The 71,731-nt window shown below is 44.1% G+C and overlaps 2 protein-coding genes across 2 annotated transcripts; one reads left to right on the top strand and one right to left on the bottom strand.

Moving 5' to 3' along the window:
- Positions 1-21,852: 21,852 nt before the first annotated feature.
- Positions 21,853-50,071, bottom strand: LOC309380637 (uncharacterized protein C9orf85 homolog). Its single transcript, XM_081930826.1, has 4 exons — positions 49,932-50,071; positions 28,031-28,137; positions 25,614-25,727; positions 21,853-22,213 (listed from the first exon to the last, which is right to left on the bottom strand). Exons 1-4 carry the CDS (start codon positions 50,031-50,033, stop codon positions 22,042-22,044), a joined length of 495 nt encoding a protein of 164 aa, XP_081786952.1. The 5' UTR covers positions 50,034-50,071; the 3' UTR covers positions 21,853-22,041.
- A 141-nt stretch (positions 50,072-50,212) lies between these two features.
- ABHD17B (abhydrolase domain containing 17B, depalmitoylase) lies at positions 50,213-68,584 on the top strand. Its single transcript, XM_081930764.1, has 4 exons — positions 50,213-50,357; positions 58,391-58,865; positions 65,852-66,031; positions 66,621-68,584. The coding sequence occupies exons 2-4, from the start codon at positions 58,399-58,401 to the stop codon at positions 66,838-66,840; spliced, it is 867 nt and encodes a 288-aa protein (XP_081786890.1). The 5' UTR covers positions 50,213-50,357; positions 58,391-58,398; the 3' UTR covers positions 66,841-68,584.
- Positions 68,585-71,731: the final 3,147 nt, after the last annotated feature.

Genomic DNA, 71,731 nt, shown 5'->3' with positions numbered 1-71,731 from the left:
TGTTCATATTCATATTGGAAACTAGGTTGCACAAGCAATTACTGCACAAACCATTCTTTCAACAACAGCAGTAAGAAGGCCACAGTTGTAGAAGGTGATAATTCATCTGTTCTTTTCCTTTCAGCTGTCTGAATCCTCTTAGTACATTGTACTTACTGTTGTACAGGAAAATTATTTAAATGTGTTGTTTTCTGGTAGCTGCTAGGTAGAATAAATAAGACCCCAACAGTGTTTCTAGCAGAAAGAGATTCACAACAAGCCTTGCATTACTATGGTATCATAAATGTGGACTGATGGCTAGTCTTTGTCCATAGTATACACATTTGGTATACTCTGTGGATTCAACCAGGACTTAGCCTGGTTCAGAGTAGACCCACTAGGAATTACTAACTTAAGCCCCACTTATTTCATTGGGTCTAATCTAAGCACAGGTAAGTCTGGATCCAATTCTGTGACATGAACAGAAGATTCTATGAACCCATGGAATTTAAAGCATTTCCTTGGGAAATAGATGTTCCTCTTTATGATAGTTAATCATTATCCTACCACAGAAGTCTGCTAACTTTATAAGTATAGGTCTTGATTATGCAACTGGGTTAGAATAAAATATTTATCAGCTGGAACTTTGAACTCTCTTTGTTCCAGACACCCCAGTCCCCAGGCTGTACCCTTCAATAGCTCTGCTTCACACCCTTCACAGGAGTTTTTGCCTGAATGGAATGTGTCATTTAATTCTGATTTTAAAAACCCTGCTTTTCTGGTTAGAGAATAGGGAGGGCACATGCCCTTCTCTAGAAAGGTAACATATGTTGCTTAACCATCTTTGCCTCGGCCATTTTTTACCTTTGGCCAGAAGAATCAACTTGGGCCCCAGGTTATGGGTGCCCAGTGCACATGACATCATAACATCACGTGCAACATGATGTCATGATGTCACAAGCACAAGCTTCCGTGGCACTGGAAGTCGGGTTCCGAAGTCTCATAAAGCCCAGACATCATCTCTGATGCCTCACAAGGCCTCAGAGATGCTATCCGAGGCTTTGTGAGACCTCAGATGTTGTGTTGGGGCCCTGCGGTGTGGGTGCTGAGGACCCACAACAATTTTTTGTAGGTGCTCAGGCATCCAGAGCCCCCTGTAGTTGGTGTCCCTGCCCTTGACTTTGCTTGCAGGGGTGTCCAACCACCTGCCCTCTTGATCTTTGCTCATGTTGGCTTCTTACAGCTAGCCCTCTTGACCTTGGCCATTGACTGGATGAGTCAGGTAGGGAATCCAATAAAATAATAATATCCACAACACAGCTTTGAAAAGACAAGATGACAAAATGGAAAACTGAGGAATAGAGTGAGCCAGCAGCAGCATTATCTGTATTATCTGGGGAAACTAAGTGAACAAGTCATAAAGGGCTGGTGTGGAAGCAATCTATGTATGACATAATTCCATTGCACACCAAAGTAGTGTGAGATTCCAGGGGTCCCAGGTGCTTACTCAGGGTCTGTGTCTCCTTTTGGAAATGAGGCTCAGCAAAGACTGTGGTGTCTTTATGATATATGGTTTATTTACACATACATACATGGCATGCTGGTTTGGTATCTACAGAGTACCTGACAGAATGATATGGACAATACTCCACACAATTGTCTTTTGATCCTCATCTTCTACTCAATGTTATGCCAAGCTGAGCCACCTGGTGCTGTTAATTGCAGAACCTACCCAGTTCCTGGAGAGGAGAGCACCAGCCCTTATTCAGAGTAAGCTGCTCTGCGTTTTCAAAATCATAGAATTGTAGAGTTGGAAGGGACCCTGAGGGTCATCTAGTCCAACCCCTGCAATGCAGGAATCTTTTTGCCCAACTTGGGGCTCAAACACACAACCTTGAGATTAAGAGTCTCATGGTCTACTGAAACAAAATATTTTTTAAAATAAAAAAAATTGATTCAAAAATATATCCAATATAAAAATAGATTCAAAAATATATCCAAGCATCTAGAGCACTTCAATTCCTCTGTGGGGCATGTGCACACATGGCTGCAAATGTGATTTAGAGCTTGTTGTCAGTGTTAGGGACAGATTTTGGCCAGTCTTTGTTCTTATTGTGGCATGTGTTACCCATTGCCAAGGTCACTGTTCTCTCATATGTTGATTGCTTTGCTGTAGCTTTTGTGTGTGTTTATTTTCACTTACTGTGGGAACTAGCTGCTGCTTTTCAAGTGCAATTTCAGATCTAGATTTGTCTAGCTTGTATTTATATTGCAGCTTTTTTTCCTGCTTGTGACTGTCAGATTCTGAAGTCTCAAATTTCCTTTCGGTGTTGTTTAGCATTTCTTATAACTGGCTGAATGCAGTAGAGAATTGATGCCATGGCTTCTGTGATGTTGCCTCCTGATGTCTTCCCAAAGATGTTAAACCTTAGAACCTTCCTGACAACAGAACACAATCCTAGTCATGCTTACTCAGAGTAAGGTCCACCACTCAAAGGTAAGATCCATTGAATTAAGTGAGACTTTCTTCTGGGTACATGTGCATAAGACACTTTCAAGAATGCAGTTAAATATGGCTGACCACACTGGAGAACATGTGCTGTACTGTTCCATTCAGTTTTTGATGCTGGATGACACAGTAAAAGGGAGGCCTCTCTAGTGAAACTGTCCAGTTTTAGTTTGGTCACAATTGTTAATGCCACTTCAAGGATACTAACATATCTCTCTGAAGGATATTGCTGTGACTCACAATTGACATGACTCAGAGAAACTTCTGGTGTAGATGTGTGTTCCAAACCTTAAATAGCTATAGCGAAGAACAAAAGTTCACAAGTGACACCTTTTTTAAAAAATGAGAATGTCACCCTTAAGCACTTTGTGTTCATTCAAAAGCTTCCTGTGTTAAAGTGGGTTTTTTTGGAGGAGGGATAGTTTTGCTCAGGTACAAAAGATATCCAAAAACAATAATAGAACTTCACAGCTTCATTTTCTTACAAAAGAAAAATAAATACAGCTACCTATGGAGCTGTGGGAACAGAATGAAGATCAGGGGAGCCAACTTGGGCCCCATGTTATGGGTGTCCAGTATACGTGATGTAATGGTTATATGGGGTTGCTCGTGCGTAAGTTGCCACCACTCTTGGCTAGGTAGCCTGGTTAAACCTTTCCTGGCTGGACAGCCCTTAACTTCGTGGCTCTTCAGTCACTAGCAGAATCCGTCAGTGGGCGTTTCTTGAACTTCTTCCAGCAAATAAGTTCTTTGACGCCAAGTCTACGCCTACTTTCCCTGCGCGGAAGTCTTCTGCACAGGGTGGGTGTGGGTAGCGGAGGACCTGTGCTCTCCCCGCTGGTCTCCGGCGAAGAGTCCTGGAGCCCCCTCTCCGATTCTCCCATCCGCCCCCCTTTATCCCTGGTGTTACGCTGATTTCCTTCCCCAGCCAATGAGTTCCCTCTCTCCCTGCTTGGCCCTTCTCCGGCATCGCTTGGGAGCCCTGCCTCCACTTCTGGCTCCGATGTCAGTTCCCTGACACCCAACTCCCCCCCCCAGGACCCCCTCCACCCCCGGCCCGACCTTTGGACCCAACTTTGTCCCTTTCCTCGGCCGATGATGCGGGGAATCCCTGGAAGGAGCTGTCGCCATCCTCTGAGGATTCAAACTCCGCTTCCCACCCGCTCCGATCTCTTCCCGCGGGGTGGCCCTCCCAGTCTGATTCCTCTTCCTCTGACGCCTCTCCTCCCTCCTCTTCGGAGGCAGGAAAACCCACAAAATCTGTGGTTCCAAATTGCTCCTCCCAGAATCTCACTAGTGGTTTAGGTTTATCTGGGAACAGGCTGTGGAACTCCTCCACAAGATACCCATCATTGATAGCCTCCGTGGGAACCCACGTGTTTTCTGACTCGGGTTCTCCCTCCCAAGCTACCAAGTACTCCACCTGGCGCCCTCGCCACCTTGAATCGAGTATTTCCGTGGCTTGGTTGTGGTGTTCCCTCTCCTCTACCTGCGGGTGTGTGGTGACTTCTCCCTCTCGCCCCGGGAATTCCCGCCCCTCCCTGTACGGTGAGAGTAGGGACATATGGAACACCGGGTGTATTTTCATGCTGTCAGGCAACTTGAGCTTGAATGCCACGGGGTTCACCTGCTGTGTTACCTCAAAAGGTCCCAGCCGCCTTGTCCGCAACTTCTTGCACCCTCCCTTAAAAGGTAACCCTTGGGTTGACAACCACACCCGGTCTCCCACCCGTATGGTCTCCCCTTCCCGACGGTGCTTGTCTGCCTGCCTCTTGTAAATTTCCTTGGCCCGTTCCAAGTTCATCTTAAGTTGCTGGTGCAAGGCCTCCATTTCTTCCACAAACTGCTCTGCTGCAGGTACGCTCCATCCTTCCTCCCCCCTCCCCAGGAAGGCCCTGGGGTGACACCCATAATTGGCCATGAACGGGCTCATTCCCGTGGACACATGTTCAGCGTTATTGTACGCAAATTCAGCCAGCGCTAATTTCTCTGCCCAATTGTTCTGTCTCTCGCTGACGTAGCAGCGTAGGTATTGCTGGAGTATACTGTTCGCTCTTTCTGCTTGCCCGTTGGTTTCCGGGTGTCTTGCCGTCGAGAAGCCCACCTCGACCTGCAGCAAGCTCATGAGCTTCCTCCAGAACCAGGAAGTAAATTGTTTCCCGCGATCCGAGATGACCCTCGAGGGAGCCCCATGCAGCCTGAAGATGTGATCTACAAACAACCTGGCTGTTTCCTCTGCCGTTACCGCATGTGAGCAAGCTATGAAATGGCACATTTTACCATGACTGCTGTCTTCCCCCTTGACTTGGGCAAATCTGTCATAAAATCTATGGATACCACCTCCCAGGGTCTTCCCGGCGTGGGTAAGGGTTCCAGTAACCCTGCGGGTGCAGCCCTCTTCCCCTTTGCCCTCTGGCAGCAGTCGCACCCCCGTACATCTTCCCTTACCCTTGGCCACCAGAACTGCCTGGTGACAAGCAACATGGTTTTGTGTTGACCAAAATGTCCCGCTGTTGGGTTGTCGTGGAGTTGTTTGAGTACCCTTCCCCTCAAGGTCTCCCCTGGTACGTACAGCGCTCCCTTGTAGTACAGTACCCCTTCCTTTTCCTCAAACCCTCCCTGGTTTTCCCTTCCGTCCCGGAGTTCCCTGATTTTTGTTTGAGCGAATTCGTCGTTTCTAGTAAGCCCGGCTAGTTCTTGTTTCCCAACCAACACTCCCCCACACACCCATCGGTTCTCGGGGAACACGTGTCTGACTTCCGGCGGTCCCTCTCCTTCCATGTACTCCGGCTTCCAGGAGAGAGCATCTGCTCTTACGTTCTCCTCTCCCAGCACGTACCGGAACTCGAAGAAAAACTTGGAGAACTCCTGTGCCCATCGAATCTGTCTCTGGTTGAGTACTAGCGCAGTCCTCCAGTATTCCAAGTTCTTGTGATCCATACACACCTGGATCTTGTGCTGCGCCCCTATTAGCAGATGTCTCCATTGTCGAAAAGCTGCATAAATTGCAAGCAGTTCGCGGTCATACACCGTGTAGTTTTGCTCCGACTTGCTCAGCTTCCTCAACAAAAAGGCGCACGGCCTCCAGCTCTGCTGGGGCCCCGGCTGCAACAGTACTGCTCCGATGGCCCGGTCTGACGCGTCGGTCTCCAGCCTCATTGGCTTCTGCAGATCCACGTGCAGGAGCTGCTCTTCCAAAGCGAACGCCTTCTTCAGCCTTTCGAAGGATTGCTGGGCACTTTCTGTCCAGACGAACTTCTTTTTGCTACTGAGACAATCTGTGATGGGCACTGTCAAGTGGGCGAAGTTCCTGATGAACTTCCGGTAGAAGTTGCTGAACCCTAGGAACCTCTGCACGTGCTTCCGGGTTTTGGGGGTCTTCCATTCCAGCACCGCCTGCACCTTGCTGGGGTCCATAGCTAGGCCCTTGTCTGACAACTTGTACCCCAGAAACTCGACTTCTCTGGCGTGAAATTGGCATTTTTCCAGCTTGACCCACAACTGGTGCTTCTGCAGTCTCTTTAGCACTTCTCTGACGTCTCTGACATGTTGCTTCTCATTGTCCGAATAGATTAAGATGTTGTCCAAAAAGGCTACGCAGTTCTTGTACAGCAGGGACCCCAACACGTGGTGCATGAAAGCTTGAAGCAGGCGGAGCCTGACTGTAATCCAAATGGCATAACTAAGCACTCAAAGGCCCCCAGGGGGGTGAACATGGTGGTTTTCCATTCGTCCCCCTCCCTCATCCTAATCAAATTGTACACTCCCCTGAGGTCCAGCTTGGTAAAAATTTTCCCCTGCCTCACCCGTGTTAAAATGTCGTCAATCCTGGGCATTGGGAAGGTCACGGGTTCTGACACCAGGTTGACGGCCCGGTAGTCCACAATGAGCCTGGGCTGATTAGTATCTTTTTTGTCCACAAAGAACACCGGACTGCCCCCCACTGCCTTTGATTCTCTTATGAAACCTCTTTTCAGGTTCTTCTCAATAAATTCCCGCAACTCCTGCATTTCCCGGTCCGACATGGCATACAGTTTACCCACCAGCAGCTGAGCCCCTGGGAGTAAGTTGATTTGGCAGTCGAAGGGCCTATGGGGGGTTAGTCTATCTGCCTCCTTCTCGCTGAAGACTTCCTGCAGGTCAGCATATTGTGGTGGCACCTCCCCTTTTGGCTCCACAGCCATCCCAGCCACCCTGGCCACGCCAAGCGTTGGCGTTTCCCTGCGCCTGCCCCTTTTCCCCCTCCTCCTCACAGCCAGCGGCTCCCACCATCCCTTGCCATGCCTTTCCTTGAAGGCAGACCCTGGCAAAATGTCCTGGCCGTTGGCAGAGGAAACACTTCTTGGTGGTTTTCCAATCCTTTCCCTCCTTCTTGCGACCTTCACTAGAGTTTGACACTTCGCGCGCGCCATCTATTTCCATTGGCTCAGCCGGCTGGGAAGGCTGCCTCGGCATTTCAGGAATGCGGTAGTCATGGCAACATGCTCCTCTCCCTTTGCGCTTCTCCTGAGCCCGCGCTTCCTGTCATACTCCAATCGCAAGCACAGCCTTGGTCAGCTGATCTATCGACTGCGGGCGGGGCGCACGGGAAAGCTCGTCCTTCACCGTTGGGGACAACCCCTCCTCAAACAACATTTGAATGAGTTCAGAGTCCAGATCCCACCCAAGCCGGTGGATCAGCATCGCAAAACGTGACCAGTAGTCTCTAACTGATTGGCTCCCCTGCTTGCACCCCATCAATTCCCGTCGAGTCACATTTTGCTCCACTTCACTGGAATACATTGCATCCATCGCGCCAAAAAATTTCCTAAGGTCCTTCAAGGCAGCATTTTGCGTCGGCATTAGGGGCCTGATCCATTCCCGGGCCCCATCCTGTAGATGCCCAACAATATAGGCTACCCTTTCCCCATCATCAGCAAAGTCATTATGCTGCAGTTCCAAAGCGTACTCTATTTCCGTTCGGAACGCGTATAGTCCTGGGGCTTCCCCCCAAACTTGTGTACCAGCCCCGGTACCTTCCTTGCGACGGGGGTGGGTCTGACCTGTGCATCCTGAGTCCGCCTTTCGTCCAGCCGCGCCGTCAGCAGAGCCACATGCTGTTCCAAATCTCGGTTCCTCTCCTCCAGATTTTGCACTCCAGCTGCTTGCTCCGTGGCGCCGGCTCCTCCAGTTTGGCTCATAGTGCTGCCTGCCTGTCGCTGTGCACAAGCAACGTCAGGGACTGACTGATTGCTGTAATGGTTATATGGGGTTGCTCGTGCGTAAGTTGCCACCACTCTTGGCTAGGCAGCCTGGTTAAACCTTTCCTGGCTGGACAGCCCTTCACTTCGTGGCTCTTCAGTCGCTAGCAGAATCCGTCAGTGGTCATTTCTTGAACTTCTTCCAGCAAAGAAGTTCTTTGACGCCAAGTCTACGCCTACTTTCCCTGCGCGGAAGTCTTCTGCACAGGGTGGGTGTGGGTAGCGGAGGACCTGTGCTCTCCCCGCTGGTCTCCGGCGAAGAGTCCTGGAGCCCCCTCTCCGATTCCCCCATCCGCCCCCCTTTATCCCTGGTGTTACGCTGATTTCCTTTCCCAGCCGATGAGTTCCCTCTCTCCCTGCTTGGCCCTTCTCCAGCATCGCTTGGGAGCTCTGCCTCCACTTCTGGCTCCGATGTCAGTTCCCTGACACGTGACATCATGACGTCACATGTGGTGTGACATCATGATGTGTGCTTTTTTTAATAATAAAAAATTATACCATAACCTTGTAAAATTAATGGCATGAACCTACAAAATTAGCAAATGCTTTGAAATCTATATACAAAACATAAATTACCTCTACTTTTAAACTCAGTTTTTTGTGCACCACTTAGAAATATTTTAAAGTGGCACCCAAAATAGCCATACACCACTCTAAAAAAGGAAATTGTTCTGTTAATATCATACCCTCCCATTTCTCCCAACACTCAGATCTCAATACACAACTAGTCACCATGTTCACAGACATTTCCAAGGTGATATTTCATGTTCCGTTCTCATAACTTCTGGTTGTCGGAAAACCCATGCTTTCCTTGGTTGAAAGAATTTGGTCCTACTGAAGTTGGAGTATCCCTTCCAATGTTCTTCATGCACATTTTAGCTTCTGGTGGCATCAAAAGAAAATTAAGACCAGAACAAGAAAGAAGTTTTAGATGAAATAATTAAGAAAAAGTGTTAGCTAAAAACCCAAAAAAGGAAAGCATTAAACAGACAATTAAAATATTACAATCACAATATTCAATGATAATTAATCAAGAAGTAGAATGGAAAATTAAAATACTAAAGCAAAAGAACTTGAGTATGCAAATAAGCCAGGAAAATTACTAGCAAGGCAATTAAATAAAAAGAAAACCAATAACCTGATCAACAAGATAAAAGTAAATGACAAAATAATAGATAACCCTAAAGAAATTAGGACAAATTTGTTAAAGATTTGTCAGATCTATACCATAAAGGTCCAGAAAACAAAATTGAAATTTAAAGATATATACAACAAAAAAATGATAAATTAAATTTATTAAATGCTCCAATCAGTAATCAAGAAATTTTAGAAGCCATTAAACAAACCAAAACAAGTAAAGTCCCAGGCCCAGATGGGCTGATGGCAAAATGTTATAAAAAATTACAAAAATGGCTTGTTCAACCATTACAAAATGTAATGAATGGAATATTAGTAACAGGGGAAATACCAAAGACCTGGGAAGAGGCATACATTACATTAATTCCAAAGCAAGAGGTAGATAGATCGGAAGTTAAAAATTATAGCCCAATTTCATTATTAAATTGGGATTATAAAATATTTGCAAATATTTTAGCCAAGAGAATGAAAGGTCTACTATTAGAAATAATCCATCAAGACCAAACAGGATTCCTCCCAGGTCGACAAATGAAAGAAAATATTAGAAATATAATAAATATCATTAAACATTTGGAGGTGAGAAATGATAAACAGGCAGCATTGATATTTATTGATGCAGAAAAAGCTTTTGACAATGTTTCATGGACGTTTATGTTGAAGGCCCTAGGACAGATAACTTTGAAATGACATTTGTAAGAGGCATAGAAGTTATCGACAGTGGTACCTTGGGTTACAGACGCTTCAGGTTACAGACTCTGCTAACCCAAAAATAGTACCTCGGGTTAAGAACTTTGCTTCAGGATGAGAACAGAAATTGTGCTCCAGCGGCATGGCAGCAGTGGGAGGGGGCCTTAGCTAATGGGGCCTTAGATAAAGTGGTACCTCAGGTTAAGAACAGGACCTCCAGAACGAATTAAGTTCTTAACCTGAGGTACCACTGTATTCTAGGCAAAAGGCGAAATTGATAATTAATAATATTTTTACTGAGGAATGTAAGGAAGTGTTGTCCTCTCTCCCCGTTATTGTTTATTTTAGTATTAGAAGTTTTGATGTGAAGTATCAGAGCAGATGAGAAAATTAGAGGAATAAAGGTAGGAATTTAAATTGAAAGCATTCACAGATGATTTAGTAATCACTGCAGAAGATCCAGTAATGTCACTTGAAGAGGTTATATATAAGAAAAAAGTTTGGACAAGTTGTGGTTTCAAACTTAATAAAAATAAAACGAAATTATTACGGTAGTTAAAAATATCCCAAAACAGGATAAAGAAAAAAATTCAACAAGAAATAGGTATAAATATTCACAACAAAGTGAAATACTTAGGGATATGGCTAACACCAAGGAATATCAATATTCGCCCTTGCCCCCAACAACATCTTTCCATTCATCAAAATCACCAGGGCCAGTCCTAAGAATTTAATCAAAATATTGGCCCAAAATATACTTCATGAGGCTCACAAATAGGCTGCCTGATTCCTAATTGTAGCAGGTTCAGTTATTGCATAGCTAGTCTGGATCAGGAGATGCTTTATTGTTAATGTTAATGATTATATATATATTTATTATATATATTGTGGGTTTTATGTTGATCTTTTCTGTGAACTGTCCTGAGACCTCCAGGTATAGGGCAGTATAAAAAATGTATTATTATTATTAAGAACAACAACAACGACAACAACATGTCAGTACACTCTAGAATGCCATATTTTGTCTCCGCTATTTGATCCAGTTCTTCATACTACACACACACACACACCAGCCAAAGTATGTTGGTTCAGTGCCCTAGATAGCTGTCTTATATCCTTCCACAGTGAAGGTGGAATTATTTCCATCTTCCATTATTACCATCTTTCAGCTTCTTTGCAATATCCCTATTCCACTGCCTGTTGGTCCAAGCACTTTCCTGCTCTGTCTCCTCCTCTCCGCTGATGCTGCGCCGCGGGGAGGAGGAGGCTGAGCGCAGAGCCCAACTCTGTGCTCCCCATTCCCCACCTGGGGCGCAAGTGCCAGCATCACAGCGGTGGGACGCCCACACTCTCGTGCTAGGTGGGAGTGGGATGCATCACGCGATGCGCCCCTGCAATATGGGGGGCACGTCGGTGCCCTTGACTCCAGCGATGGAAGGGCACTGACCCCACACCCAACAGCCCCTCAATCGGCCTTTGGAGGCACCAGCATGATGACCCATGTTCCTTGCCTCTAGATACACATTGGCATGAAGGAAGGACTAAATTAAACGGCATTACCAGAGAGGCAATGTCTGTTCACAGAATAATGACAGTTTTGGATAGTGCACTGTTAGATTTGTATATAAAATTAGAGCTGCTGCAATTACCATGGTTACCTACTCTGCCAAACAAACACAGTGCTTCTGGAATATAAATTGGGCTGCCCACACTTGGGCTCCAGTTCCCTCCTCCCTCACATTTCTTTGGATGGGTGTTTTGCACCTCAAAGAAAAATATCGACAGAATATTATCAGTGAGTCATTTTCAGTACAGGTGGATGTCCTGCTGGGAATAAGGGTACGGTGGGAACAAAGCGTCCTATCTTCCGTTGAAGATAGGGCCGGCTCACCCACAAGGCCAAGTGAGGGGCCGCCTCAGACAGCATGGTCCCCAGGGACAGCAAATCTTGATGTCAATCTCCCCACCCCTTGTTCCTGATGTAGATCTTCGCACACTTGGCAAAACCTCCAAGTGTCCCTATTTTTCGGGGACAGTCCCAGATTTACAGAAGCTGTTCCGGTTTTTTTATATGATCCCAGAATGTCCCGCTTTTCCTTAGGATGTCATTATTTTCATTGGAGAAATGTTGGAAGGTATCTAATTATGCAACCCCTGAGCCAAGAAATGCTCCCCCACTTCTCTTCACAGGAGAATTTGATGAGTAGAACTCTGCTTGTGGATCTCTGGATTCAATCTATTATAGTTGACTATACTAATACATGTAAGATGTGCAGCCAGATTATTCAGGTCCCAGTGACTGTCAAAGTTGGTTAGGAAGAACTAAAAATTAGGCATGTTCAAATTCCTCAGAGTGGGCACCAGGCACCCACGGCCTAGAACACTTAGTAGCAATCTCTAAGAGCTGTGGTAAGTGTACTACTCTTGGTGTGTTGCATACACCTACATCTTTTCTCAAGTTTGAGTGAGAACTACAATGCATGGCTAGATTGTGGTGCTTACAGAGATGAACACACGAATTTAAAGCAACATCACACATTCGGGAGAGTTGTGGTGGATCATGCAGGAAAATAATGGCATCTGCTAATTTTATAGCTCAGTACAATCTTGAGAGCAAACATTCCTTCCTTTACTTCAGTGACACCTAGTGTCCTAAATAATTTCTGCACAACAGACATTAACATAAAAAGGTAAAGGACATACTGGTAGGTGAATGTTAATTGCATACAAAAACGTCATTTGTTGACATATTAGAGGTATATCCTGCCCAAATGTTAAAATCTGGTCTCCTCAGCTACTTAATAAGTCACCAACCAGGCTTAATTACAATTGCAGTTATATGTAGTCCTTTCAAAATATGGGGTTTCTTCTTCTGGTGAACTGTTTTTGCACTTGAAGTAAATGACACTTGGGACAGTTTTAAAGGTCCTGGCTTTTCCAATCTGTGGCCAACATAGTGGTCCATTACTCTGTGTCAGACCATAGCTAAATGCATTCATTGTCTGCATTTCTGTTATTTTTATTCCCTTGAAAACTAATGTTTAAGGCAAGGGTAACCAATGTAATATCCTCCAGAAGTTGTTGTCCTCTAATTCTCACCCCCACCTGAGCCAACATGCCCAATAGTCAGGGGTGATGGGAGTTGTAGTCCAAGCTGCTGATTTAAAAGGATTTGGAAATATGTCACCACAGAGATGGCTCACCTATAGCCCTCCAAATGTTCAAGGGCTACAGTACCCATCATCCATGACTAAGCTGGCGCCAATCCAGAAATATCTAGAGCCCCCCCCCCCCGGGTTAGCGATCCCTGCCCTATGGAATATTCAAGCAGGCCTGTGGGGGTCCAGTTGGTTGCAGAGTCAATGATGTTGGAGGAGGTGTGGCCTTATGGGAAGTAGCAGCTGGGGGGAGGGCATATGCCCTATATATTAGCGCAGTGTTTCCCAACCTTGGGCCTCCAGCTGTTTTTGGACTACAATTCCCATCATCCCTTGCCACTGGTCTTGCTAGTCAGGGATGATGGGAGTTGTAGTTCAAAAACAGCTGGAGGCCCAAGGTTGGGAAACACTGTAATTAGCGCTTAAGGGGTTGGGCCAAAGGAATGTCAAAGAATTTCTGGTGTATAATATTCTAGGAGGATTGTTGGTTTTTGGCTGCTGTTATAATGCTATCTGTATAGATATGCCCAGAGCTCCTCTGCTTGTTCTGATATTTGAATACAGCCACTGGGGCCTGGTTTGCACATTGGCTTAATGTGAATGCATGAGTCTGGGGGCTCCCAAAGAATTCTCAGCTGCACAACTCCTCTCTGGCTGTTTTGCTGCTACGCCATGCTGAGCTTCGTGTGTCATTTGAACCCTGGCTTGTGGTTTAGCTCTCTATTGTTTACAGCTCATGGTTTTTCTGGGAGAAGTAAACCACAAGCCAGAGTTTGGACAGCACACTTAGCTCAGTGCAGCAGCAAAAGAAGTGGATAGAAATGTGGCTAGGAGCCTCTCTCCTGAAGCCAGAATAGTTTGGCTAAATGTGGTGCGTAAACTAGGCCTGTCTGAATTTCAGTGGCCACTCATAGCAGCCTCATCTGAAAGGACAACATCTGCTTTTCACTTGCTTTAATGTACATTTTTATATGCTTTAATAAATTGTATATTATGCATGATAGTTTTTGCTGCCCAGGGCTCCATCCAAGTGCCTAAAGCTTAATGAGTTGGAGACAGAGGCCTGATTGACAGCCCTGTAAGATACTGAGGAGCAGTAGCTGCTTATTTGCATTCTTGCTGAATTGTGCTAATTGACTGGTGCTGTTTAAATGAGATGGTGTGCAAGTGCAATTTTTGCCATTGTGAAGTGTGCTAAGGATAGTGTTCGTTTTTAAAAGAGAGAGAAACCTGAAGCTTCCCTGTTGCCAGGCCTAAACTGAGGACTGCCTTCAGCTTAGCAAATCTAGGCAAAGGCTTTTTCTTTCTGAAGCTACACAGAGCAGCCATTAAAATCAATGAGACATTTTGCTTGGAACAAAGGAGCAATGTGTGCCTTTGTTTTTAACGGCGTCTTGCATGGCACACTGAGGGTGACAAGAATGCCTACATTTCTCAATTGATATTATTGAAAATGGCTGCATTTATGAATGTCGTTTCTTTGGCCTGGATGGGGACGAGATGGCCCTCCAGATGTTGTCAGACTCCAGCTCAGCTCAACCCCAGCCAGCATGGCCAATGGTCAAGGATCCTGGGAGCTAAAACACAGTCAGGTGAAGGCAACACAGCCTAGCAGCTTATTTTGAGTGTCTGTCTCCTTGCAGAGTTCTGGTGACTTTAACTATGTCAATGTTGTTGTGCTTAAAAGCTGTGCACAGGAAGCCCAATACATGAGCAGCTCGCCATGTAAAGCTGCTTCTACATTTTGAACAAGCACCCACACCTGTGTTACCTAATTGTGCCACATTTATTAGACATTCCAACGGCTGTGCTGGTCCCCACTGAAAATGAACCACAGAGACAGCTCCACATTCGCAACCTGTTTGCATGTGGATCTCCCTAAAGGGTTTGGGCAAATTTTAATTACCTGGATCCATGCTAGTCTGGGTTGAGGTCTGGGTTTGGGACCAAAGCAGCCTTGGTTGCCCTGATTAAATACCTTTATCAAGAGGAGGACAAATGTGGGTGTTGGTGCAACTCTGCTCCCTTTGCTCTCTCGGCCACTTTTGATACCATGGTATCCTTTGACTCTTGTGGGTTGGGTATTGGTGGCACAAAGCTTGGGTGGCTCTGTTCCTATTATTTTGTCCCCAGTATATGAAGTGATTGGGAGTGGTCACCAGGAGTTTTGGGGCAAAATATCATGAGTATTCTGATGACAGTCAGCTCTATTTCTCCATTATGTTTGAGTCAGCAGACACTGCAAGTCCTGGAGCGACGTCTGGATGCAGTGGTAGACTGGATACAGCTCAATAAACTGAGTTTGAATCCTGAGTTTGAAGCCTTGTGGAAGGGTGTTTCCCATGTCTGGGACATGGGTCAACTGCCTGTTCCGGGCAGGGTTGCATTCTGAAGGAGCAAGTATGTGGTTTGGAGGTAGTCCTTGATCCATCTGAGACCCAAATGACCTCTGTGGCCACAGCACTGGAATGAGCTCCAGCTGCTACACCAGCTGCAGGCATTCCAGGACTGTGATAGCCTAACCACAGTGCCCTCGTAACCTCAAGACGTACTTACAGTAATCAACATGCTTTATGTGGGGCTGCCTTTGTATCTGGCCTGGAAGTTCAGCCAGTGCAGATTGCCAGCAACATGCTATTCTGCTGCTGAAAACTGCACTAGTTGCTAATTTGCTACAGCGCCAGGTTCAAAGTACGTACTTGTGTTAATTCACAAAGCCCTACACAACTTGTGAATAAAAGTGCCTTAAGGAATATCAGATCCGCTATCCTCCACTTCACTCATTGAGATCTTCTAATGGGGAACTACCAGAAGATGCCCAAAGTCCCCAAGGCCCAGTGGGCCTTTACTAGAGTGGCAGGCCTGCCCTGTGGAAGTCACTGCCAGAAGAAGTTTGGCAGGCATCTTCCATGCTGTCTTTTATACTACTTCTAAAAACAGTATTGTTTAGACAGACCTTTGTAATATGGTTTTATTTTTCATTTTAACCAACCAGTATTTACTGCTGTTTTTACTGCAGCATTTACTGATTTCATTATAATCCTTTGTATGTTGCATACTGCCTTGATGTACTTTTATGAAAGTGTGCATTATAAATACTTCAATAAATAAAAAATAAGCACAATGCTGCAAACAACTTTAAAAAAGGATGACATGATTTAAATAAGCCGCATATGGAACAACTCCACATGGTTACTTTTTAAATGGGTATTCACAAGGCTGTATGAAAATTTGATTTGGGGCTGTGCCAAAGAAATGGTGCAAGACTTTGCAGCCAGCATTTTGGTAATGCTTCTAGATAGATAATATTTTTATATTTAGGTATCCATCAAGTTTATGGCAGATATAGATAAAGGGTGTAACAGAAAAGTCACATTGTAGGAAGAACTAAATGTCGTCTTTCCTCCACTCCCAATTCCTGTTTTGTCGTTTGGGGCATGCCATCTGCTTGCTATGGTTTGCCAGCTGTACTAATAGGCTTAGTCACTATTACAGCAAAAAACCCGCACTTTAATTCTCAGAGACTGGCAGTCTATGATGTGTTTTCCTACCATGGCAGGATTTCCTCTCACCTTTGGGTGTAATGGGCTGCATCATTAGCAGTTTTTTCCAACAATATTACATGGAAAGGATGCGTGTCATATGTATATTACTCTCTTGGGTAAAAAACTGGTTGCATTTGACAGTCAGGATTCTAGTTTCTGAGTTCCATGTCAACATTTCCAAGCAGGTGCAGTTATTTTTCGATACGCCAGTACCTGCACTGATGTAGAGACTGTAGGAAGGTAGGCAATACCTGCTGCAGCCCACGTCAGGAGGACCCCATGGGAGAATTTCTTTAGATAATAGTGAAATTTGTTCTTCAGTGTCAGAGTCCAAATTTCCACTTCCTATTTGACCAGACAGTCCAAGCCATAAAGTGCTGAGTTGTTTATCCTAGAAATGGTTTTAAAAGTCTTTGAACAAATTGTTCCACATTGAAGCAAACTTTCATTTGCCTTTTTATCCATAAAAAAAATCATCACCATTTTTTATCAATTACCTTCTATACAATCTCAATTAAAAACAGCAAAAAAATTAAAACACAAAAAGCAGATATATACATTTAAAGCAAAACTATGACCAAACAAAACAGACACTTCAGTCAAAGACCCATTTAGCCAGCTGGAAAAGCCTGCGGAAACAAAAATGTATTCGGTCATTTCCAGAAAGTGCAAATTAGTGGGGTGGAAGAGCTGGGGAAAATTCAATTTTCTTTCATGATTTGATGCTGTTAAATTGAATGGGGGGTGAAGGTTTATGATCATTTGGGGGGGGCCACATGGCCTTTGGGCTCCCTTCCAACTCTATAATTCTATGGTTCTATTATATTGGCGGCGGGGGGGGGGGGGCTAATCCTGATGTATATTTTGCTCTAGGTGGCTAAGTTTGGTCAGAATCGAGTATACACTTCCAGAGCTAATGATAAGTACTCATCTGCCAGAGGGCCGTGGACATGTGTCCTGAGCTTTTTTAGACTCATCTGCCCGTGTACTACCTTGGCTGGCAGGTGTGAAATATATTGGCATTCTTTTCAGCTCTCTCGCCCCACGAGATAGTGGGTTCCTTTTGTATCTGAACAGAAACGCCATTCCACAGAACAAGGACAGCCACACTAGAAGCCCTGCTTAATGTTGCTTCTGAGATCTTTGGAACTTGCAGACTACACACACATGCATTTATTTCCACGGTTTCAAATACTGGAATTAGCTATTTTATATTTTAATGTACATTCTGCACCATAAATGGGTAACTTACGTTCTGAGGCGAACCGGTCCTAAAGACAATTTTAACTCAGCTCTAATGTTTCCTTAAGGGAGGTGGCTGTAAAACTCTCCTTGGGACCACAAGATTACGGCTAGAGGCTTGCTGCTATTGTTCTTTTTCCTGGGCATATTGCCCAAGTGGTTGCCATGCAACTCCAAACCTCCTGGATTAGTTTCCTCCCCACCCTCCCTCTCCCTGGACTCCTTTCAATTAGGCTTTGGGCCAAATATTGGCACAGAAACTGTTTTGCTCAGCCTGGGAAGATAAGGGGAGTGCAAACCTGGTACTTCTTCCTCTTATCAGCTTATAATACCTGCAATCAAGTTATCTTTCTAGACCAAGGATAAGGAATCTGCAGCCCTCCAGACATGGTTGTACTACTGGTCTCATAATCCCTGACCATTAGTCTGGCTGGCTGAGGCTACTGGGAGTTGGAGTGGCAGCATCATCGGGGGGGGGGGCAAGTTCCCCATCCCTGTTCTAGATTGACAGGTTGTGCTGGGATAGAGGGCACTTTATTATGGTGGTTCTAAGACAACCATTTCCAGAATGCACAGATGGGGACTACAGGTTCACTCCATGGATTCAACATGGGGACCAACATGGCTCATCTTGCCTGCACGCTTTTTAGCTTCTATATCAGGGCTGGGTGACACACGGCCCCCACGGTGTGCAACAACTACACTATGGTTGACCCATTAGTCACATTTGATGGGGCTGGTGGAGGGGCACAGACAGCTGTTAAGGAATGGCACCTAGAGGGTTGCAGTAAGGTACTGTCATTTATATAAATGTTTGGATCAGTAATTTCATTCTTAACATCTTCCTGATCCAAGTAAAAGGCACAACAACTGAAATTCTAATTTGTGCAGTTGCCGTATTAGTGGGAGCAACCCTGTCACACCAACTCCCCTGGAGTTCTGTATTTCTGTATTATGGAAACATTGTTAATTTTCTAACTGTACACATACAGAAGCACACCTTCAAAGTAAATTAAGAAGTCTGAATATTTTAATATTTTAATTCAAACTGTGAAAATAGAAATTAAAGCAATTACAGAAACTGATCACTAGGTGATGCTCTCACTTTCTCCTTTGTAAGAACACAAGCTGTCAGTAAAGTGACAAGAGGCAATGTCTAGGTAAGTCAGTAATTATTTCAGGTAACCAAAAAAATGTATTTTTGAAATAATCTGCTTTAAAAGGAAAGCTGAATTTAACATGCTTAAAGCCTGTGCTTTAATGATTGTCTATCAAACACCGTATTAAAGAGCAGTAGTAAAGGCTGCTCTTCTACACAAGAGAAAATGCTATTAATAACAACAACAATAATAATAATAATAATAATAATAATAATAATAATAATAATTTATTATTTGTACTCCACTCATCTGGCTGGGTTTCCCCAGCCACTCTGGGCAGCTTCCACAGAAACCAAAAATACAGTAAAATCACAAATTAAAAACTTCCCTGAACAGAGCTGCCTTAAGATGTCTTCTGAATGTCAGGTAATTGTTTATTGCTTTGACATCTAATGGGAGGGTGTTCCACAGGGTGGGTGCCACTACCGAGAAGGCCCTCTGCCTGGTTCCCTGCAGCTTTGCTTCTCGCAATGAGGGAACCGCCAGAAGGCCCTCGGCGCTGGACCTCAGCGTCCGGGCAGAACGATGGGAGTGGAGATGCTCCTTCAGGTATACTGGGCCGAGGCCGTTTAGGGCTTTAAAGGTCAACACCATCACTTTGAATTGTGCTCGGAAAGTTACTGGGAGCCAATGTAGGTCTTTCAAGACTGGTGTTATGTGGTCTCGGCGGCTGCCCCCAGTCACCAGTCTAGCTGCCGCATTCTGGATTAGTTGTAGTTTCCGGGTCACCTTCAAAGGTAGCCCCACATAGAGTGCATTGCAGTAGTCCAAGCGGGAGATAACCAGAGCATGCACCACTCTGGCAAGGCAGTCCGCAGGCAGGTAGGGTCTCAGCCTGCGGACCAGATGGAGCTGGTAAACAGCTGCCCTAGACACAGATTTGACCTGTGCCTCAGATTTGACCTGTGCCTCCATGGACAGCTGTGAGTCCAAAATGACTCCCAGGCTGCGCACCTGGTCCTTCAGGGGCACAGTTACCCCATTCAGGACCAGGGAGTCCTCCACACCAGCCCGCCCCCTGTCCCCCCAAAACAGTACTTCTGTCTTGTCAGGATTCAACCTCAATCCATTAGCCGCCATCCATCCTCCAACCGCCTCCAGGCACTCACACAGGACCTTCACCACCTTCACTGGTTCTGATTTGAAAGAGAGGTAGAGCTGGGTATCATCTGCATATTGATGGACACCCAGTCCAAACCCCCTGATGATCTCTCCCAGCGGCTGCATGTAAATGTTGAAAAGCATGGGAGAGAGGACGGAACCCTGAGGCACCCCACGTGAGGGTCCAGGGGTCTGAACACTCATCCCCCCCCCACCACTTTCTGAACACGGCCCAGGAGGAAGGAGCAGAACCAATGTATAACAGTGTCCCCAGCTCCTCTAGACGGTCCAGAAGGATGTTATGGTTGATGGTATCAAAGGCCGCTGAGAGATCCAGCAGAACTAGGAAACAGCTCTCATCTTTGTCCCTAGCTCGCCGGAGATCATCAACCAGAGCGACCGAGGCAGTTTCAGAACATCAAAATGCTTGACCTATGATGATATTTCTGAGATATACGTCACAAAGAATAATTGCTTATGAAGGTCAATCAAAATCAGGGCTTTCAAGCTCACAGCACAGTTTAAGCCAACAGAAAGTGGCTTCCACAATCCTCTCCAGTTTCCCCCCTGAACATTCCAACCAAGTGGCAACTGGAGGACCATTTCTCATTTGACAGCTTCTAATGTGAGAGTGAATAGAAGAATGGTGGTCAGGACAGTGTTGGATGGAGGGACAAGTGGCGTGTTGAAGGACAGTTGAGAGACAGCGAGGGACAGAATGAAAGCATAGGCACAAAGAGTGAGGAGAGTCATGTTATTAGATATTAATAATTACCAGAAAAGTCCTTTCTAATGTTTGCCTTTCATCAGGATTAGAAACATTCTTTCCACAGTGGTCCCAAAATGCTGATGACAGGAAGCCTGCTATTCTAACAGGCATTGGCACTACGGCTTTCAATGGGGTCACCAGTCTTTTTGGATTAGTGGAGACATTTGCAAGCCAGAGAAAACTGTCATGCCTCCCCCCACACCATTTGATTTGCCACAACCAATGGCTGCTTTCAAACCCCATCTCCCCAGGGGCAGAAGCCCGTGGGGGCACGTTGGTGAACTTTTGTTTTACATCCTTAGCACCAGAGAACTATCTATCTTCCACTTCACTCACTGAGATCTTCTGATAATAAGAAGACAGGTAGGAAAACGAGACAGACAGGGAGGTCAGTAGGAAGCCGGGTCTGTTTCTTTCAGGCTGTTTGTGAGATTCCCAGAAGCATATTTTTGTCACTGTTGGAAGGAGGATGCTGCCCTAGCTTAACGTTTGGTTCAATCCTGTGGAGTTACTGTTACATTCTTATGGCAGGCCTTGATTTTTTAAAAGTAGTGATTATTGGGTAGAGAAAGGGTTGCTAATGACAAAGATATACAAAGATGGAACAACAATGATTCAGACAAGGCCTTGTTGATTTAGTCAGAACAGAGAAGAAAGCTGAAGGAGCAGAGTGAAGTCCCTTGACTTACCAAGAGTTCCCCGGGCGCCAGGCATGTTTTGCTCCTGGTGCAGGTCCAATTGTGACTACGTGGAGATTTCTGGGTGTCAAGTTGGCAACTGACATCTCCAGTGAGCGAGCCGACTCATGGGCAGCAAAAGACACCTGCCTTGTGCCTCTGCGCTGCCACACAAATCATGCACCCCTTGTTGGGCATCTGAGTCCTCCATCATCAAGGAAAGTAAGTGGAGGGCTGAGTATATTTGACTGTGCTGCAGCCTTTCCATAGAGCACTCAAATGGAGCTCACTCTGCCTTAGTCCATTGTCAATACCATTTCCATTCCTACTGTGTGCGCTTCTCCTCCTTGCATACTGGGACAAGTGATTTGTTGTAACAGCAGACTATAGTCAAGCAATGTGGTTGAGATCATGGAATCGTAGCATTGGAAGGGACCTCAAGGGACATCCAGTCCAACCAACTGGTGAACAGACATTCCATTGTGGCGACTGTAACCGAGGTTTCAGGTGTCTTTGGTGCCTAGCTTATCTATCTGAGCTTCTTCCACTGCCACCAAAGTATGTTTTGGGAAAGGCAAAGGGGCAGGCGCCCGGGGGAATCAACAAGCAATGAAGACACTCATCTGAATGCACAAAATTACTCCAATCCATTTTTAAAGAAAAGTTTATTAAATGGTAGTATTCTCTAACAAATTTTAAGAAAATGCAGGCATAAGGTTTGTGCTAACCATTCCAGATACCATGAACCTTAAACTGCAAAAGTGTCCAATAATAAGCAATCTCCTGGCTGGAAATGGAATTTGTACCCAAATCTTCTCCCTGGAGAGATAACTAGACTCAGGTCCTTTCAGGCTTTAAGTTTATAATTTTCTTCACCAGTAAATCCAGATCTTCATCTTCCTCGCCACTTAAGTCCAATTCATGGCTTTCCTCAAATTCAACATTTCTATTTCTTGTTTGATCGTTTTTGGAAGGTTCATGCTCAGTGTTCTCTAGACTTGTCTGAATCCTATGACAAAATACACAAAGTATCATTTCTCCAGCTTTCATCCCTGAATTTTGAAACTGGGATGTGATGCAGGAGGAGAAGAGACTTTTCACACAAATATTTCATGCATATATTTTTATTTACTTATGTATTTAATTACTTTCTTGCTTACTTACTTACTTAATATACTGCCCTATACCCGCAGGTCTCAGGACAGTTCACAGAATAAAATCAAAATATAAAACCACAAAATACAATATCAAAATAAAAACAACCACCTCCTCCCCCTTAAAAAAAACACATTTTGATATCAGCCAAATCAACCAAAGGCCTGATTAAAATGGAACGTTTTTGCCTGGCACCTAAAGGTGTACAATGAAGGCGCCAGGCGAACCTCCCTGGTAAGAGCTTTCCACAGACGGGGAGCCGCTGCAGAGAAGGCCGATTCTCATGCTGCCACCCTCTGGACCTCTTGAGGAGGCGGCACACAAAGGGCGGACTGGGAAGATGATCTCAGGATCCAGGTAGGTTCATATGGCATAGATTAGGGCAGGCATGTCCAACTTGGAGTAGCCTGTGGTCTACGATCCACTATAAAAACTGCCAGGGATGGGTGCAGGGTGGGTGGGCGCGCACCGCCGGCTGCTTCTCCTGAGGAGGCAGGGATGGGTGGGCACTGGCTGTTTCCCGAGGGGAGAGAGATGGGTGCAGGGTGGGCAGCAGGGATGGGTACAGGCTGGGCGGGCACTGGCTGCTTCTCCTGAGGGGGCAGGGCTGGGTACAGGGTGGGTGGGCGCTGGCTGCTTCGCCCGATGCCAGATGCTTCCCCCGCCCTTGTCAAAGGGAGCTGTGCAGGCTATCCTGATCCCACCTCTCCCCTCAAAGCAGATGGGCTGCGGAGCTCTGGGCGATGTTTCTCCTCTCCTCTCCCCCACCCCCCAACCAGCGCGCTCTCTGTCTCTCTCTCTCTCACACACACACACACACACAGCATGCCTTTCCATCTGTGTGCGCCTCCGCCCTCTTCCTCCTCCCGCCGGCTTCTCCTTCTGCCTTTGTTGTGCATGTGCATCTTTCACGCCCTGCTCCCGTTGCCATTCTGGCTGATGAGGAGCCTCCTGTGCTCTGGCTGCCTCGGCCCGCGATCGACCAAGATCAACCCCGCAATCGACCAGTCAACTGCGCAATCGACAGGTCTGACACGTCTGATTCGGGGCCACCATCACGAGGGAAATGCAACCTCAACCCGTCAGTCATGCTGGCCAGAACAGCACAGTAATGCTTCATGGGAAGCAAGGAGAAACTGCTGGTGTGGGAGCAATAGAGAGAGCTGTTCTGCTCTATATAGTCTAAGCTAGGTCCGGTTTCTCTTTTCTGTTTAATGTATTAACTATGAAGCATCATTTGACACATCTAAGGCATTTGTCACCCATTTTTCATCTGTCCCAGGATCGCAGTACCTCAAGGACCACCTCTCCCCATGGGAACCAACCGGCAAGAGATTTGGAGGGTGGCAACATGAGAACGGGCCTTTTCTGTGGTGGCCCCCCACTTGTGGAATGCTCTCCCTGGGGAGGCACATTTCTCTTTTCCCAGGTCTTTGGCTAATTAAACAATCTATGGCTTTTTAATCTGGGGGGAGGTCACTGTTTTTGTTTCTTACTATGTTATTCATTTGGAGGTTTTTATACTGTTAATTGCCCTGTGATCCTTGGCAGAAGAGCAGCAGAAAAATTTACGAAATAAAATAAATAAAGAAATAAATTTTTGTTTAGTGTTCACATGTGGGCAACAGTTTTAATCACAGGCAGTTGACCAAAATGGGAAGGTATTTTTTTGTTATTAAAAAAAATTGAGCTGTGCTCTCATATGCCATTAAAGGAGAGTGCCCACAATTCACATAGCATATCACTGAATACCAGTATCTCCTCCTGGTTTATTTTTTAATGCCTAGGTAAGTGCTGACCCTGCTGTAATATTACTGGAAACAATTAGCCTCCAGATCTGGAAGCATTTAAGAATATAGGAGTTCCTGAAATGACCCAGATATTATGTGTTTGAGTGAGAGAGAAGAGATTGCTCACTACAAGTGAGGTCAGCATCCAGGTAGTTATCAGTCATATAACTAATTTCTGTAAAAATGCTATAGATATGCTAGTTAAGAAGAAAACAGCATTTTTCCAGTAACACATTGTTGTTTGACTGTTGCAAAATTGATGCATATCAGAACAACTATACTGAAAAAACTCATAGCACGTTTTAAAAGCTATTGTGCTAAAAATCAACATTTGGTGAGGTGCTTAAAAGTGATTTCCACAAACCGCTCAATTAGGTTAACTCTGGTAGTTCCAGCCTAGGCATATATATAAATAGATGCAGCCAAGGTGTGAGCATTTGCATTACTAATGGAACTCCTTTATGTAACCAAATTCGTAGTTTCATCAAGGTGCCCCATTTTGTTGTAGCAAATTACCATTTGGCCACTTTACTGGAAAGGGGAAGGGTCCAAGCCTGTGGCTAAGATGGCAAACCTAGGCATCCTCATGTGGAAGCACTGAAGTTGATGACTCCTCCTCTCCCCCCACAACTGTCTAGCAACAATCATTCCATCAGGATACAAAGACCTAGGAAGCAAGGCCACTCGGTTGACTATACTAAGAGACCAGATTCCTCTGGTTCCCTCACTCTCTTCAAACAGTTTCCATTCATGCTGGTTATTATGAGACTTTGGTGCCTGACTCTGTTAGTTTTCCTCTTCCTTCCTCTTCCTGCCTTTTGGATTGAAAGCCCATGGGGAGGGGATGCCTTGTTCGTTACTGATCTTTTCTACATTGCTCTTGGCGCCTATAGGGGTGAAGAGCAGGGCAAAGATGCTTTAAATACTAAATTTAGTGTCATCCTTACTGAAAAGCTGAAGAGGAGGCGGCGTAAGAGGCCACCCTTAGTTCTCCAACCAGCACTGCAACACATCTGCCCAAAGAGAGAGGGAGATGCTTCACATGCAGGAACAGCATTTGCAGGACACAAGGAGACCGTGCCAAAGACACAAGAGCTGCATGATAAACAAGAGGCATGGAGCACAGCAGATGCTTGCGTTTCCTTCCCCTTCCACCTCACATTCAAAGCTACTCCAAGACCAGTTAAGATGATTATTACACACATCAAATCTAAGGTATAGATCACGAAATAAGCAGGGCTGGACAATTTAACCTTCACTGCCACTGTGAGGAGGAACCTGATACTTCCTCCCAGCTTTGGGGCTTGGCCCAAGCCTGGATTCTGATGTGGCTTTGAACTTGCTCCGGCCTGCCCATTAGGCAAGGAAGGTCCAAGCATCAGAAGGTTTCTGGCTGGACACCAAAGTTTGCCAACACCTGTGTGAAATAAATTGGGATACACAAATGTTAAGTGAAATGCTTACGGAATCACAATTTCTTCTTTCTTTCCACATTTAGCACATAGCTCTAATTCATGAGCACACAGTTTGCAGATGATGTGGTAAGAATCCTTTACAGTCTTCTTCAGACATTTGACACTATTAAAAGGAACACAAAAGTTGAATTAAAATGGTTAACCAGACTGTTTGTGACAAAAGATCGCTGCATATCTTTCAAATTTCAGATAGCCGAGTAAGAGAGATGTTTGAATGATTTTCAGAAGCTTTGAAATCCTGTGAGAATGAGTGGGTTTTGCTTGTTTCTTTCTTCTTCATTTTGCAATATGTAATACCCCCTTTCTTCCTAAAGGGGTAGAGAAGGTTTCCCTCTCCTGCATTACATTCTACATCCCTGGCACAAGGCTTCTTGAAAGCAGATTTTCCAGCTGCACATATTAACCAAACGCACAAAATGTTAAAAAGACAAACCAACACAAAGAACGCTTTGCTTGTTGCTTATACCCTGTATCAGGGGCAGTTTCTTCAAGAGTCAGTAGTTCTCATCTTCTCTACAGTAAGGTAACAGTCCAATATAAATCCCCACTCAGTGACTGGGAGGGGTGGCTAACACCCCAGAGGACAGGATCACACTTCAAAACGACCTTGACAGATTAGAGAACTGTCATTTAAGTGTCATTTAACATTTAAGATGTTAAAATAACATTTAAGATGTTAAAATTCACAATATGAATTTTAACAGGGAGAAATGTAAAGTATTGCACTTGGGCAAAAAAAATGAGAGGCACAAATACAAGATGGGTGACACCTGGCTTGAGAGCAGTACATGTGAAAAGGATCTAGGAGTCTTGGCTGACCACAAACTTGACATGAGCCAACAGTGTGACGTGGCAGCTAAAAAAGCCAATGCAATTTTGGGCTGCATCAATAGGAGTATAGCATCTAGATCAAGGGAAGTAATAGTGCCACTGTATTCTGCTCTGGTCAGACCTCACCTGGAGTACTGTGTCCAGTTCTGGGCACCACAGTTCAAGAAGGACACTGACAAACTGGAACGTGTCCAGAGGAGGGCAACCAAATTGGTCAAAGGCCTGGAAACGATGCCTTATGAGGAACGGCTAAGGGAGCTGGGCATGTTTAGCCTGGAGAAGAGGAGGTTAAGGGGTGATATGATAGCCATGTTCAAATATATAAAAGGATGTCACATAGAGGAGGGAGAAAGGTTGTTTTCTGCTGCTCCAGAGAAGCGGACACGGAGCAATGGATCCAAACTACAAGAAAGAAGATTCCACCTAAACATTAGGAAGAACTTCCTGACAGTAAGAGCTGTTCAACAGTGGAATTTGCTGCCAAGGAGTGTGGTGGTCTCCTTCTTTGGAGGTCTTTAAGCAGAGGCTTGACAACCATATGTCAGGAGTGCTCTGATGGTGTTTCCTGCTTAGCAGGGGGTTGGACTCGATGGCCCTTGTGGTCTCCTCCAACTCTATGTTTCTATGATTCTATGACACTGAGCAAGGGCCACTGGCTTACTCTGAAAGTTATCTATCAAATTCTGCTACTTCATCAAACTTGGGCCACCAAAACATAGCCCTTACTTCTAAACATAAAATTACCTTGTAAGTCCCAATGAGTTTGGCAGGACTCACTCCTAAGGAAGTGTACATAAGAAAGCAGCCTTAGTCACAAAGGTCGTTTCAAACACACCCTTTCCTCCTTGCAATAGAGACTTTGAGTGATACAACACTTTCAAAAACAAAGGCAAGCCCAAAGATTGTTTATAACTGCAAGGCGTTCCTCTGTATGAATCACCTAGTTATGCAAAGGTATTACTCCTTCTGAGAAGCAAATGACACATTGAGCAAAAAACACAAGTCACAAAGCCCAGATTTTTGTTTTGTATTAATGAAAAGCAGACAGGTTTGACTGTAAGTGAATGGAAAGAGAGTGCTTAAATCTCTCCCTCTCAAAACGGTTTCCTCCCCATGCAGGGTCCTGCGTACCCTATCATTGCCCTGCTCAAAACTGCAGACTCCTGAGGCTGCTTCTCATTTTAAAATAATACACTGAAGCTTATTTACATGCATGCCTGCATACATCATTTGTCTCTGAATGTATGGAAGAGCAACTAATGATTATTCAAGCAATGGAGGTCTAAGATAGTTCAAAGTCCACTGAAGACTATTCACCTAGATTAATTTTAAGGAAGTGTTCCATAGCTCCAATTTAATGACAGTCTTTACTTTGCATGGCTTTTGTATCAACATTTCTTCACCATGCCTCATTACTCACAAATTTATTTCATGAAATCACAAGACTGTGGCTGTGTCCACACCTTGGGTCATCTTGACATCTGAATACAGTCAAGTATCTTCAGTACATACTGGTCTGCACTGAGCACATGTAATAACAGCAAAGTAGTAAGCTATGGAACAATATTTACTCACCATTTTTTAGGTTGCGTTAGTGGCTTGTATTTGTTGAATTTTACACGCCATTCCAGGACTTCCTTACAATGCTGACATAGCCCTTCATGGATTTTTGCATTAATTTTCTAAAAGGAATATGAAGAGTTTGCATTAGCTTAGTTGAACTTGAAATACAAAATCTCACAAATCAGTGACAACTTCATTATTTCTAGTTTTGAAAACTTTAAGAAACCATATGCGATGTAATGTGTATGGTCTATGAAAAGCTGTTCAAAATTTTGTCAGCATTAATTGCACTGTTTTCTGGATTGCTTGAGGACAGGCACATGCTATGATTTTTATGGAAAGAATGAACCAATCTACTTATTGTTTGACTGCAGACTTAGTTGGGTACATTCAAAAAAGCTTTCTAGATTGCAGCCAAAAGCCTTAGAAATACCTGGTGAGATTTCTCACGTCACTCTTTTAACCAAACACACAGTTCCATATTAAACAGCTTTTGGAAATCCCATCAGCTGTGAGTCAGACACATGTTGTCAGACACAGACAGCTGAAGAAAAGAACTAGCAATATTATACCACCACCAAGGGCTCCAAATAAAATCACAACCATTCTCTTCTTGGCCTCCATCACTGCAAGGCAGGGAGTTGCAAGGATGAAGGGAAGCATTTGCAAATGTTCTCTCCAATCAGTCAAAATTAACACTACTAGCAACTTTCTTATTAGAGATGTTTACAGTAGTGTTAAGCATCATGTATTAGCATGTGAACATCACCATGCTAGGCTAGTTTGACACTCTGGCCAAACATCAGTGCATAGTAAATTCCCCCTTGTACCTACTGAGAGAGAGGTGACTCAGCTATTCCAACAGTGAGCAGGAAGCTACTCATCCTACTATCACAACATTATCTCCGCAAGATCTTGACTCCTTGTTGACTAATCAGATTTAACTACATAAGAAGAGCCTAATGCATCATGCCAATGGTTCATATATTCCCGTATCCTGTTCTCACAATGGCCAACCAGATGCATGTGGGAAATCTGCAAGCAGGATTTGAGCACAAGAGCAGACTTAGGGTTGCCACCTGTATAACACAGGATTGTCCTGTATTTCAATGTAAAATTCAATGTAAAATCCATTGTGTGCGTGTGACAAATTCCAGAGATAAAATCCAGTTAGGTTGCAATAGATTGTAATGGGTTGCTTTCAAGTCACTTCAGCACCAGAATTTTTTAAAAAATTGTCCCCCAACCGCACCGCCCTACCCTGTCCTGTATTTTGCCAGAACAAAGGTGGGAAGCCTAAGCTCACTCGTCTCTTGTGGCTTCTAGCAACTGGTATTCAGATGCATTGCTGGTGTAGTGGTTCAGAGCAGAGGACTCGTAATCTGGGGAACCGGGTTCGCGTCTCCGCTCCTCCACCTGCAGCTGCTGGGTGACCTTCAGCCAGTCCCACTTCTCTGAAGTCTCTCAGCCCCACCCACCTGTTTGTTGTGGGGGAGGAAGGGAAAGGAGAATGTTAGCCGCTTTGAGACTCCTTCGGGTAGTGATAAAGCGGGATATCAAATCCAAACTCTCCTTCTTCCAGCTGTGGAGGCACATCATAGTAAGTTCCTCCGTGAATTTGTCTGATCATATTGTCCTACAGGTTGGTGGCCATAACTGCCGCCTGTGGGTGCTGTGTGAAGAAGTATTTATTTTTATCTTCCCTGAACCTTCCAACATTCAGTTTAATTGGATGTCCATGAGTTGTACTTTTAGAGATGGATAAAAACTCTTCCCTATCCACTTTCTCCGTGCCATGGATAATTTTATAAACTTCTCTAATGTCACCTTATACACAGATTCAGAATTCAAAATGACCATAACAGATTGGAGAACTAGGCCCAAAGTAAGTTTCAATAGGTACAAACAATAGGAGTCAAACTTACAAGAAGATTCCGACTAAACATCAGGAAGAACTTTCTGACAGTAAGAGCTGTTTGACAGTGGACCGGACTCCCTCAGGACCTTGTGAGCTCTCCTTCCTTAGAGGTTTTTATGCAGAGGTTGGATAGCCATCTGTAAGGGGGTTGTGCTAGATGACCCTTGGGGTCCCTTTCTAACTCAACACAATTCTGATTCTATGAACATTTGGGAATCACATGTGCAGCTGATGGTCCCAAACTGCCAAGCGAAGACTCTGATGAGTATTAAGATTGCCTTTGCTGATGCATTGCAGAAACAACAGTGAAAATTATATTTCATTAGGTACATGCACAAGTCCTTTAGCCCCTTATAAGCATATTCTTTCTTGTATTTATCCTGTCCTCGGACCGTTAGGACAGCGTGGAGTTAAGACCGGCACTATGCTCTCAAGTTTATTTTTCACAGCCATAAGAACCAGAAACACAGTTTAAGAAACAAAGCAACAACTACCGGTAAATGTGAAAGCTGAGCTTTCACAATTATGAATTCCACATCTGCTACGGTTACCCAAATGATATTCAGTACAATACAGCAGATCAGGAGAAAGTAAAGTAAAATAAATAAATAAATAGATAAATAGATAGATAAATAAATAAATAAATAAATAAGAAAAAGTCAATGAAAAATAACTGCTTTAGAATGCAAACAGTTTTGTTTCTGTTTGTAAGAGTGGTTTAAATTGCCTGTATTCATCCCATTAAAGTTTCTTCATGGAAACAGTGTAAGCACTGAGAAAACTAAGGTGACTCAGACTTCAAGGTCAAGTGTTGGCAGGAAAAACAAAGCAATTTTTAAAAAGAAAAAAATGCTTTGCATATTACAAATGTATACAGTTAAAATTACAAACAAGTCACAGAAAACACAAAGCAAAGAAGAATTTGCAGGGGCATGATAATAGCATCAGTAGAGATATAATGTGGAAAATAGCTTGCTTTTTTTTTTTTTTGCAAAGGCAAAAGAAAAACTTGGATAAGCCCAGTTCAAAAGCTAAGGTTGTAAGGCTTGGAGTGGGAAAGATTAGCTGTAAGCTAATTTATTGCAAAGGCCATTGTGGCAATCATGATGGGTACAAAGAGTTTAGGCTACAAGAGGAAAAGAGAAGTTAGCTTTTAAGTCACTTAATTCACACTTCCTGAATATATTAGCTAGAATTGTGAGGTTTTTATAAGGCACTTAGCTAATTTTAACTGCACAATCCAAAGAAAGATGCTACACAATGAAAACTGTCTAATTCCTTCCTACAAGAAGCCTTCAGTATTTTGTTATATGGTTGTTTCAACTGAACTAATTACAATCCAATAGATATATTTATGTGATTGCAATCACAATTTGTTATAACAAAATGTAATTTCAAAAAATATGAATTGTCAACATTCTGAGGATCATAGTCTATAAATTTGAGAATTCTACAATGGTCCCCATAACTTGATTCAAATGTTGTCACTATGTATTATTACATATTAAGAAAAGATAAAAGCGCTATTCAGTTTGTTAATGCTTCAGAAACTTGAAGGCAGAAGGTAAATGTGGAAAGTCTAGAAGCAGGGACCCAAAAATGAGAAGCAGGGACCCAAAAAGGGACACTTGACTAAATAGCATCCTCCTGAAGAAACAGAGGAGAATTGTACAGTGGTGCCCCGCAAGATGAAATTAATTCGTTCCGCAATTTTTGTCGTCTAGCGAATTTTTCGTCTTGCGAAGCACGAAATCCCATAGGAATGCATTGAAAATCAATTAATGCGTTCCTATGGTCAAAAAAAGTCTAAACAAAGCCAAATTTGGTACAACAACAGTTTATTAACTGCTCTTTAAAGTCACACATACTGTAAAGAGCAGTTCAAAAACTGAAGGGAAAATAAATTAACTTTATAAACAAAACATGTCTTTGTTTTTAGACGTCGCGAGACGTTTTCGTCTTGCGAAGCAAGCCCATAGGGGAAATTCGTCTTGCGAGGCAAATCGAAAACGGAAAAACCTTTCGTCTAGCGAGTTTTTTGTCTTGCGAGGCATTCGTCTTGCGAGGTACCACTGTAATGTCAGCATTTTTGTTGCATTGTTGTCACAGCTCGTGAGAAATGGGAAAAGGGCTGTGCTACCACAAAGCGTGCTGGTAGTCACATTACAGCCTTCAACTTATGCAAGACAATAGAATCAGAAATATTTATATACCTGATCTACTTAGTGACATTTGCTTGTCTAGCCTTCCAAGTTCTATTATCAAAGAAGAATTACACCGGTAACTCAACTACTGAAGAGCCACTGTATTGCGGTTAAGGCTTACAGTCACACCTCGGGTTACAGACGATTCAGGTTGTGTTTTTTTGGGTTGCGGACCGCCGAAACCCGGAAGTACCGGAATGGGTTTCTTCCGGGTTTCGGTGGTCACGCATGTGCAGAAGCGCTAAATTGTGCTTTGCACATGCGCAGACGCTCCAAATCGCAACCCGCACATGCACCAACATGCTGCTGTGGGTTGTGGATGCTGCGGGTTGCGAATGTGCATTCCGAACAGATCACGTTCGCAACCCAAGCGTCCACTGTACAGGGAAATGATACATACAGTGGTACCTCTGGTTACGTACTTAATTCGTTCTGGAGGTCCGTTCTTAACCTGAAACTGTTCTTAACCTGAGGTACCACTTTAGCTAATGGGGCCTCCTGCTGCCGCCGCGCCGCCAGAGCACGATTTCTGTTCTCATCCTGAAGCAAAGTTCTTAACCCAAGGTACTATTTCTGGGTTAGCAGCGTTTGTAACCCAAGGTACCACTGTAATGAAATGAAAAAGGTGTTTAAAATAACATTCGTAAAAAACCCAGAAGATTTTCTCTTGGGAATTACAGGGACAGAACTTCTTAAACTGTACAGAAACTTATTCATGTATGTGACTACAGAAGTAAGAATGTTACTTGCCCCAAAATGGAAAGAAGTAGTATTCCCAGCAAAGGAAGAATGGATACAAAAACTTATGGAATATGTAGAAATGGCGAAACTTACTGGAAGAATAGGAAATCAAGATAACCTTTTGATAAAAGAATGGAAATGGTTTATTGAGTATTTAGATAAATTGTAAACAGATAAAAACTTTGTTAGGATTATTGTAATAGCCTATAGTTTCATAAGAGTATATATTTAAAGAAGATGAATAAATGACCAAATTAAGTTAATTTGGATACAATTTGGATACGCAAAAGATATTAAAAATAAATTTAAGGAATCTCATTCTTCTACTCCCTATTGACCTCCATCCCTCCCGATTTCAGGCTTCTTGATATACATAATTTATTTTTCCTGCAGCTGGTGATTGTTGATGGTTTGCACATCGTAAGATCTATATCAGACCTGCTATAGTTTTTAAGTTTCTATAATTCCCTTTGATGTATGTCATAAATTTTTTCCAATCGTTAATAAACTTTGTGTTTTTTTGGTTTCTAATTTTTTGTGTCATTTTTGCGAGTTCAACAAATTCAAATAATTTTGTTTGCCAATCACTAATTGATGGGGTGTTTTCACTTTTCCAATTTTGGGCAATTAATAATCTGGCAGCGGTTGTGGCATACTGAAATATAGTCTTATCTTCTTTTTTTATTTCATCCCCAATTATTCCTAGTAGGAATGCCTCTGGTCTTTTAGGAAATGTATATTTAAATATTTTTTTTAACTCATTATAAATATGTTCCCAATATTTCTTCATTTCGTCGCATGTCCACCACATATGGAAAAAATTACCCTCTTTGGTTTTACACTTCCAACAGTTCTTATTTCCTATTTTATACATCTTCCCTAATTTTGCCGGTGTAATGTACATCATCATTTTTAAAATTTTCCCTGAGTCTTACACATGCCATAAATTTCATTCCACTAGTCCATAATCAACCATTTATCATATTCTATATTATATCCCAGATCCATTGCCCATCTTGTCATAACTGCTGAGATGTGGAGCACACCTTGGGTACGGAATGAATGGTATCCTAGTTGCTTGGGAATGCCCTTTTTCATATGCACAGAGCCAGGATCCTTCTAGTGCCTATGTTAAAAAAAGAACTTTCTTAAGTCTCAACTGAAAAATTGGGAAGGACTGTGACCAAAGATAACTCTCCTTGTTTAGATGTTATTTTTAGGTACCGTATTTTTCGCCCCATAGGACGAACCGGCCCATAGGACGCACCTAGTATTTTGGGGGAGAAATAAAGGGGGAAAATTTTCTCCCCAGGTGCGGGGCTGGGGCGGGGGAAGCCTGAGCTTCCCCCCGACCCCAGCCCCCAGAACAGGCTGCTATCCGCTAGCCGCGGGACTTCGCGTGGCTCTCCCACGGCTAGCAGGGCACTGCGCGAAGCCTGAAGCTTGGGGCGTGGGTGCCGGCAAGGTCTCCGCTAGCCGTGGGAGAGCTGCGTCTCCCACAGCCAGCGGATAGCTTCCTGAAGCCTGGAGAGCGAGAGGGCTCTCCAGGCTTCAGCGAAAGCCTGCATTCGCCCCATAGGACGCACACACATTTCCCCTTCATTTTTTTGGGGGGGGGAGCGCGTCCTATAGGGCGAAAAATACGGGAGCTGGGCAGACTGTGGAATTTGAGTAGCAGAAGGTAAGCCATATTGCATCAAGCACTGAGTCTATATAACCAGACACAATAAAGTCATCTCAGATTATTAAAGGAAACGGAAAAATAATGCAGCAATGCCACCAGCAAAATTCAACAGCAGATCTATCTTCCTCTTCTCTGCAGCATTCCAACCAAGGTGCTCCAATATAAAGTACTTCAATGGTGACTTTGAAACTACAACTAATCCAGAACTGGTGACTGGGAGCACCTACCAGGACCATATAACACCAGTCCTAAAAGATCTTCACTGGCTCCCAGTACGTTTCCAAGCGCAATTCAAAGTGTTGGTGCTGACCTTTAAAGCCCTAAACAGCCTCAGCCCAGTATACCTAAAGGAGCGTCTCCACCCTCATCGTTCAGCCCAGACACTGAGATCCAGAGCAGAGGGTGTTCTGGTAGTTCCCTCGCTGCAAGAAGTGAGGAACCAACCAGATGGGCGGGGTATAAATAATAATTTGTTGCTGTTGTTGTTGTCCCTATGGAACACCCTCCCTTCAGAGGTCAAGGAAATAAACAACTATCTGACTTTTAGGAGACATCTGAAGGCAGCCCTATATCGGGAAGCTTTTAATGTTTGATGTTTTAGTATGTTCTGCTATATGCTGTGAGCCACCCAGTGTGGCTGTGGAAACCCAGTCAGATGGGTGGCATTTTCCTTTAAAAAAAAAATATTCGTTTTTAAGCATATTATCATACATACCACAAAATTTCACATCTTATACAATCTTTTTGGACTTCCATCAACACCTCTGATGACCCCCCATTTTTATTATTTATTCTGCAATTCTTTATATTCATATTGCCTTTAATTATCTTGACTAACATCTTCCTTTTTGTCCAATTATGCAATAATTCAGATTATTCACCTCACAAAACTTCTTGCAAACCTACAAATGTAATCTGATCATCACAATTACTTTTCAAATAGTCCATAAATTTACACCAATCTTCTGTGAATCTCTGGTCCTGCTGGTTTCAAATTCTTCCTGTTAATTTGTCTAATTCTGCATACTCCATCAATTTCATCCTCCAAATTATCATCTTGTTTATGATCTTAAATCCAATATTTAGGTTAAACTCAGATATGAAATTATAATTTAATGGTAGACAGTTATTTCTACTCTGACTTCCTTGTTATGATTCAACCAAATTACAATACTTTTGCAAATAAATCTTGAATTTCTTCCAGTCTTCTTCAACCCTCTCCTCTCCCAGGTCACGGATTCTGCCCGTCATCTCAGCTAATTGCATATAGTCCATCAGCTGCATCTGCCATTCTTCCAGTGTGGGTAGATCTTGGGTTTTCCAGTTCTTAGCAATAAGCAATAAGAAAAATCTGTTTGCAATGATGAAAGTGGAAGCGGGAGACGTGAGGGAGTCCACAATAGAATGAAAGGATGTTATGAAACTTACTCTGTTTGTTAAATATGCATTTGTATGAAAAAACTTAATAAAATATTATAAAAAAAAAAAATTTCATCCTCCAATCTTCTTTCGTCGGTAATTCTTCTTGCTTCCATTTTTGTGCTAACAATATTCTTGCTGCCGTCATTGCATATAAAAACAGCTTACAGTCTTTTCTATTTCTATCATCTCCTACAATGCCCAGTAAAAATGCTTCTGGTTTCTTAATAAATGTATATTTCAACATTTTTTTATCTCATTATATATCATTTCCCAGAAGTTTTTCACCTTTTTACATTCCCACCTTTTTACATTCCTTCTTTTTCTTTACATTTCCAACATTTATTGCTTACCTTATACATTTTAGCCAATTTAGAGGTGTAATATACCATCTATACACCATTTTCATCACATTTTCTTTTAAAGCATTGCATGCAGAAAACTAAACCTTCCTTCCATAATTTTTCCCAATCGTTCAGCTGTATATTATACCCAATATCTTTAGCCCAATGAATCATAACAGACTTTACCTCCTCATCTTTCAAATGCCAATCAAGCAGCAATTTATACATTTTAGACAAAATTTTATATTTATTACTTAATATCTCAACTTCAAACTTTGATTTTCATTACAAAGAATACCTCAGGAAATGAGAGCAACCCTGAACTGTAACATTACGCTCCAAGAAATTGAATGCGCCATTCAGAATCTTCAACTAGGCAAGTCTCCAGGACCAGATGGACTCACTTCCAAATACTATAAGGTATTGAAGGACTCTTTGATACAACCACTGTTGGAAGTTTGCAACCAGATTATGGAGGGGAGGAAGGCACCGGAAACGTGGAAAGAAGCTTTCATCACGTTGATACCAAAATTAGAAACTGAAAAAACTCAACTTAAAAACTACCGTCCTATCTCACTCCTAAATGTGGATTACAAAATCTTTGCAGACATTTTGGCAAGTAGGTTTAAGAAAGTATTAAATGAAGTGATTCATAAGGACCAAGCAGGCTTTCTCCCTGGTAGGCATTTATTTGACAAGACAAGAAACATCATTGATATTTTGGAATTTTTACAGACAAATTCAAATACAAGAGCGGTGTTGATCTTTATTGATGCGGAGAAAGCCTTTGACAACATTTCTTGGATGTTTATGAAGAAAAATTTGGAAAGGATGGGAGTAGGGCGGGGGTTTGAAAATGGAATAGAAGCAATTTATTCAGAACAAAAAGCTAAATTGATAGTGAACAACGTGGTGACAGAGGAGTTCAAAATTGAAAAAGGGACACGACAGGGGTGCCCTCTGTCTCCTCTGTTGTTTATCTCAGTCCTGGAGGTGCTATTGAACAAGATCAGAAATGACCGGTTGGCACAGGGAATTGTGGTCGGAGAGAAACAATATAAATTGAAAGCATTTGCAGATGACTTGGTATTAACACTACAGGAGCCAGCCTCTAGCACTAAAAGAGCGTTAGAATTAATTTCTGACTTTGGTCGGGTGGCGGGATTTAAGCTGAATAAACAAAAAACTAAAGTTCTAGCAAAAAATTTGACAACTATTGAAATAGAGGAGTTCAGAAAAGAAACGGAATTAAATGTGGTTAAAAAAGTAAAGTATTTAGGGGTGCACTTGACCTCCAAAAACTTGAATTTGTTTAAGGACAATTATGAGAAATGTTGGTTAGAGATCAAAAGAGACTTGGAAACATGGTCAAGACTGAAACTTTCCTTGTTGGGTAGAATAGCTGCTATAAAGATGAATGTATTGCCGAAAATGCTATTTCTGTTTCAGGCCCTCCAGATCGTGGACAAGGTGGAATGTTTTGGAAAATGGCAGAGGGATATTTCTAAATTTGTCTGGCAGGGCAAAAAGCCCCGAATTAAGTTTAAAATACTAACGGATGCGAAAGAAAGAGGGGGGTTTGCCCTGCCGGACTTGAGGTTATATTATGAATCTGCAGCCCTCTGCTGGTTGAAAGATTGGATTTTATTGGAGAACACCGATGTCCTCGACCTGGAAGGATTTGATAATGCTTTTGGGTGGCATGCATATTTGTGGTATGACAAGGTTAAAGTTCATAGATCATTCAAAAACCATATTGTCAGAAGGGCAATTTTTATGGTCTGGTCAAAATATAAAGACTTATTGGAGAGTAAAACTCCAAGGTGGCTCTCACCGATGGAGGCCAAAGCACGGAAAAGACTCAATATGGAGGCCCACTGGCCTAAATATTGGGAAATAATTGAAAAAATTGGAGATAATTGGAGGTTGCAGAGTATGGAAAAGTTAAAAAACAAGGTGCGAGATTGGTTACATTATGCTCAAATTCAGGAAGTTTTTAAAGCGGACAAAAAAGTGGGTTTCCAGGAGGAAAAGTCGAAATTAGAGACAGAGCTGCTTGAGCCAAAATCTAAGTTAATTTCGAGAATGTACAACTTGTTGCTTAAATGGAATACACAGGATGAGATTGTTAAATCCTCCATGATAAAGTGGGCGCAGGATTTGGGGCACAACATTATGTTTGAAGACTGGGAAAGGTTATGGAACACCGGAATGAAATTTACGGCATGTAGTGCCCTGAAGGAAAATATTATGAAAATGACATACCGGTGGTACATGACCCCAGTCAAGCTTGCAAAGATATATCACCTGTCTGACAACAAATGTTGGAAATGTAAAGAGGAGGAAGGGACATTCTTACACCTCTGGTGGACCTGCCCGAAGGTGAAGGCCTTCTGGGAGATGATACATAATGAACTAAAAAAGGTACTTAGATTTACCTTACCCAAGAAACCGGAGGCCTTCCTCCTGGGCATGGTAGACCAGAGGGTGGCCAAGAAAGATAGAATTTTCTTTATGTATGCTACTACAGCAGCAAGGATCCTGATGGCAAAGCATTGGAAGACACAAAATTTACCCACATTGGAAGAATGGCAGACGCAGCTGATGGACTATATGGAACTGGCTGAAATGACTGGCAGAATCCGAGGCTCGGGAGAAGAAGAAACGGAGGAAGTTTGGGAAAAATTTAAGGACTATTTGAAAAGGCATTATAGGTTGTATGAATGTTAAAAAATGCTCCTTTTTAGGAAATTACAGCTTCAGCATCGGTTAATTTTTTGAATTGGAAAATAAGGAACAACAAGACAGAAGTGGTGTAATGAAATAATTTTATTGTGTTGAAACTAAAACAATGGATTTGGACTGAAATGTTTAGAGACCAGATATCACGATAAAATGGAAGATATATTATTATGTTTAAAATAAGTTAACAATTTGCTGAGGTTTTAAATTTACAGAGAATGCAGTGTTCGGAAGATGGGGGGAGTCCACTAGATTTATGGAAATAAGTGTTTGGAAGTTGGATTTTGTATACTATAAACTTAATAAAAATTATATTAAAAAAACAAAAACAAACTTTGATTTTCATCAAATCCTTTTACTTTAAAATCCTGTTTAAACATTTCATTAACCTGATAGTGTAGCCAATCGTTTACATATTCTTTGACTTCCTCATATGGTTTCAACTTCCATTTACTAGATGGATGGCATTTTCCAGCTGCACTGGCTCCCAGTGGAGTACAGGGTCAGATTTAAGGTGCTGGTTTTGTCCTTTAAAGCCCTTCACGGCCTAGGACCCTCGTACCTACGGGACCGCCTCTCCTGGTATGCCCCACGGAGGACCTTAAGGTCCATATATAGCAACACCCTAGTGGTCCCAGGCCCTAAAGAAGTTAGATTAGCTTCAACCAGAGCCAGGGCCTTTTCAGAGTTGTTCTGCCTGGCCTTTGGCCTGGAGTCAATTGATTCCCTCCCCCTCTTTCCTTTTTCAATTCTCCTCCTGTGATGAGGCTGCATTTTAATGTTTCAATGCTTCAATGTTGTGTTTAATCTTCTATTCATTCCACTTGTTTCTATTATTGCTTGCTTAGCCGCCCTGAGCTGGGAAGAGCAGGGTATAAATAAAATTTATTTATTTATTTATTTATTTATTTATTTATTTATATTATTATTATTATTATTATTATTATTATTATTATTATTATTAAATCATCATCATCAAGGTTGCGGAAGGTGTTTCAACTACAGCCATTAGTAAGCTTCATGCTTTTTAAAAAAGATGCATATCCCCTTTTGTAGGGCATATGTTAAAGACAGCAGGACAAGCCATAAATTCCCCGGTTTTAACAAGATTGCCAGTCTTCTGAATAGACATGTAAGCAGAACACTATAAGAAATAGTTTTAAAATTCACAGCTAGCTTCTACTTACTCTTCCTCACATTTCTGGTTTGTATTCATTAGTATGCAAAAACAAATAAATGAAAAGAAACCGTATTTTGTATTCCTGAGAGCATTCTGGCATCTTTAACCATTTTAATAGTTTGGGGAGGCACCAGGCAAACTTCAGCACTGAAAGAAAACTTGATGTTGCTAAGCAATGTCCTTTTTGAGGGGGAAGAGCTTTCCTTCCAAATACTTTGCTATTCCATTAAGGGAGTATGACATCACAACTGGAAAGGGAAATGTTTCAAGGATAAAGGCAGGCCAGAAATGTTAATGTACTTGGAATGCAAGCAGGCATGGCCAGGAGTGCTCTGTATGAGCAGCTCTGAGAGGAGTGCAGACATTTCCCAAGGGCTACTTAAAGTCATTCATTACCTATAGCTTGTCAAACAGGAATCTATGATAAAGCAAGAGGATCATTATTTTAATGGTAATGAAGCATGAAATACTGTAATTATGAAACCAAGGCACAACACCCACTTCCTGATTGACCTATGCTTCCTATTCTAGACTTCTCTCTCTCTCTCTCTCTCTCTCTCTCTCTCTCTCTCTCTCTCTCTCTAGCAAACACTGGATACATGTATTGCTTTACATTAATAAGGAAGTATGTTTAATTTTCTTTTTAAAAATCAGCAGTATATTTTTCTTTCTGTAACTCTTCCATTTATGCTAAGGCTATTCTAAATCTTTATATTTGTAAATTATAGGAAGAGTAGAACTTCACCCTCCACTTTCTTTTTTTAAAAAAAACCACACAGAGACACAAAGACAGGAAGGTGGATGAAAATGTACAGATTTATTGCAGTTAACACTACAAGTCTGAGAAAGAATATATATTTGAAGATCACACATCATTTCAGACAAGGACTACAATCTCTAGACTCTAGGGCAGCGTTTTCCCCTTTGAGAGTCTTGTCTTCCTGGTGTAACACTTCTCTGGGGGTAGTTTTAATAATACTATTTTATCCTTGAATTGTTTTCTTTAGCTAAGAAACTAGGAAAAATTACAGAGTGTACCATCTGAAACCCTTTCAAACGGGACCACACTGTGGAAGGGCATTCTTTTATTTCACACACAGCGAATACTGTAAGACACTTTTCAGACAAGTATCATCACAAACTTGGTATATCTAGCAATTAACTTGAATGACATACATAATCCTGGTACTTTTTTTCTTATGTTAACCCTGCTGTGTTCCTTATATTACCTTACTTACTTACTTACTTCTATATTCATATTCCACACTAGGGGCTGCCATTCACACCACATCTTGCCCTGCATGTGGCCAACCCCTTTCCCTTTTACATGCATGTGTGACCAAGGCAGACAATGCCTAGTACCTTAAGGATGACAAAGATAGTACTAGGTGGGTATGTCTAGGGAGGGTGTCCTACAATTTGGGAAACACCACAGAAAAGGTTCTTTCTCCAGTAGTCACCAGCATAACCTCTGAAGAAGTCACAATGCTCTTGTAAGCCAATGCAGCTTTCAGAAAAGTAGAACCAAAATTCTAAGGTCACGTGCAAAGGTAAGGATGAAGACAAAAAGTACTGAACACCTGAATGGGGCTATTTTAGAAGCACTTGATTCTCTCCCCCCCCCCCCATGCCATGCATGTGCCCAGCAAAGACCAAACCCGGTCTATCTGCACAGCAGAAGTGATGGATATGGAGCCATGCCAAACACCTGCCCTAATCACATAAGATGAAGTCAGTATAGCTTCTTCTATGCCACAATCCTCCTTATTTGGGCCATTTCTCTTGTACTTCAAGTTTGGTGCCAGCATGTCAAGCCTGGAATGAAAGATGTTCCTGAGCAGATGCAGCCAGGACCACTGAAGAGCCTGCCTGCTATACTGTTCTCACGCCCTGCTTTGTGTGGTAGTGCTGAAAAGTGAAAGTGACTCAAGTCCTGAGCTCGACTGCAGGATAAACAAGAACTGTAAAGGATTGGTAGGTAAGGTATGTGCACATGATAAGACACATGGTTATTAAGCATATAGTAAGTCATATGACAAAAGCGGTTTCTTACCTGATGACATCTGCAATAGAACATCTCAGTTTCTGAGTACAAACAGAAAACTGCCTTGTTCTTTTTTTTTAAAGTAATACTATACAGTGGTGCCTCGCAAGACTAAATTAATTCGTTCCGCAAGTCTTTTCGTCTTGCGAGTTTTCCGTCTTGCGAAGCACGGTTTCCCATAGGAATGCATTAAAAATCAATTAATGTGTTCCTATGGAAACCGCCCCCGACCTCTTATGAAGGCTGGCGGGGGGCGAAAGTCTTTGCTTTCCCCCCCGCCTGCCTTCCCGGGACAGAGGAGACTTCTCCGCTGTCCCAGGGCGATCTTAAAATGCTGGCGGGCGGCAGCGAAGGCTTCGCTGCCGCCCGCCAGCATTTTAAGATCGCCCCGGGACAGTGGAGAAGTCTCCGCTGTCCCAGGGGCTTTTAAAATGCTGGCGGGCGGCAGCGAAGGCTTTGCTGCCGCCCGCCAGCATTTTAAAATCGCCCCGGGACAGCGGAGGAATTCTCCGCTGTCCCTGGGCGATTTAAAAGCCCCCGGGAAGGCAGGCAGGGGGGACAAAGACGTTTGCCCCCCGCCCACCTTCAGAAGAGGTCCTGGACCTCTTCTGAAGGCTGGTGGGGGACAAAAGTCTTTGCTCCCCCCTGCCTGCCTTCCCGGGAGAGCAGAGAAACGCAGCAGCTTTTAAATCGCCCCAGGACTGTCCGGGACGATTTAAAAGCCCCCGGGAAGGCAGGCAGGGAGGACAAAGACGTTTGCCCCCCGCCCGCCTTCGGAAGAGGTCTTTGCTCCCCCCCGCCTGCCTTCAAAAGCCGTCCGGAGGCTTTTAAATCGCCCCGGGACAGTCCCGGGGCGATTTAAAAGCCCCCGGTTAGGCAGGCAGGGGGGACAAAGACTTTTGCCCCCCGCCTGCCTTCGGAAGAGGTCATGGACCTCTTCTGAAGGCAGGCGGGGGGCAAAAGTCTTTGCTCCCCCCCCGCCTGCCTTCAAAAGCCGTCCGGGGGCTTTTAAATCGCCCCGGACAGTCCCGGGGCAATTTAAAAGCCCCCGGTTAGGCAGGCAGGGGGGACAAAGACTTTTGCCCCCCGCCCGCCTTCAGAAGAGGTCCTGGACCTCTTCTGAAGGCTGGCAGGGGGCAAAAGTCTTTGCTCCCCCCCGCCTGCCTTCAAAAGCCGTCCGGGATAGCGGGAAGCGCTTCCCTGCTATCCCGGACCACTTTTAAAATGCTGGCGGTGGGGAGGAAAGCCTTTCGCCCCCGCCGGCCTTCCTGGACCTCTTCTGAAGTCCGGGGGGGGGGGGAAGGCTTTGCTCCCCACCGCCAGCATTTAAGAGAGGTCCCCGGAGATTTCCCTATGGGCTTTCGTCTTGCGAAGCAAGCCCATAGGAAAAATCGTCTAGCGAAGCGTCGCAAAAACCGAAAAACCCTTTCGTCTTGCGGGTTTTTCGTCTTGCGAAGCATTCGTCTTGCGGGGCACCACTGCAGTTCAGAGTAAGTCTTAAACCTGCCTTATGGCTACATTTTAGCTTTCAAGAAAGCCAGGTGTACAGCATTAAAACTCAAATTCAAAAGGGGAGTGTACTAAAAGAGGAAACACTAAGATATTGTGCACTGGTGCTCTATCAGTCATGGAATCATAGCAAAAAACTGAGGCATACGCAGAAAAGAGAATTTGGTTGTATTCATATATTTTAACATGTCCCCTCTCACCACCATACCACAAATCCATTATATGTTCTTTTGGATTATTCAAATAGTGAAGTACAGGCGCAATATTATATTTTAGTTGGAAAATTAAAAACAGAAGCAAAAATAAATAAAAATTAATTACAACCAAATGGCTTATACCAGGGGTCAGCAAACTAAGGTCCGTGGACTGGACAAGGTCTGAGGGGCTCTTTAATACAGCCTGAGGACCCTGCTGCCCGCCTGGTCAGTCCCCACACTAAACTGGCATTGCACAGCGACGCCTCACTGCACGGGGACTAACTTCCACGACAGGCACGCAGGCAGCTTTGGACTGGCTCCAGGAAGTTCCCACAGCCAATCCAAAACCACGGATGCCTCTGGGCAGGTGGCGATGGTGGCCAATCCGAAGCTGCACTGGGTTTCCTCAGCGTGCGGGCGGCAAGGCTTCGGATTGGCCAGCATCGCGGCCATGGGCAGAGAGGCTGGTGGGTGTGTCGCGGGGCTTCGGCCGGAGCTTGGAACACCTGCTGGCCCCACGCCAGGTGCCCGGGAAAGCTCTCCCAGAAACAAGAGGCACCACCAGCATCGTCGGCTCCCAACCACTGCTGGAAGAGGGGCAGGGGGAGAGAGAGCAGCCCCCCTCCATCAGTGTATGTGCACATGCATGCGTGTGTGGTCCGGCCGCCAGAAGATTTGAGGGACAGTAAGCTGGCCTGCTGGTAGAAAAGTTTGCTGAACCCTGGCATATACCAATTAATAGCCAATGAAAGAGTAGCAGTGGTGATGCCCATATTTACAGAATTTATATGGTTAAGTGATGGTAAAAGAGAAGACAGCCATTTGAAATGCTTTAGTCTCCCTATGCTATACTAGATTCAGTACGTAGCCATGTTGGTCTGACACAGTCGAAATAAAAATTAAAAAATTGTCTAGTAGCACGTTATAAACCAGGGACGCGGGTGGCGCTATGGGTTAAACCACAGAGCCTAGAACTTGCCGATCAGAAGGTCGGCAGTTCGAATCCCCGCGATGGCGTGAGCTCCCGTTGCTCGGTCCCTGCTCCTGCCAACCTAGCAGTTCAAAAGCACGTCCAAGTGCAAGTAGATAAATAGGTACTGCTCCAACGGGAAGGTAAACAGCGTTTCTGTGCGCTGCTCTGGTTTGCCAGAAGCAGCTTAGTCCTGCTGGCCACATGACCTGGAAGGTGTACGCCGGCTCCCTTGGCCAATAAAGCGAGATGAGCGCTGCAACCTCAGAGTTGGCCACAACTGGACCTAATGGTCAGGGGTCCCTTTACCTTATAGACCAACTAAGTTTGTTCTGGTATAAGCTTTGCATGCACAGGAAAGCTTATACCAGAACAAACTTAGTCTATAAGGTGTTACTAGACAATTTTTTACTTTTTACTTATACTATACTAGTTATATAAGCCCCCCCATGGAATTGTTCAGAGCTTTATGCTCTGCAGAAATAAAATAAAAAAACTTTTAACATGTTTTAAAATCTACTCCATCTGTGGCCTTTGCGCACGCATGCGCGCACACCCACACACCCCATGTTTCCACTTTAGTTAAATATCAATGGTGCTCTTTCTTTTTTATTTGAGATATGTAGATTGGATTGCATCCAACAAAGGTGCCCATTAGCACCAGGTGTTCCACCTGCACAAACAGGACCTCCTCTTCCTCTCCTCTATCTCAATTTTTATTTTCACCACCGGCTAAAACACTCCACCTTTCTCGTTAAATGCCAATGCCTGAAACTGACCTTTCCCATAGCAATGTGGTTTAGGTGTGTGATCAAACTGGACTACTGCCTGAAGTGTACAAATGTTTCTCTTTCAAGCCCTGCCATTAAGGTATGCAGCTATAGACCAATGACATAACACTATCCTGCATGGAATGTCGTAATACAAGAACACCCCTACAACTGCATCTATTCATGGTCAAAAACATGGTTGCCCAATAAGTAAATAACTTCTGAGGGTGGAATCAGCAACAGACTAACACATTTCCAGAGCAGCGAATGTCAGAAAGTAGAATGTCCACCATTTATAAAGACTCTCTACATATCAACATGAATGTAGAAATTATTGGGAAGCTGCCCTCATGCAATTGTAGAAACAACAGTTCTATAGTAAAAAGTACTATTAAAACTGTTAAATAAAAATATTACTCATTTAATGTTTGAGGGCTTAGGCAATTCTAAATCTTATTGAAAGCACTGGTATTAATATGAAGTTAAAGGCCTTAGGCTACATTTCCAAGGACATATATTTCAAAGTACCGGTAAATGCCAACAGGTCACACTATCAAACAAATATAATCACAACAGGAGGATCAGTCATATTGACCACCATACACATCAGGCACACACAAAGAAAAGAGAATTCAGATGACAACAAAGCTATTTATTCAACAGTACACCCATACGGGGACGCAGGTGGCGCTGTGGGTTAAAGCCTCAGCGCCTAGGCCTTGCCGATCGAAAGGTCGGCGGTTTGAATCCCTGCGGCGGGGTGCGCTCCCGCTGCTCGGTCCCAGCGCCTGCCAACCTAGCAGTTCGAAAGCACCTCTGGGTGCAAGTAGATAAATAGGGACCGCTTACCAGCGGGAAGGTAAACGGCGTTTCCGTGTGCGGCTCTGGCTCGCCAGAGCAGTGATGTCACGCTGGCCACGTGACCCGGAAGTGTCTGCAGACAGTGCTCGCCCCTGGCCTCTTAAGTGAGATGGGCGCACAACCCCAGAGTCTGTCAAGACTGGCCCGTACGGGCAGGGGTACCTTTACCTTTTTACACCCATACCACCCTGCTTGTACCTTAAGCTCTGCTCTGGAGGTTCTCTTTGTGTGCCCACCCATTACGTCAGAAAGTTGTGTGGCCATGACAGAGAGATCTTTCTTTATGGTGGCTCCACCGCTGTGCAATTCCCTTCCACTGGACCTGCACCCAATCTCTTTGCTGCAAGCTTTTTGGAAGCCCCTGAAAAATTTTCTTCAACTGGTTTTCCAGGCATGATGCCCATTCATTGGGTAAGGTTTTTTTAATGTCTAGTGTTATGAATTTGGTGTGTTTTAAATATTATAGTGTTTCTATCATTTGTTTGTATTACAGTAATAATTGCTTGGGGAAATTGTTTGCTCAGAAAAGAAGCCTAAAATATTTGCATTGTTATCATCTTGCAGTATCCTGAAGTTCATTGCTCAATGAGTATTTGAGGCTATTTAGTTGAGAAAAAAGGTAAATAAAAAGAGCTTGAGACAGACGTTAATGAAATATCACATGATATTATATCACATGCATAGCAGCTTCTTGTGCCTGTAACTGGTTACTCTGATTCTGCCAACTGGGAAACTCAGGTACCAGAGACAGTAGGAATGAAATTAAACCCAGGAATTTGGGCCTGTGCTGCAGTCCCTATTGAAACTCATCCATCCATAGGTGGCATATTGGGAGAAGCAAGGGTGACAGCCTGACATGAATTTAACCAGAGAGGGCTTTCTCATTTCTGGCACCTTGCTTATATGCTGCCTTCCCCATTAAGGCTCACCTGGCATCAAAACAGATGCTCTTCCAGTGCAGGTAGAAACTTGATTTACCTAGGCTTTTCAGCATCTGATTACAGTGGTACCCCGCAAGACGAACGCCTCGCGAGACGAAAAACTCGCAAAACGAAAGGTTTTTTCGTTTTCGAGTTGTCTCGCAAGACGAATTTCCCTATGGGCTTGCTTCGCAAAACGAAGCTTGCCCCGGGGACAGCGGGTCTTCTCTTTTGAAGCAAGGGGCGGCGGGGAGATCGCTTCTCCCCACCGCCCCTTGCTTCAAAAGAGGTCCGGGGGCAGCTCTTCCCGCTGCCCCCGGACCTCTTTTGAAGCAAGCGGCTGCGGGGAGATCGCGTCTCTTCGCAGCCGCTTGCTTCAAAAGAGATCCCGGACCTCTTTTGAAGCAAGCGGCTGCGGGGAGATCGCGTCTCTCCGCAGCCGCTTGCTTCAAAAGAGATCCCGGACCTCTTTTGAAGCAAGCGGCTGCGGGGAGATCGCTTCTCTCCGCAGCCGCTTGCTTCAAAAGAGATCCCGGACCTCTTTTGAAGCAAGCGGCTGCGGGGAGATCGCTTCTCTCCGCAGCCGCTTGCTTCAAAAGAGATCCCGGACCTCTTTTGAAGCAAGCGGCTGCGGGGAGATCGCGTCTCTCCGCAGCCGCTTGCTTCAAAAGAGATCCCGGACCTCTTTTGAAGCAAGCGGCTGCGGGGAGATCGCTTCTCTCCGCAGCCGCTTGCTTCAAAAGAGATCCCGGACCTCTTTTGAAGCAAGCGGCTGCGGGGAGATCGCGTCTCTCCGCAGCCGCTTGCTTCAAAAGAGATCCCGGACACCTGCCCCAGCCGCTGGGCTTCGTAGCGCTGCTGCGAAGCCGGGCGGGGGGCGGGAACACCTGCCCCAGCCGCTGGGCTTCGTAGCGCTGCTGCGAAGCCGGGCGGGGGGGCGGGAACACCTGCCCCAGCCGCCGGGCTTCGTAGCGCTGCTGCGAAGCCGGGCGGGGGGGCGGGAACACCTGCCCCAGCCACCCCGCTTCGGAACGCTGCTCCGAAGCGGGGTGGGGGGGCGGGAACACCTGCCCCAGCCGCCGGGCTTCGTAGCGCTGCTGCGAAGCCGGGTGGGGGGGCGGGAACACCTGCCCCAGCCGCCGGGCTTCGTAGCGCTGCTGCGAAGCCGGGCGGGGGGGCGGGAACACCTGCCCCAGCCACCCCGCTTCGGAACGCTGCTCCGAAGCGGGGTGGGGGGGCGGGAACACCTGCCCCAGCCGCCGGGCTTCGTAGCGCTGCTGCGAAGCCGGGCGGGGGGGGCGGGAACACCTGCCCCAGCCGCCGGGCTTCGTAGCGCTGCTGCGAAGCCGGGCGGGGGGGGGGGGCGGGAACACCTGCCCCAGCCACCCCGCTTCGGAACGCTGCTCCGAAGCGGGGTGGGGGGGCGGGAACACCTGCCCCAGCCGCCGGGCTTCGTAGCGCTGCTGCGAAGCCCGCGCCCCCCAGCCTTCAGAAGAGGTCCGGGGACAGACTGTCCCCGGACCTGGTCTGAAGGCGGTTTCCCTAGGAACGCATTAATTGATTTTCAATGCATTCCTATGGGAAACCGTGCATCGCAAGACGAAAAAACCGCAAGACGAAGAGACTTGCGGAACGAATTAATTTCGTCTTGCGAGGCACCACTGTATTTTTATAGGCTGCTACTGGCTTTTATTTGTTCTGCCGTTATTAATTTACATTGTTTTTATTACCATTGCAAGCTAGTTTTGTTTAAACATGTAAACAAACTCAGAACTCTGCTTGTTTAAAAAATCCTCCTTGTTTTCAAAATAAAATTGGTAAGTCTCATCATTCCTTAGTCCACACCCAAACAAGAACGCCCACCTTAAACTCCGTCACAGGTGCATCTTCAGCCAGCCGACACTTCATAAGGGATGGTTACAGCGATGAGTATTTAAATTACACTTGAAAGATGCTGCTTTCTATGCATTGTGGGTCCTGCCTGACTAGAGAGACCAGTCTAATTAAGCCATGCAGAACAGGAACAGCGACCTGGGGCTGCAGTTCTGTGGTCACACACTTGGAAGCTAGTTCCATTGAACCCAAACATGGACAGGCCTGGATTTCATTGCCTTTTAAATAGTTTGTTGGAATCTGCCCAGAGTGGCAGGGAAACCCAGCCAGGTGGGCGGGGCACAAATAAATTATTAGCCACTCTTCCTACCGCACACCTGCAGTCACACCTTCTCAACTCATCTTCGGGGGGGGGGACCTCTGGCCCTCGGGCTGCTGGTGGCTTCAGCTTCTCTCCGTCTGGTCAGTGGTCCTGGGCTACCACCTGGAGGGCCAGAGGCTGCCCCGGCCCCGGAGCGAGGCTTCAGCTTAGGCTTCGGTGCGCAGGGAGAGAAGGGGGGCCCCGCGGGGCGCCTACCTTGCGCCGGGCGCTGGCGTCGTGCCTGTCGTTGCGGAAGGCCTGCGCGTTCTGGTGGCGCTGCGGCCTCGTGCGCGCCACGTTCCCCCGCTGGCAGCTCATCCTCCGGCCCGGAAGTGACGCTGGCCGGCTTCCGCCGCTCGGGGCCCCCGACGCCGAATGGGCCGCGCGCCGCAGTGTCTCCTGAGCGCCCGCATTGGCCGGGGACGCCGGCGCCAGGCCGCGGATTGGCTGCGCCCGCGCAGAGCCCGCCCTCCCGATTGGTCGCTGCTCGGGCTGCCTCGCTCTCCCCGCCGCTCCGGCCGGAGTCCAGCCTCGCCTCGCCCCAGCCCGGCCGCCTCCTCATCCCGACGCCGGGCGGCTCCCGGGCTGCCCTGAGGGAGCGAGCGCGGCCCCCCGGAGAGGCCCCTGAGGCGGAGCTGCCAGGTGAGAGTCGGGGGGGGGTCTCGGGCCTGGCGGGGGGGGAGGTGCGCGCGCAGCCGAGACCCCCGCCGCCCCCCCTCAGCCCTGGGAGGAGGCCCTGCGCCCACAAGGAGCGGCGCCCGCGCTCTCCCCGGGGTGGGGGGGGGGGTCGTTGAATCCGTGAGAGGCGAAGCGGGCCGGGGCCTCGTTAGCCTGCCCGGCGGCCGGTCTCGGCTTCCCCCTCGGGGCGGGAGCAGGAAGAGCCGCGGAGGGCCGCCCCCAGTGCTGCTGGCAGCTGGCCTTCCTGCCCTCTCTCTGCCCTGAGGGGTCTCGAGACTCGGCAGCCTGGAGCGGAATTTGAATGATGGCAGACTTGTAAACAAGCCTCTTTTGCTGCTGAGGCTGTGAGAGTCCCCGAGTCTTGTGATGGTGCAAAGAGGTACCAGTCTGGGATGGTAAAAGGCACACAATGTGGGATTTCAGCTGTTATGAATGGGCAGATTGTGTGCTCTTTTTTTTACTTTTTTTAAACAGAAAGTGCTATAGTGTAGTTCTTTGGCATGTGAAAATGTCGAGTTGGGATTAGTTGCAGAATCATTCTGTTTCATTGATTTTTCTTGGTAACTTCATTCTTTCCTTGGGGAGAAAAACTTTGCTTACTTGAAACAGATCAGGTGTTCTTTAGGACTTTGAGCTAGACTTCTTGTGACACAAATCAGGAAAATGTTTCTTAATATTACTTGCCGTTAATTTCTACAGGAAGCATGTGTGTTAGTTCCCAGTTGCAATATACAGTGGTACCTTGGGCTAAGTACTTAATTCGTTCCGGAGGTCCGTTCTTAACCTGAAACTGTTCTTAACCTGAAGCACCACTTTAGCTAATGGGGCCTCCCGCTGCTGCAGCACCACCAGAGCACGATTTCTGTTCTTATCGTGAAGCAAAGTTCTTAACCCGAGGTACTATTTCTGGGTTAGCAGAGTCTGTAACCTGAAGGGTATGTAACCTGAGGTACCACTGTACTTGTCATTTGAGGGCGTGGAGAGATAACTTTTTCCAGTTGTGGGTTTCAGAAAATCAAACATTCATATAATGCTAACTGGACTACTGCAATGCGCTCTACGCAGGGCTACCTTTGAAGGTGACACAGAAACTACAACTAATCTAGAATGTGGCAGCTAGACTGGGGAGTGGGAGTGGCCGCCAAGAGCATATAACACCAGTCCTGAAATACCTACTTTGGCTCCCTGTACGTTTCCGAGCACAATTCAAAGTGTTGGTGCTGACTTTTAAAGCCCTAAATGGCCTTGGCCCTGTATATATTGTTCAGCCCAGACACTGAGGTCCAGCACCAAGGGCCTTCTGACAGTTCCCTCACAGAGAGAAGTGAAGCTACAGAGAACCAGGCAGAGGGTCTTATCAATAGTGGCGCCTGCCCTGTGGAACGCCTTCCCATCAGATGGTCAACAAGATTAGTAACTATAAAGCCTTTAGAAGAAATCTGAAGGCAGCCCTGTATAGGGATGTTTTTTAACATTTAATGTTTTATTATGTTTTTATCTATGTTGGAAGCCATCTAGAGTGGCTGGGGCAACCCAGTCAGATGCGTGAGATACAAATAAAATTATTTATTTATTTATTTTCCCTTAAATTTGGTCCATCCACTGCTTGTCAGTCTAGTAAGCTAAATTGTACACCATAGTTCCCACTCCATTGTTTATTTATTTAATAGGTCTATTTCATTCTTTTTGACAGGAATTGTCAAAGTAGCTTACATTTATAAAACCCAACAGATGCACAAAAAACCATGTGCTCGGAAATGCAGGAGCAAGCATCAGATATTTCTTCCCATAGGGTAGTTGTTATAAGTTGGCTGGGAATGGGGAGTCTGGGGCCCAGTCCACCTGGACCATGCCGTTACAATATCTTGCCTGCCTTTCTCACTCCCTTTCCACAGTTGGCCCTGTGGGATTAGGGGAGAAGGGTTTAGTTCAGCTCATGTCTATGGTTTAAGATATTCTCATCCAGACATTCTTACTTTTACGCACCTTTTATAATACTTTACCCCAGACTACATTTGCTTTTTTAAAGTAGGACTCTTGCTTTATTTGACTTCTAAATCAGAGCTGCCCTAAATCTTTTGTTGAGTTTGTCCCAAACAACTACTGTTGGTAGCTATAACCTGTGTTCCTAATGTTGTATATTGATAATTGATTGATTGTAGTGCTTAAGAAACCTAGCTAAAAGGAAATAGTGCAGTGGGTAGAAGGAAATAATGTGCTAGCCGCTTTATTAAACCGTATGGAAATCTCAATATGGCAGATTCTGGTGTATTATTCTTATTGAAGAATACTCTTTAAAAGCAATATTACACATTATGATCATGTTTATTCTGCAAATGGTGCTAGGCAGAAGAAACATTTTGAAATTGACCTTGTTAAGACTTGACTTCATCAGCTCCTAATGAAACTGAAGTTTAACAAAGATGCATGGAAACATTACATAAAATATCGCTTTGTCACCACTTTTGAGTTTCCCATTAACTTCTGCTGAACAGATCAAATAGAGATAACATCTCTGAACTTAAATGACATTAGGCAGGATAAAATTTCACTATTTATGGGCTGTCCTTTGCTGCTGCCATGCTGGCTTCTAAAATGAATGGCAGAACACAACAGCTTTTCTCTGCTCTTGGATAGAATGGTTAGGGTGATTTATAACATAGAACACAACTACTTTTTAATATGATCATGAGACATCCAGAAAGTATAAAACAATACAGTTACATAAGAACAAGAAGCATTTCCCAAATATAATTATAAATGAACCTCTTACATATGTACCTTAAGTATGTATTCAAACACAAAGAGAGTGGGTAATCTCATATACCGTACATTAAGTCTCATTTGAGACAAACTCACTCTCATCTCCTTCTCTGATCTTTCATATTTGTCAGTTTAAAATCCCTGATCACAACAGTATGTCGTGGTGAACTGTAGAAAAATAGCCAATGCTATTCTCCATAACTGTTCAAACGGTGTTTCTGGATCACAACTAGGATTGTCCTCAGTATCAGCTGATGCTCTTGCTCTTGCTCTTGTTTTGAAAAGATACCCAGTGCTTCATTTTTTCAGGGGAAAGGGTGCCAGTACTCACCATGAAGTTATTACAGTAAGTACCACACTTTTAACATTTGGGGGAGGAAAGGTACCAGTACTGCGTCCCCTTGAGTACCCCAGGGGGAAAAGCACTGAATATACCTATCCGTATTCCGCAAATTATTTTTTTATACTACTATATACTGCACTAAAATGTTTAAATGTTTATTTGATTGTCTTTGAATCTTTCCACCACACTTGCCATCCTCTTGCCACACCCATGTGCCACTTTGAGAACCACTGTTCTATGCTATCCCCATCACTTTATTTCTCTGTATTTTCCATAACATATATATGTTATAGTATATATTAGCTGATGTATAGTATGCTATTGCTTAACACTTGGCCAAATAATTCCTAGAAAGACTTCTGAGTAAGTGTATCAGTTTCTTCGAATGTAGCCTGTCTAAATTGCTTCCTGTAGTCTGCCAGATAATTCTGTCATAAGAATTCCTATTCTGAGAGATTGTGTGCACCTTCAGAACTTTTGCTATGACTTCTAATCAGAACAAATTACAAATGGAGAACCAAGCAATCTTACAAAACCTACAATGAAAACAGGACCAGTAAAAAATACCACTGTCCCTCAGACCTTGTGGGGGGCTGGACTATTTTGGGGGGGATGAACGAATTCCTATGCCCCACAAATAACCCAGAGATGCATTTTAAATAAAATCACACATTCTACTCATGTAAAAGCACACTGATTCCCAGGCCGTCCGCGGGCCGGATTTAGAAGGCGAATGGGCTGGATCCGGCCCCGGGGCCTTAGTCTGCCTACCCATGCTCTAATGCCTGGGAGAATCAGGCTAGGCGCCAGGCAAGCAACCTGGGGGGAACACATTCCAAAGTGAAGATGCAGTTACTGTAAAGCCCTTTCTCTGGCCCTCTGCGTGATCTCAGATTTGAAGGCACGTGGTGAAGTTTCTCTAGCAGTGGTGTCCAAACATTTTTCAAAGAGAGCCAGATTTGATGAAGTGAAGGGCCCAAAGGGCCGACAAAAGTTCTTAACCCTTTTTTGGGATTGAAGGTTTTTTGGTTTTTTTAGGATTTTAGCCCAGGAAATAAACTGCCACAGGGGCCGGATTAAACCGACCAGCGGGCCGGATTAGGGCCCCCGAAATGGACTTTGGACATGCCTGCTCTGTAGAGATAATGCTGTGAATTGCAGCAACCCTTTAAGAGACACCTCAAACCATTTTTAATGAGCAAGTGGGATTAGTATATAATGTATAGATGCCTGGATGTGAACTTTATGCAGGTCTAAATTGCGGAGTACACTATCTACTTGGAACAGTGTCTTTCAGAGATGTGGAAAGGTGGAATTGGCTGAGGATCCGTCACTGGACCTTTGTGGTGACACATAAACTTATCTGGAAACTTGTAATATTTCTCTCCCTGTTTGCTCCTTGCAAACAGTTTTTTCACTGTGTTTTCCTGTTAGCTGCCCCCCCCCCAGCTTCTTCATTTCTATTTCATTCTCTTCATGTTCCCCACCCGCTTGCTCTGTTGTCTGCCATTTTGTTTCAGCAACTCAGCATTTCTTCAGGAGACCCCAAAAGCTCCTAGATATGTGATTGCTGTTGGTCTAGTGCTTTCCCACTCTCTGCACTTTCGGGTCTCAGCACCAACTGGGAGATTTGAGCTGTGACTGCTGTGTCCCAAGTCGCATTCCTGCCCTTCAACTGCATCTGCATGCAGGGCGATTTCACCTTCGCAGGGCAGCCTTGCTCCTTGCAATGTTGCTGCAGAGGAGGAGACTGCAGGCACACAGCCTTGGGTGATTCTCCAAAATTCTCACCAGAACAGGTAGCAGTGAGTAGGGGGAACCATCTCTCTGGTTCTGAGGCCTTCCTTAGTTCAAAAAATTTCAGAAGACTGCTTTCGTGGATGAAAGGCTTTTTCTCCTCAGAGATTAATGATTCCCTCGGAGGAACCAACCATAGAGAGTTCGCTGCTGAAGTTTTTCTTGCCTACCCCAAGGCGGAATGGAGAGCCCCAATGTATCATCACTGATTTAAGTTCTTCATCTTTAGTAAACCATTCCAAAAGTAATTTATACATTTTTGAAAATAATTTCACATTATTTTCCAACAGATCCCTTTTAAACCTTGACATCTCTGTCAAAACCCTTTTGTTTAATCTACAGTGGTACCTCGGGTTACATACCCTTCAGGTTACAGACTCCGCTAACCCAGAAATAGTACCTCAGGTTAAGAACTTTGCTTCAGGATGAGAACAGAAATCATGCGGTGGCAGCAGGAGGCCCCATCAGCTAAAGTGGTACCTCAGGTTAAGAATTGCTTCAGGTTAAGCACGGATCTCCGAAACAAATTAAGTACTTAACCCAAGTTACCACTGTAATTTGAAAACATCATTTAATTGATGATATTGTAACCAATATGTTAATAACTTTCTAATGTCTTCAAAAAATTTCAATTTTAATTGGTCTTCCACTTCTATTAGCAATTCTTTGTAAGTTGCCTAACCACCTCTCATATTTATTTTGTAACCGATATTGTTTCTAATGCGGAGAGCCACCATGGTGTCCTCCACTCTAATAGATTTTTATACCTCTCCCATACCTCGTAGATTGATTTTCTTATCAGTTTCAGGAATCCCTTATGCACTCTTGCTTTTCCATACCATCAATATGCATGCCACCCATACCTGTTATCATGACCTAACAGGTCTAATATATCTGTATTTTTAACGCTATCCAATCCCAAAGCCAGCATAGGCAGGACGCTTCATAATATAACTTCAAGTCTGGCAGGGAGAAGCCACCTCTTTCTTTAGAGTCTATCAACAACTTATATTTAATCCTTGGTTTTTTCTCATGCCAGATAAATTTAGATATCATTTTTTGCCATTCTTTAAAGTGGCCTGCCCTACTGATCACAGGTATTGATTGAAACAGAAATAACATTCTTGGTAGCACATTCATTTTTATAACTGATATCCTTCCCCAGAATGATAAATTCATCCTTCCCCACAGCTCTATTTTTTATTTATTTATTTCCATGTAGGCATGTAATTGTCCTTAAAGATACTTATATTTTTTGTGGTTAACCATACCCCTAGGTATTTGACCTTCTTTTTTACACTTAATTCTGTGATCTGTTGTAGTAATTCTTTAGATTATACTGTCATGTTTTTCACCAAAATTTTGTTTTTTATTTTATTAAGCTTAAAACCAGCAACTTGTCGAAACTCCTGAATCTTTTCTAATACCTTTGGTACACTTACCAAAGGTTCCTCCACTGTTATTACAAGGTCATCTGCAAAGGCTTTCAAGTTTGTATTCTCTATTCCCCACCGTAATTCCTTTTACTCCATCATCTGCTCTTATGTTCCTTGCCAGGATTTGTGGATTCAAATAGTAATCAAGCACTGGCATTGGAAGAAGTTGGTATTGTTAGTGGTTCTTGTAAGCCCTTTTAGGCTGAAGAGCTGGATAGAAAGTTTGCATCAATACAAAGAAACTTCTCGTTCTGAGCTTTCCCCAGATCAGGTTTGTGGGGTTTGATCATGTCATGAATCCAAAGTGAGTGTCTTCTGTTATTTTTGTGGCCATTGAACACACTCATTTGTTGACAGGTGGCACCCCTTTAAAATGGTTTAATAGGTTAATTATCCCGTTTTGCATCTATAGCATAACTTACATATTGTATGGGATTTCAGTTTGAGCTTTTTAATTTGGTTTTCAGATTATCAAGATAAGGTGTTTTTTGGTGTGTGTTTTGAGACTCTTGCTTGAAAAAGTGTATAGTTCCTTCCAGATGCATTATCATCTCCATCTCAATTCTTGACTGTTCATCAGTTAAAATAATTCTTGGAAAAGCCAAATTGTACTGTATGCAGAAGAGCCACCTGGACTGTGAAACAGCAATATCTTTAGAGCAAGGACAGGAAATCTGTGGCCTTCCAGGTGTTGTCTGATTACCACTCTCTTGACCAATGTCCATGCTGTCTGGTAATGATGGGAGTTAGAGTACAACAACATCTGGAAAGCCGCAGGTTCCCCATTTCCTGCTTCAGAGAGAAAGAAGATCTGTTAGGAAGTTGCCTAATTGGTTTCAACCTGACTATTTTTTCTTAACTTGGATGCAACAAAAAGAGCTGCTTAACAGATTTCTAAAACATGCTATTGACGAACTTGAATTATTTATCCTAATATTGCTTTTGAAATAACTAAAATATATCACTTAGAATTTGAACTGCTTTAAAAATTACCAACTTAAGAGTTCATAGGAAGCACTGTTAATAGTATGTAAGCCCTTTATTTAACATGCTCCTATTTCTTAATATAATCAGAAAGAGGGTAATTTCTGCAGTGGTATACTAATAGTAAAATTCTCTTCCCGGACAAATTATCCTGGCATTGACATTCCTTCCAACGTATACTCTGATGTTACTCTATATGCTTTCTTTTCTTACCTGACTGTACAGACTTGTATGTTGGCTTTTTATTTTTGTAAACAGCTTTCAATAAAACTTGTAAGTTGAAGAAATGTGTATACATTTCTTAAATAAGTATCTAGTTTTGTTTGATATTACTGGCTTCTCAGAAAGATATAAGCACTGACCAAGTACTAACCTATAACAACCTAACATTTGCCTAACATTGAAAAAGAAAAATAGAATGACAAGTCTTTAAACGAGAATCAGTTGGCATACTTCACAATGGACCCATTGAAAAATGTGGACTTAAGTTAGTAATGTTTGCTGATTTTGGTGGCTAATTCTTGTTTTGATGGTTTGATGTTTAGCTTAGATGTGAAAAGTTTTTTTTGTTCTGCAAATGTAGACAGGCAAATGAATCCCTGGTCTGTTAGTGTTTGATAACATGCATGTATGGGAATCTTACTAGAAGCTCACACTTTTCTCTCTTATTTCAGATTGGAAGATGAATAATCTTTCGTTTAGTGAACTGTGCTGCCTATTCTGTTGTCCACCATGTCCAGGAAAGATTGCTTCCAAGCTGGCATTTTTGCCCCCCGATCCTACATACACACTGATGTGTGATGAAAGTGGGAGTCGCTGGACTCTACATCTTTCTGAACGAGCAGACTGGCAATATTCCTCTAGAGAAAAAGATGCCATTGAATGTTTTATGACTAGAACCAGCAAAGGTAACAGGATTGCCTGCATGTTTGTGCGTTGTTCCCCTAATGCCAAGTATACCTTGCTCTTCTCGCACGGGAATGCTGTTGACCTGGGCCAAATGAGCAGCTTCTACATAGGACTTGGTTCACGGATTAACTGCAACATATTTTCATATGATTATTCTGGATATGGAGCAAGTTCTGGAAAACCAACCGAGAAGAATTTATATGCTGACATCGATGCTGCTTGGGTAGCTCTTAGAACAAGGTAAATAGAAATGCATTATTTGTATGTGTATATGCATATGTATTTATGTTTAATTTGGATAAATGTTTCCATTTAATCAGGTGAGCTTTGTACATCAGTAGTCTGTCCCATATTTTGCCCTTTCACCTATCAGGAAGAGAGAGAGAATAATACTAATTCATTAAATAGCAAAGAAAAATAACAGTTTATATTGGCAGAGCCCATAGCAAATGGATTAGTTATTTAGTAATTTTAAATCAGGAAGGAGAGCCAAGTGAGAGTCTTCTTTCTCAAATTCTTACTGCTGATTCATCTGTTTAGAAAATATATATTTCTGTTCTGAAACTGAACCATTTCAGTCCAGTGGAGATTGAGTGTTTGAATGTTTCCTTATTTCAGAAAAGAATCTGCAGATATGTAGAGTCTGCATATTAAGAACTGGAATTCTAGCCAGCCTTCTTTCTAGCTTGCATACCTATAGCCATTCATATGTGTTTACCAACACTGGGGGTCCTTTTCTAAACAAATGGCTCTGAATTCTTAAAAGGCAACTTTTCAGTCCAGCTGACTTTAAGCAAGTCTTGCAAATCTTAGGTTTCCTGTTCGCTGCCATCTTTCCATTTACTTACATTTACATACATCTGTGTATACATTCAGACACAAGCACACCCACTAATTTTCTGATAAATTCCAATTTATCAACTCCCCATTTTCTTCTTGTAGTTGTGGCTGTCGCCCCTCACTGTTCAAGGATGGAAGAGACACTTGTTTCTCCATGATGTTTTTGACCCAAAGAGTGAGCACTCTGCAGCTGTGTGTACGGCCTCTCTGACCAGTAAGGGTTAAGCTGTGCGTGTGTCACACGTTCCAGGCTGGAAACAGCATTGTAGTGCTGATTACTCTTTGAGAGACAAACAGAGTTTTTGGAGACTAGGACATGTTATTTACCTTGGACCAATTGCTATTGGCCCTAGTAAGTAGTGATTTGCTTCTTCAACTGTCACTGCAAGAAACAGGCAACATTTGTGAAAACCTGAAACTCAAATCTCTCAAATGTCTACTGAAGTTAGATACTGTTTAAAAGTTGAACAACTAAGGGTGCTTTCTGATCAAATAGTTAAGATTTCTTTAATATGAGGAGGCTGTTGTTTGTCCTTCATTTAAAGGAAATATACATTTAGACTGGTTGATATTTCTGAGGCATTGTGCAGAGATTAACTACTTTCTGCATTCATTATCTACAGGTGAATTTTTAAGACCTTTCTACTGCCAGGTATTTATCCTCTGCAGTGATCTAACATTTTAATTACTTGAAAATAAACCTAAGAGTAGGAAGAAGCTTTTAGGCTTGGTTCTGCTCTACCTTCTAACCTTTTTTCCACCTGGTAGAACATTTGCATTTTAAATACTTGCATATATATAGATTTATGAGTAAAAATAGAGCTATATTTTTATTGTATAGGTTTCTGCATAAAATAGTGTAGAAAAAATGTGCAAATTGTATATTTTGCTAAGATTTGTGCAGCTTTTTGTGTTCTGATACTTACTAGGAACTGGTCATGTACATATTGACTAGAAGTGTGTAGGTAAAACTGGATGTTAAGTGAAAGGATCTGGTAGTTGCACAGATACTTCAAAACATTCCCTGTCCTACAAGTTCCTGGGAGTCTTTCTCAGAAACCTTTTGAATTCATATGGCTCCAAACATTTAGGGAGTGATTCAGTGTCGTGTGCGTGGGTGTCAGTTCCTCTATTGAGACTTCTCCTGCCTGCCTTTCCCTGTCCCCGTGGGACCATCCATAACAGATTAGGGAGGGCTTGAGGGGGAGAAGAAGCTGAACGTCTGGTTGTACAAGTACATTTCCTTTGCACAAGAGAATGAACATCATTGAGTGTCACCTTAAGAGATTTATTTTATAGCAATAAGGGCTAGTTTTTGATAGTCATGAGTAACACATATATGGTAGTTGAGTGGTGGTATTAAAACAACTTGATAATGAGGCAAGACAGGCATTTTTTGGGAGGGTTTCCTATCATTGGTAAATTCAAATTTGGAAGTGAGACTTAAATTTGAACAGAGAAAGTGATAGTTGTGGTGTGCAAGTATATTAAGTTTGTTACAAAAGTAGAACATTACTGAGGATTCTGTGTTGTGGTAGTCAAAGATCCTAAGCTGAAAAGCTGCATATTGAAAGCTTTGGGTGTGGTTACAAAGTTACAAGCCTGCCTCCCCAACCCCACCATTATTCACCTGCCGTTTTTCTTTTTACCCTAAGATTTATATGCCTGCCAAAATAATTATACCAAAGAACATTCACAATATGCACTCATATAGGTTGTGAGGCTAACACCAACATTTTCTTTATTGTTTCCTCCTTTCTAATACAGTGGTGCCTCGCAAGACGAAATTAATCCGTTCCGTGAGGCTCTTCGTATAGCGGTTTTTTCGTCTTGCGAAGCAAGCCCATTGACAGCTTAGTGGATTAGCGCTATTAGCGGTTTAGCGGCTTTTAGCGATCAGCTGTTTAGCGGCTTAGCGGCTTAGGAAAAGGGGGGAGGGGAAAAAACCCGCAGGCACTCGCAAGACATCTTGCGAAGCAAGCCCATAGGGAAATTCGTTTTGCGAAGCTCCTCCAAAACGGAGGGGGGGCAGCCAGCGCCCTGTTCCCCAAGCCAGTGCTTGGTTCCAAGTGCTCTGCGTTCACACCTCCCAGCTCTACCGCCCTGAAAACTTAGTGTTCTATGGCCAGTGAACAGTTAGTTTGCAGGTGGTGGTGGAATAGAAAACTGGGTGGATAGGAGAATGAAGTACCACGCAGAAGAGATGACTGGCTGCTGGCATGGCCAGTGAACAAGAGCTCTCCAAACTGCCATATTTTGCTGCCGATCCCACCAGTGTATCCTGCTTTCTAGCTTTGTTTCATGTTTGATACAATGAGTTTGAGTTGGTTGCAGTATGCAGGAAAAATGTTTTCTGTGTCTAAAAGGAGCAATTGGAGAGTAACTGGAAGGTTTGAGTCCCTCTTAGTTTGCTTGTCCAACTTCACAAGAGACACCATGCTGACAGTAAGTGTTAGCACTTGTATAGTGAATTCAGGTGTTCAGAATGTTTCACATGGGTTCCCTAGTTGTAATCCTAGCGACCCTACAAGATGGCTTTCCTCAACCTGGTACCTGCCTCCAGGTGCTTTGGATTGCAGCTCCCTCCAGCCACATTGCCAATGGGGTTGGTGAAGCTCAGAGAGGGAGAACCTTCCACAGCATGAAGGTTCATGGGGAACCTTCTAGAGGGGTCCTGCCAATGGTGGGTGCAGTTAGAGGCAAAAGTGGGTGGACTCTTAACCTGGTTACAGTTGGCTACATTTCAGTCAAGCAAAAATCAGGTTTCTGTGCACACATTATCACAGTTGAAGGTCAAGGTTTTTGCTAGGCAGAAGCACTTGCAGAGATCCCAAAGCAGGCTAGTAAAGGGGGTCACCCAGAGGGAGTCCTGAGAGTCAGATAGAGAAGCCTGGAGGTCCACTGTGGAATTTGCTCCCACAAGATGTGGTAGTGTCCATTAACGTGGACAGCTTTAAAAGAGACTTCACAAATTTGCCTAATCCTATGTTTTGCCTACCCTGTCAGAGGCAGCTCTCTACGTACCAGCTGATGGCAATAACAAGTCAAGAGCTGTTGCGCTCCTGTGTTCTCTGCAGGCTTCCCATAGGCATCTAATTGTCCAATGTAAGAACAGGATGCCAGACTTTGGCCTGATCCAGAACAGCTCTGGTACATTTCCCCTTCTTCCTTTCTCACAGTTGATTCCAGCGGCATAGCGGAATGGCTTGACTTCCTTCAGTTCAATAGTAGCCTGCTGTGTGGCATTGAAGGGGAGCAACACTGGGAAGTACCGTATTTTTCGCTCTATTGGACGCACCGGACCACAGGACGCACCTAGTTTTTAGAGGGGGAAATCAAGGAAAAAAATATTATCCCCCCCCCAGCCCCAAAGAGCAACGGACAGGCTGCACGCAGCCTGTCCACTTCTCCCAGAGCTCCTCGGGGCTGCGGGGGAAGCCCGGGTCCCCCCCCCAGCCCCAAAGAGCAAAGAAGCCAAGACAGCGCGCGGGATCCATAGCCGCGTAACTTCTCCAGCCAGGAGCTAAACCTCTCCAGTGCAGCTAAAGAAGAAGACAAGGCAGCAAGCGTGATCCATCCCTGCCTTGGCTTCTTCTTTAGCCTTGCGCAGCATCTTTAGTCTTGCGCAATGGGATGGATTGCGCCCGCTGTCCACCGGGGCTGGACTAGATGACTCCTGGGGTTCCCTTCCAACCCTGCAATGACCTCGGAAGGTGTTTGGGGTCTCCACCACTGGAGGCTTTTAAGCAGCGGTTGGGGGACCATCTGCCTGGCGTTCTTTAGCTGTGATTCCTACATTGTGAGGGGGCTGGGCTAGATGACCCTTGGGTGGCCCTCCCAACTCTATACAGTCCTACAGTTCTGCGGCAGGAGATCCACAGCCACTTCACACAATGCTCACTCCCAATTTTCATCTAAGAGACATGTGGCTTCAGTGTCTAGGTAGGTACCCCCCTACCTTGCCACACTTCCCCCACCCCACTTAAGCTGAGGGAATTCCTGCCCAGAGAAGCTCCCAGCAATCACGGAGGAGGAATCCGCTGCAGCCTTGAGCAGCGGAGGATCCATGGTCCCCTTCCTTCTCTCATCCGTAGTTGCTTTGAAGGAGGAAAGTGGGAGAGGAGCTGCTTACACGAGTGTAAGCTGCTCCCCTCCCACTTTGCTGCTTCAAAGGGAGCCCAGGACGAGGGAATCTGCTGCAGCCTCGAGCAGCGAAGAGGATCCATGGGTCCCCTCCTTCCCTCCTCCGTGGTTGCTTTGAAGCAGGAAAGTGGGAGAGGAGCTGCTTACACGAGTGTAAACTGCCCCCTCCCACTTTCCTTCAAAGCAATTACGGAGGAGGAATCCGCTGCAGCCTCGAGCAGCGGAGGATCCATGGTCCTCTTCCTTCCCTCCTCCGTAGTTGCTTTGAAGGAGGAAAGTGGGAGAGGAGCTGCTTACACGAGTGTAAGCTGCTCCCCTCCCACTTTCCTGCTTCAAAGCAATCACGGAGGGGGGAATCTGCTGAAGCCTCCAGCAGAGGAGGATCCATGGTCCTCTTCCTTCTCTCCTCCGTAGTTGCTTTGAAGGAGGAAAGTGGGAGAGGAGCTGCTTACACGAGTGTAAGCTGCTCCCCTCCCACTTTGCTGCTTCAAAGGGAGCCCGGGACGAGGGAATCTGCTGCAGCCTCGAGCAGCGAAGAGGATCCATGGGTCCCCTCCTTCCCTCCTCCGTGGTTGCTTTGAAGCAGGAAAGTGGGAGAGGAGCTGCTTACACGAGTGTAAACTGCCCCCCTCCCGCTTTCCTGCTTCAAAGCAATTACGGAGGAGGAATCCACTGCAGCCTCGAGCAGCGGAGGATCCATGGTCCTCTTCCTTTCCTCCTCCGTAGTTGCTTTGAAGGAGGAAAGTGGGAGAGGAGCTGCTTACACGAGTGTAAGCTGCTCCCCTCCCACTTTGCTGCTTCAAAGGGAGCCCGGACGAGGGAATCCACTGCAGCCTCGAGCAGCGGAGGATCCATGGTCCTCTTCCTTCCCTCCTCCGTAGTTGCTTTGAAGGAGGAAAGTGGGAGAGGAGCTGCTTACACGAGTGTAAGCTGCTCCCCTCCCACATTGCTGCTTCAAAGGGAGCCCGGGAGGAGGGAATCTGCTGCAGCTTCCCCCACCTCCCGCAGAAGCCGAACGCTCTTTAAAGGGGCTGTGCGGCTTCTCCTGGCTTTTCTGGGAGGTGGGGGGATTCCCCCACCTCGTAGAAAAGCCCGCAGGAGCCGCGCAGCCTTTAAAAAGGGTGCCGCTCTTGGGGGCTTTTCCCCCAGGAGGGAGAAGGGACTGCTGCAGCCAGTCAGTCCCTTCTCCCTCCTGGAGAAAAGCCCGCAAGAGCGCACGAAGCTTGTGTGCGGCTCTTGAGGGCTTTTCCCGCCTGCCTCCCCCCTGCATTCGCTCCATAGGACGCACACACATTTTCCCTTGCTTTTTAGGAGGGAAAAAGTGCGTCCTATGGTGCGAAAAATACGGTATTTAAGGGGTTCTCTGTAGCCTGGAGGGACGCAGGTGGCGCTGAGGCTTTAATCCACAGCGACTTGCCGATCGAAAGGTCGGCGGTTCGAATCCCTGCGGCGGAGTGCGCTCCCGCTGCTCGGTCCCAGCGCCTGCCAACCTAGCAGTTCGAAAGCACCTCCAGGTGCAAGTAGATAAATAGGGACCGCTTACCAGCAGGAAGGTAAACCGCTCGCCAGATGCAGCTTTGTCACACTGGCCACGTGACCCAGAAGTGTCTCCGGACAGCGCTGGCCCCTGGCCTCTTGAGTGAGATGGGCGCACAACCCCAGAGTCTGTCAAGACTGGCCCGTACGGGCAGGGGTACCTTTACCTTTACCCTTTACCTGTAGCCTGGACACAGCCACTTGTAATATTTCTCCATAGAAATGTATTTGCCTGCCTTTTTATTACCATACCCTTCTGGCACACCCTCCAAGATAGGTAATAAGGCTTGGATATGGTTTTGGTTGCCCTTTTTAGACTAGTTTAGAAAATGTGTGTTTGTAAATAGTTTTTATTCCTGAATTTGAGAAAGAAATACAGACACTTCTGCCATGCAAATAGTGAATGCCACTTTTATACAGTATGTGCAGCCTGTTTTTAAAAAGGAGCAGCACCTGCTGCATTTATTGGGTCTCAGAAGTATAATGTTTTACCTACACCTTAAAAAAACCCCTATTTTTTTAAAGCAATTAATTTTATCACAAATTGCAGTATTTGCAGAAATCAAGTTATTTCCTGCCAAGTTTGTTACACTTGATGAAAGAAGGGGAAATGATTTATGCTTTGGAGTTTGTATGAGTTTTCTGAAGTGAACATTTGTATATTCAGTAATTTTACTCATGGAATAACATGCTATTTACTTTTTCAGGTACGGAATCCGCCCTGAAAATGTGATTATATATGGACAAAGTATAGGAACGGTGCCATCTGTGGATCTTGCTGCTCGTTATGAAAGTGCTGCTGTAATTCTTCATTCTCCTCTGACCTCTGGAATGCGTGTAGCTTTTCCTGATACCAAGAAGACCTACTGCTTTGATGCATTTCCAAAGTAAGCTGTAGTATTTTCATACAGTTAGATGAACCATCTAGTAAGCACTTCGTAAACAATGAGTAGGGAAGTCACTAAGCTTAAAATAAAGAAGCCTTAATCAGTTCAAAGCTGCTTGATTTTGATTTTTGCTGTGAATGAGACTGTTTAAAATGTTGTGGTAAAAACAATCCCCCCCCAGCGTCAAACTGGTAACTTCCATATGAATACTTAATACTTTATAGTATGCCTCAGCTATCTCTCTGTTGGCATTGTGTCAGTTAAATAAGGCACACTTCAGATAAACAAAGAATTCAAAGCTAACAGGTGATAGCCAATATCCGCTAGGGTGGAGGAGCTTACCGTTCCTCTCAAGACCCTGCACTCCCCACATCTGCTCTGGAGGGACCACCAACTTGCTGGATCAGATTTGGCAGGCATGCAGGCAGCTGCCAGGGGGCGCCTCAGTCTTCTCACCAAAGCCCCCCCCCCCCCCGACAGACAGGCCCAGCTGGATATTGCCTAGTGTGCATCAACAACTGTTCCAAGGATGGCTATTTGTGAAGTTGTATACCTTTGCCTACTGATTTGTCTTTTTGTGTTCCTATAGCATTGACAAGATCTCTAAAATTACATCCCCGGTGTTAATAATCCATGGGACTGAAGATGAAGTGATTGACTTTTCACATGGCCTAGCATTATTTGAGCGCTGCCAAAGACCCGTTGAGCCACTGTGGGTAGAAGGGGCAGGACACAATGATGTTGAGCTTTATGGACAGTACCTTGAAAGATTAAAACAGTTTGTATCACAGGAACTGGTGAATTTGTAAATGGCTTTATATATTATTTGCTGTTGAATTTCATGGCAGAACTGTAGATCTTTATAGCCACAGCATAAAACCTGATGGTTTTGTTTTCAAATTGGGTCAGTTGCCTTCAAGCGTGTACAGGTAATGATTTGTAAACCTAATTAATGAAGATTTTAATACCAGTATTAGCTGGAACAGTGGATGTTGGGGACAAGCTTGTGTAGTTCATCTATTTTTTGCAAGTTTTCTTAGACTAATACATAAGTCAATTTGAAAGTTTTTCTTAAGATGTACAAAAACCATAGAAAGGAAGGAAAATTTTAATTATGTAAAATCAAATGCTGTAAAAGTGTTGCCAAATGCTTTAGCATATCAAACAAGTTTATATACAATATTTTTAAAACATCTCAAACTGTACTGTGATCTACTCTGTTGCACAGGTATAATTGAAGCAGTTGTAAACTATAAATAGGCATTATATTTGAAGGAATAGGGAAAAGGAAAAACAACCACTGGAATTTACAGGCCCTATTATATAGGGAGCAAGTCAAAACATGTGTTTTATTATCTTTCATGTCTTGTTCTCAATGTTTTTCTCTTTTCCTGAATGACTAATGGCCAAAAATGCTTATTTAGCCATTTGTGTTGCTCTGCAAAACAAAGGCACAAAATTGTGATTTTTAGAACTACCCCTGTTAACAGGGTACATATTAAAGAAACTAAATGCAGTGGTTTCTCTTAAATCGGTATGAAATATGAATATCATTGTAAGTGGCCATTTTGAAAATCATCATGTAAAGAAACAAAACTTGGATAATAATAAACTAATATTTCTCTAACTTTTTTGTACTGGCAAAGTTGCAGTTGTCATTTCAGATTTGATTTGAATGTTTGTAAGTGTAGGACTAATTGTTTCAATTATTATGAAAAACCTACTAATGTACTCCTATATAGTGAAATGAATGTTGACAACTCATAGTAAAATAAGTTGCCTTTCCCTTGAAATTTTTTTGCTTGAATAAAATATAAAATAGACCTAAAATGTAGCCTAATTTGTAAACAAAGTAATACTCAAATACACACTGTGCTTCTCATTTTAAAGCCTTACATAATTTACTTGTTCGGCTCGTTTTTGTGATTGTCTGGGGAAAATGTATTCTGTATTGTGAATGCCTAGATTCTGATATGTTTAACTCAAATAACAGAAATTCCACACACTTGATACTGAGCTTTTCCTGCAAAGCATAAACAGCAAAGTTCCTGACATAGCACAATTCCCTATGTGACTAAAACATCTTGCCAAAATCTGCTGCTTCCATTATCTTGACCTCTTTCTCCAGCTCTTTGCTATTTTCATAATCCATTTCTGCTTGAGAGAGTCAGCTTGTCTCAGTATACACTTTGCTTAAATGAAGTCATGCTAGCTTTTAATTAAAGCTTAGAGTAGATTTAATGTTTTCATAAATGAAGGAGTGGACATATTAAGCATACAGGGTAAATGATTTATGGCTTGTCACAGTGCATAGCAAATATGCTGAAGTTACTGGTTGGATTCAGAGGTGTATCCTATTGGTCCGTCCTACTGTATATAAACAAACATCATGCAATATAGTAACACATTTTGTGCCCCTCCCCAATAAACAGAACAAATTATGCCATGATCTCCGTCCTTGTTGCAGGCAGCCCCCCTGTTCCACCTGCATCGCACTGAAGTTGTCCCTTGACTATGTGGGGGAGAGTCAGTTGCAGCAGGGGGGGAGGGGGGTGGCTGAGCAAGCAGACAGCATCTATGAACTGAACTGGAGTTGTGCTAGTTGAGTTAAAAACTTTATGCTGTTGCTAATTGAAAGAACACACACTCTGTGCTTAAGACTTTATAGATGCCATTATGATTCTGTTTGTTAAATAAGTTGAGACCACAAATTAGAAATGTATGCCCTAACGTAGCATCATACTCTTTGAGATAGTTTGACTCGACATAATGTTAAGTGCCTATGTAAATTTTGGCTTACAATACTGCAAAATATGCATACATTCATGTTAGCTTGGCCTTTGAAAGTGTCACTGAACTTACTGGAGCTGTTGTATACTGTGAAAGTTGAGTTTTTGTAGCTTGATAAGGGACTATAAGGTACGCGGGTGGAGCTGTGGGTTAAACCACAGAGCCTAGGGTTTGCTGATCAGAAGGTCGGCGGTTCGAATCCCTGCGACGGGGTGAGCTCCCGGTGCTCAGTCCCAGCTCCTGCCAACCTAGCAGTTCAAAAGCACATCCAAATGCAAGTAGATAAATAGGTACCGCTCCGGCGGGAAGGTAAACGGCGTTTCCGTGCGCTGCTCTGGTTCTCCAGAAGCGGCTTAGTCATGCTGGCCACATGACCCGGAAGCTGTATGCTGGCTCCCATGGCCTATAGAGCAAGATCAGCATGCAACCCCAGAGTTGTCCCCGACTGGACCGAACGGTCGGGGTACCTTTACCTTTTTAACTTTACAGGTATCTCTTTACTCCTCTGCACTAGTGAAATCAAAATGTTTAGTTGTTATACTTTACTGAAAGCAGAAATCTATTTAGTCATCAAACTCCAGCTTCGCTCCTGTGTATTGTTTAAACATTCAGTAGTTCTAGAGAAGCTCTGCTAAATTTTCTTCTATCTGGTCACTTGTCAGAAATCCATCCCTCAAACATCATTCCTCAAATTGTTTTTATCCAGATGCCCTGTTTTGACATGAGGGGGCAATTGGCTCAATTAATTGCAGAGAGAAACTTAACAGTTGACTTTCACCTCATATTAGTACAAGACACATAAGACTGTGTTCTTTGTTTTCTGTTTGTTCTGTATGATTGTATGATTCAAAACCTTAATAGTTTTTCACATGAAAAGCTGATCCAATAAAACTCAACTTAATTCCAAAGTACACCATCACAGAAACTTACATTTATTCTAGGGGTTGTTTTATTTTTTTTAATGAAGTAAAATCAGGGCAGCGATATAGGTGGCCATATAATAGCTCTTAGAGCTAACCGGGGTTGGTAACTTAACTTAGTTAGTCGACATGTGAAATCTACATTTGTCTTTGGGTAAAGCAGCTTGTAAATCCATGGTAGGATTACAGTTGTATTATTAATATATAACTTATAGTTGTGTAGGAAGCTAACTTTTATTATGTCCACACTATCCCACATTTCTGATTGTAGCTATGAAGAATGTGGGAGAATTTACCTCACTGTATAGCTTGATGCTACAACCAGCCACCCCCCTGGTTGGCGCTGCCTTACAGTGACTTGACCAGTGGCGGCTATGTGCCATTGTCCTCTCCTGTCCATCCTGGAGGGTGTTGTGGGCAAAATGATCCATTTTTATCGGCTAGTAAAGAGGCAGGCTGCAGCCTCTGGATGTGGTTGGCCAGCAGATAGTAATTATTAGTGTGAAAAAGCATTAATATACTTCTCCCCCCCTTTTTTTTATATTTAGAGAAGTATGATGTGCTTTGCCATGCCAGGACTAATTCCTAATGATTTAACAAACTTGGGTCATGCCCAACATATTAGCTGTGGAAACATTGATGCAACCTAGTAATCTAGACATAGACTACCATAATATACCTTTTGAAAGTACTGGAAATAAGTTCAAATTTGCTTATGCTTAGTTAGAATCAAAATAGACTACTCAAAACACATTTTGCACAAGGCATTGGGGAGGGGATGGGATTGGGGTTGGGCTTTTGGTCAAGAGCGGTAAGTATGGCTTCTAAAAATGTATTTACAGTAGAGCTCTGTATGGGCATTAAAGCCAAGCCCTGTCACCCAGCATACACTCCATAGTTCCAAGTAAGGCTTGATGCTCATTCTGTACTGATACTTTTTAAATATATACAGTATAGGGCTGATAGTGGCAACTGGGATAACTTTTGCAAATGATCACTGCATCTTTTCACTGTCAAGTGAAAGGGTAGCGGCCAGAAAAAGCTTGTCATCTTTATTTTAGAATTGGTGCTAAAAAGCAGTATGAACTACAGACTAGGAGATTCATTTCATTCCTGTGCATTACAGTGGTGCCTTGCAAGACGAAATTAATCCGTTCCGTGAGGCTCTTCGTATAGTGGTTTTTTCGTCTTGCGAAGCAAGCCCATTGACAGCTTAGCGGATTAGCGCTACAGCTGTCAAGCGGCTTCCAGCGATCAGCTGTTAAGTGGCTTATCAGCGGAACAGCTGATTAGCGGCTTAAGAAAAGGGCGAAAAAAGCGAAAAAACCCGTGGGGGGATGCAAGATTTTTTTCGTCTTGCGAAGCAACCCCATAGGGGAATTCGTTTCCAAAGGAAGCGCCTCCAAAACGGAAAACCCTTTCGTCTAGCGGGTTTTTCGTCTTGCGAGGCGTTCGTCTTGCGGGGCACCACTGTATAAGCTTGGCAACTCTTGGTGTTCATGATTTTGGGGGAATGAAGATGGTTGAGTTGGATCCTATAGCCTGAGAGCAAAATGGGCACATGATGTGTGACTTCAGGCTGAGCACTACCTCAAACTGGTCTGGTTACTTAGGGATATTTGAGACCCTCACCGTTGAAAGTGTGCTTCGAATACAATTATGGAAGTGTTGCTTTGGTAAAGAGGTTAATCTAATGTTTCTACAGGCAATGCAAGGAATTATCTGAAATGGAAACTATTTGCTTAAATCTAAACCACGTTAATGCTACTAATGTTTGCTTTGTGTTATTTCTCTTCTCTTAAAATTTGGTTTATCTAAAGTTGGGTCTAAGCTTTACCCACTGTTAACTGTTTAAACATTCTGCTGATTATTGTACATGAAGACAGCTCAAAGACAACACAAATAAAGCCTATCTTTTGACTATTTCATTGTTTCAACATTTTTGTTGTGATTCTTTACAGTTTTACAGAAACTGATTGGAGCAAATGTT

The sequence above is a fragment of the Podarcis melisellensis genome, assembly GCF_964234715.1.
Source record: "Podarcis melisellensis genome assembly, chromosome: 11".
Lineage (NCBI taxonomy): Eukaryota > Metazoa > Chordata > Lepidosauria > Squamata > Lacertidae > Podarcis > Podarcis melisellensis.
This window is presented reverse-complemented; position numbering and strand designations above follow the sequence as displayed.

What these genes read in the sequence shown, in the direction of transcription:
- LOC309380637 (XM_081930826.1), bottom strand. Translation starts at nt 50,033, where the DNA reads ATGAGCTGCCAGCGGGGGAACGTGGCGCGCACGAGGCCGCAGCGCCAC. An exon ending in ACGCCAGCGCCCGGCGCAAG is followed by an intron (nt 28,138 to 49,931) that starts GTAGGCGCCCCG and finishes TATTCCTTTTAG; the next exon opens with AAAATTAATGCAAAAATCCA. An exon ending in CTAACGCAACCTAAAAAATG is followed by an intron (nt 25,728 to 28,030) that starts GTGAGTAAATAT and finishes TCCTTTTAATAG; the next exon opens with TGTCAAATGTCTGAAGAAGA.
- ABHD17B (XM_081930764.1), top strand. Translation starts at nt 58,399, where the DNA reads ATGAATAATCTTTCGTTTAGTGAACTGTGCTGCCTATTCTGTTGTCCA. An exon ending in TGGGTAGCTCTTAGAACAAG is followed by an intron (nt 58,866 to 65,851) that starts GTAAATAGAAAT and finishes TTACTTTTTCAG; the next exon opens with GTACGGAATCCGCCCTGAAA. An exon ending in TGCTTTGATGCATTTCCAAA is followed by an intron (nt 66,032 to 66,620) that starts GTAAGCTGTAGT and finishes GTGTTCCTATAG; the next exon opens with CATTGACAAGATCTCTAAAA.